We start from the raw sequence: 72089 nt of genomic DNA, 5'->3' as shown, positions 1-72089 counted from the left end.
CTGTGTGCTGATGTGATCTTAGACTTGGTGCCTATGTCTTTGTATCTTAGCTTCTTCATCTGTAAAATAGGAATGTTCTAGAAACTACCTCATTGGGTTTCTGTGAAGAATAAATGAGACAAGACAGGTAAACATGTAGAATGGGGTCTGGCACATAGTAGGCCCTTAATAGATATTATTATTATTATTGTTGTTGTTGTTGTTGTTATCCTGATGAACTTTTCCTGTTTTATTTGTATTTCTATAATGCCTTGCAGAATTTACTATTTTATTTCTTCTCATTAACTCAATACCTTTTCTTCCTCTAAGCCAGATCTCACCTCTGATTAATACCACATACTTAACACATAATTTGATATCTTAATTGTGAATGACACATATCATCAAGTCTGAGATTGATTAAATATATACATATTTTAAAACTTGATTATAAGAAATAATTGACAAATAATTAATAGTACATAAGGAAAATCACAGTTAACACAACACCAGATAATTAAACCAATTACTTTTCTTCATTTATATGATGACTATAACTTTGTCTAGAGAGTCCTAAACACATAGATGAAAACATTTCAGGTGAGGCAGTCATTTGGATAATTGAAGTTAAATTAAATATAGTTTAAAGTTAAATTAAATTACACTTTCTCTAAAATATCCTTTCCTGGATAAGCAGTTATGTAAAGTATTTCTTAAATGTATGAGAAAATTGTATGAGTCATAAGAATTACTGGAAATAATATCCAATTTTTTATGGGTGATACCATTCCATGTTATGACAAATACGTTTCCCGATTAAATATTGTAGGAAGGGCAAAAATATCCTGCAAAACTATCTGGGCTGAGAATGCTACTAGAATAACCACTTTTAAGTGCTCGCACACCGTTACTTCTCTTATGAAATCAGACTTGATTACACATTAATGACATTTTTTTTTTCTAGTTAGTATCCTGATCAGGAATTAGCAATGGGATAGATTACTGTCGGTTAGATCTGAATCACTGTCGGTTAGATCTGAATATTATAGTCGTGAAGGGTAATCTGTACCTTATGGTTCACTTTTTAGTTCCCAGAAGCTGTTTTGAATAGTTAGATCATAGGAGAAGGCATAAAAAATTTTAGAAGAATAGATTCCTTTAGATGAATCTAACTCATTAATGGATAATCTGGATTAATTCCATGTTTATAACAAACATGAGTTCTCCAACAGTTTTATCTTTCCTCGCTCGCCCTAGTAGAATACTCACAGAGCACTGGAAGTCTTTGGAATAATATTTGAAGTTCTACTGCATTCAAAAAATAAGAACTAGATAATATCAAATATTTAGCAAGCTTGGCAAAACATAACATGTTCCCAGGAAAATCGGTCTATACACGTGATGGTTTTATGGTCCCAGACTCTGTCTGCAGGGGCAAGAGAGAATTCTTTTTACACATGATATTTGTTTTCCTCCATTTGGAAGAAATCTAGATTCCTGCTCTTCAAATTGTGGTCCATGGAGCAGCAAGAGCATCACCTGGGAGCTAATGAGTTAGGAATGCAAAAGCCACCTGTACCTGCTGAAGGAGAATCTGCAATGTAACAGGATCTGCAGGAGATTTTGTGTGCACGTTCGAGTTTGAGAAATGCTCATCTGGGTGGCCCTAATTTAGTTCGTCCCCATACCTGATACACTTTAAAAGGGAGATGATGAAGTTCATAAACTGCCAACCAAAAACAAATAATAGCTGATCACTTTTGGAAACTGAGGCCAAGTTTCATCCATTTGGAGATGATGGAAACTGTATGGACAAATACAGCATCAGTGGCATCTTCATACTCTCTCGGTCTCATACTCCGATCCAACCCTTAAACAAATATTTACACATCATGTTAACACCAAGGTGTTAAGTGCACAGACGCATTGCCTTTTGAGAAAATGAAAGTGCACATAAGCACCACCTTTTCAGTGGGTCTAAATATGGGACGAGAGAAACCCCATCTCCCCTACCTTTTACTGAGGTGAAATTTCCCAGGTTGCCATTTGTGGTCAGAAGAAATCCTCAGAATATGGTTCAACGTCTTGACACTTGTTTTGTTTCCTCCGTAAAATGGAAACAATGATGGTAACTTTATCGCAGAGTTATTGTGGTGAGTATACAAACTAATGCACAGTTTCTGGCACAGAGTAAGCTCAACAAATGGCAATTGTTGCAAATACTTCAGATGCCTGGCTCTGAGGACCAGCTGCTTCCTGGGGAATTGCTAAGATCCTGCCAAATGGTGGGAGATTCTGGCACCTTAAAAACAGCTCAACTGTGATGAAGAATTTCTCACCAGCAAATAAGCCTGCTGGAAATTCCAAATACCAAATATCTCTTCTAGGACTTTTGAATACAACAAGATTTCCTTAAGTATTGATGAAAGTCACACAGAGAGGAAGTTACAGGGAGATGGTTGGTGTTTCCTGAGATGCCCCTCATCTATTTGGGGATGTGGAACCAGCTAGCACCCATGTGATTTGAATCTACAAAGTTGACGTGCATCATCAAGGCAATAAGACCATCCCAGGCCTTGAGATGCAGCCCACCTGAGGTTTAACTGATTATCCAGCAAATATGACCTGGAGAGTCTGACCTCCTTCCATGACTACGGTTGAAAAATGGACACTACCTGGGGGCAGGTCTGCCTCAATGAGTGATTGCAATTGAACCTGGCTGTCCTTAGTTATACAATTTTGAACTACCCAAGGTTAACTCCACTTACTTTGCGGCATGAAACTGGGAGATTGGGAAAGGTCAACTGAATGAACATGGATGTGAATGAGGTCTCTCAGGTAAATCACTTATCTCTGTTTCATAGAGGTCTATTTCTGGAGTTTTATCTTGTTCTTTTGTTTGAAACATACTCATCTGAGTTTTTTGTTGTTGTTGTTGTTTTTTAAATTTCCTTGACTCTCTGTGTTGGTTTCTGTGCATTAGACAAAACAGTTACCTCTCCCAGTCTTGACCAGAGTGGAGATGAGCTTTCTTGTTCAGCTGGGCCTTAGCACTTGGTTGTTCCTCAAACCTTCATGCTAATCCAAATTACTTCTTTGTTCTAAGTGGCTCACAATTGTTGAGGGTATGTGAAGATCTGTCTCCATGTGGGTTTTTTCTCATTCCCCCAATGTGTAGGAGTTGTTCAGCTAGTTTCTGGATATCTTTCAGAGGGAATTGCTCCATATGCAGCTGTAGATTTGGTGTGTCCATGAGGGGAGGTGAGTGAGTTCAAGGTTTCCTATGTCACCTTCTTGAACCAGAACCTCCTGAATGAGGTCACAGAATCACCTGATGACTGACTTTTGAGTCTCAGGTAAAATGTACATGGAACATGATCTGTCAACTCCAAGTCTGTATCAATAAAAAAAGAAAATCATGCTTACCCCTAACCTCTCAACATGGAATTTCTAATCATGCGGTTTGGGACCCCAAGCGCGTGGGAACTGCTCTCCCAGGCTAATGTGTAACTATCTGAAGTTCTCTCTTAAATGTGTTGCCTGTCCTACTACAGGTTGCAGGATAGACAAGCTGCAATTTGCCTTATGGCTCCATCTTCCCTCTTTACAGCCTCCCCAGGGAAGTAGGAGCCCAAGAGTCTCCAGTGATGTGAATCTCAGGAGAGGAGTGCCCACTCTGGGGGAGTAAACTGCTTCAGAATGTTCCAGAATGAGTCAGCAATAAAATGTGTATATAATGGAACCCTGGCATCTTGATTTGCCAAGACAACATGACAATAACATCTAAAGAGAAACAGTGGGATTTGGGCCCACTTAGGGAAGATATGAAAGCATTCCAAATTTTCATTAGCCATGACTTTTTTATAGTTATGTAAGAAAATAAGAGTACATCGAACCCTTCAGGTAATTAATTGTCATGAGTCATGATCTTGCCCCTCTATGAAAAGGAGCTAAATTTAATGATGAGTCATTTTAGGAACTTGCAACTAGAAAAAAATGCATTAAAAATTAATAATGAAGGTAATTACTTAACCCCATGAGAGGTAAGCCTAAGATGCTTTTCATGTCTAAGTAAGCTTAGCTGTTCATTCACCCCATGAGGTTATCTATAGCACAACCAATTTGATATTTTGGATGAATTATATCAATTTCTTAAAATTAAAACTAATAGTGGATGAAATTCAGGTTAAAGACCAGAGTAATTGCTTGATTAAATTGTTTCACATAAATTTTCTTTTTAAAAACAGAATCGACTAGCAAATGAAGTCAAACTGGCTTCTGAATGAAAATTTTTTTTAAGATTTTATTTATTTGACAGAGAGAGAGCACAAGCAGGGGGAGCAGTAGGCAGAGGGAGAGGGAGAAGCGGGCTCCCTGCTGAGAAAGGAGGCTGATGTGGGGCTTGATCCCAGGACCCTGGGATCATGACCTGAGCCGAAGGCAGACACTTAACTGACTGAGCCACCCAGGCGCCCCTGACTGAAGTTTAAAATACTTGTCATTCACAGTACTCTTCTGTTTAGTTAAGGGGAGAGCATCTATATCCATTATCCCACTGATGCAATTGTTTTAGAACACATTCTGGAGAACAGAGCATGTGGGCTCCTTCGAATCTGGATATTGACCTGACCAACACCAGCAAAAAGTTCGTATCAGCTTCCGCGGCCACTCTGTGGGACCTGAGTTTATTTCCTTCCTATGCTTTCTCTGTGGTCCATGCAGATGTGTTCAACTTCACCTGAAAAATGAAGGAGCTCTAGGAAAGAGGGAAATCATTCAGGACCCAAGTGTCTCCTCTTTTAATACATATTCTGGCATAAAATAATGTTTTCTCTATTTTATACATTCTCACGCCCATTGTTAATCTAAAGGCAAAAAAACTAATTGGGATAGAAGAAAATGTGTTAGAATCCAATATATGTACTCTCTCATTATATTTTAAATTTGAATCCAAACTAGAAGTTTAATCTAGTGACTTGAATCTTGAGAATTTTATTGTAATATAGGCATAGATATTTTATTTTTTAATATACACAATGCAGTATCATAGGAGGTTATTAAATGTCTAAGCAGTAACTCTTGTCGTGCTGTATGCAGATTCTTCCACTAGAGGGCCCCTCAACTAAATATATTGAAGGGAGGTGAAAAAGGATTTTTTTTCATGATGAAAAGTCCATTACAAAAAATCAAAAGGCTTTTGAATCTCTACCATTACTGTATATTAATGGACAGTTATGTTACATGAAACCATACAGATATTCAATTAAAACTTTATAAGCTGGAAGTCTATAGTCAGAGGAGAATGTCGTAAGCCCAATAAAAAACATAATCTTACAATGTTAGTGCTGGATGGCAAATTTTAAAAACCTAACAAAATAATTATTTTAGAAATACTCTAACTTCATTACAATTTTTTTTAAGGAAACAATCTTAGAAATAATCTCTAACATTCTTCATTTTACTGAAATTGGAGAAATCAAGGGCCAGAGTGCTGTCTGGATGAGATGCCAGCCTCCTGGCCTCAGTCCCAGGCTTTTCCCCATTCTTCTCCAGTAAATGATATTCTCTATTCAATCTACCTGTATCTATATCTGCCTCGAATAAATAACTGTCCTTCTGATTCTCAAGTCCTGGAAAAAGTCCCCACATCCCATGACTTTTGGGCTGAGCATCAGGTAATACTATGGTTTTCGTCACTTCTCTCCCATCAAATGCCTCTTATTCCTTGAAATCTCTTCTTTTTTAAAAAATTTTAAAAAATTTATTCATTTGATACAGAGAGATACAGAGAGAGAGAGCATGAGCAGGGAGAGAGGCAGAGGGAGAGGAAGCAGACTTTCCGCTGCTCCAGGAGCCCGATGCGGGGCTCGATCCCAGGACCCTGGGATCATGACCTGAGCCGAAGGCAGATGCTCAGTGACTGAGCCACCCAGGCGCCCCTACTGTTTTTTTAAACTATACTTCTGCATGTTATATTTGTAGTGGTTGTTCTAGGGACATATATATCCCAGTGTATATACATATACATACATACACTATATGCTTATATATATACTATATCTGGATGCTATATATATCCTTTACACTAGAGTCATCCTATTACATCTATGTAACATTTCATATCTCACAAGACTATTAAAATCAAGTCACAAAGTTTTAAAAAATGAAGAGTAAAAGGGTCATCTTTTTTATTTGCCCACGTATTTACCGTTTCCAGTGTGCTTCATTCCCAGTTCCTTTTGGGATCCTTTTCCCACAGCCTGATGAACTTTCTTTGGCATATCTTGTAGTACAGGGAGTGGGCACACATTCTCTTTGTTTGTTTTTGATCTGAAAATGACTTTATTCCACTTTGTTCTTGAAGGATATTTTGCTGGAGATAGATATTGGTTTGATGGCTTTTTTCTTTTACCACTTTAAAGACATTTTATTTTTTTTCTGGCTCTTATGGTTTCTGCCAAGAAGTGAGTAGCCATTTAAATCATATGTAATATATTGTCTTTCTCTGGCTGTTTTCAAGAGTTCTCTTTATCTTTGGTTTTTAGCAGTTTGAGTATATGGTGCCCAGGTGTGGGGTTTTTTTTTTTGTATTTATCCTTCCTGGATTTTGCTGAGCATGTTGATTCTGTAAATTTATGTCTTTTACCAAATTTGGGAATTTTGCAGTCATTATGTCTTAAAATATTTGTTCTGTGTCATCTCTCTCGCCTCTTCCTTTAAAACTCCAATTATAGTAAGTACGTTAGACTTCTGTTATTGTTCCACAGGTCCCTGGAGCTTTGTTCTTTATTATTTTTTTCAATATTTTTCTCTGTTCTTAAGATTGGATAATTTCTGTTGATCTATCTTTGCATTCTTCTGTTATCATTAATCTTCTGTTAAGCTCATCTGTGGGAATTTTTAATCTCACGTATTTTATGTTTTCATGCTGGAATTTCCAATTGATTCCTTTTTATAGTTTTTATTTCCATGTTGTGATTTCCTCTATGTTCATTCATTATTAATTGCTTTTTTCTATGAAATGGGGATTTTAGTGGCATTTGCCTCATAGGGCTATTTTAAAAACCAACTTTGTTATAAGACTTATTATTTAAAATACTGCATCCATTTAAAGTGTACAGTTTGATGAGTTCTGATAATTATATAAGCTGATGAAACTGCCACCATAATTAAGGTATACCCCAAAAGTTTCCTCTTGCCCCTTTGCAGGCCATTCTTCCCCCAACCCTGGCTCCAGGCAACCCTTATACTGTCTTATTTATCTAAAATTCTAGAAAATATAAATTAATCTTTTTGCACAAAAAGAAAATTGCATGTTAAGGGTGCCTGGGTGGCTCAGTTGGTTAAGCATCTGCCTTCGGCTCAGGCCATGATCCCAGGGTCCTGGGATTGAGTCCCACATCAGGCTCCCTGCTCAATGGGGAGCCTGCTTCTCCCTCTGCCTGCCGCTCCCCCTGCTTGTGCTCTCTCTCTCTGTGTCAAAAAAAAAAAAAAGATCTCATGTTAAATGTTTTTACTACAATGAAATAAACAATTTTTAAGAAGTCTGTAGCAGGCATTTCATTTCCCTCAGTGACAATTCACATCCAAACATCCAAAGAAATGTGTCAACAATTAACTTCAATATCTATGGCAACAATGCTCTTTTCTAAGCAAAAATGTATCTTATCCCTGCCATTTCTCAGGTACCAGTCATACTTTCAGACTTTTTTCCTACTCAAGGCTGGTGGCCATGACCATTAATTCAGAGGGAGGAGTCATACTGGTTTTCAGTTTCTTTTAGTTTAGACTCTAGACTAAGAACTTAAGCTTCCCAGGAGTCTTTCATTTTATACGTAGCTGAGCTTTTCCCTGATGGCTTGAGCTGGGGGTATCCTGGACGTGAGTGCACTCTTGAACAAGACAATGCGTGGATTTTAAGATTCTAAAACTGTTTTATGATACAGGTCTCAAAGGAAAAATATTTGGCATACCCCAAATTTTACCTATTGTGTAATTTCAAAGCATATGATTTTATCACTTTACAAAAACTTTTGTATGACATCTCTTTTAACACAGGATTTGTATTTATCTGTCATTACAGCCAAAAGCAGCATCTACAAAAAGACCAAAAAAAAAACAAAAGAAAAAAAAGTTGAATCTAGCTTTAAAAGAATGGAAAAATAACTGAAATAATTCAACTTAAAAATCGTTGTAATACACACATGACATAAAATTTACCATCTTAACCATTCTTAAATATACGGTTCAGTGACATGAAGCAACATTAAGTGACATTCACATGGTTGTGCAGCCATCACTCCCATCCACCCACAGAACTTTTTTCATGTCACTAACCTGAAACTCTGTGTCCGTTTAATAATAACTCCACACTTTCTCCTCCCATAGTCTCTGGCAACAACCACTCTACTTTCCATCTCTAGGAGTTTGACTACTCTAGGTACCTCGTGTAAATGGAATCGTACAATATTTGTCCTCTGGTAACTGGCTTATTTTACTTAGTATAACGTCCTCAAGTTTTATCTATGTTGCAGCATGTGCTAGAATTTCCTCCACTTTTAAGGTTGAGTAATAGTCTATTCTGTGTATATGCCACGTTTTGCTTATCCATTCATCCATCAGTGGGCACTTGGGTTCTACCTTTTAACTATCGTGAATAGTGATCCTATGAACGTGGGTTGAAAAATCTCCACGTAAGCCTCTTCTTTCAATTTCTTTGGGTATATAGAAGTGGAATTGCTGGATCATATGGTAATTCTACTTAATAATTTAAGTTTTAAAAATATAAATACTATTGTATGATTGTAATACTATTGTATGATTCCCATTATAGGAAGGTCAAGAACAGAGAAAACTATGTTATGGTGATAAAGTCAGAGAGGGATTACCTCTATGTGGGGGAAGGCTGAGTGTAAGGGCCAGGAGGGAGCTCTCTGGGGTGATGGAAACATTTTACATCTTGATCTGAGTAAAGGTTACACGGTATACATAAAAATGCATCAAACCAAACATTCAGGATATGTACATTTTACTATACGTAAATTCTACCTAAAAATCCTCAAAGATGTCTAACAGTGTGTAAGTAAATATGACTCAGAAAACTCAGAGCCATGATATATTTAAATTTGATTTAAATATAGATACATAGGTAGGAAATCAATTTTATATGTTTAGAAAACCATTTGTAATTAAACAGGGCACATTTTCCAAACTCACCAGGCAGTTCTAGGAAATTCTACATGTCATGCTAGAGTATAAATGCCATTTAATAGGTAAATGTTTCCTTTTGCCTAGAGTTCCACAGAGAAAGAGTAAGAAAAGAGAGAAGGGTCGAAGGATATGTTTCCAATTTTAAACATTATATTTTATTTTATTTATTTATTTATTTTAAGAATTTATTTATTTATTTGCCAGAGAGGGAGAGAGAGAGAGGGAGAGTACAAGCAGGGGGAGTGGCAGGCAGATCGAGAAGCGGGCTGGGACTCAATCCTAGGACCCTGAGATCATGACCTGAGCCGAAGGCAGACGCTTAACCATCTGAGTGACCCAGGCACCCCCAATTTTAACCATTTTAAAAGCTTATATGAATAACACCTGAGGGAAGTTCATAAACATACATATAAAATTTATCTTGAAATCTGGGTAATCAATGTTTAAATAAGTCACTCTTTTAATGTGTGTGTGTGTGTGTGTTTTTTTAATTCCGCAATTCTGAGTATATATGTGCTTATGGTTGAACAAGCTTTGTTACCATAGAGCCTGTTAGGGGAGTCTGCCAAACAAACACTAAAAATTACCTGCCCACGTATTTTTTCTGTGAACAGCTTGTCTAACCCATAGCAAATTCAGAAACAGAAAATGAAGACACTTCTGCACCCAGCAAGATAATTCAGTTATTCTAGAAAAAGGGGTGTTAGAATAAGCATGGCTAGCCAATGGGCCTCTCAACAATAACGCAGAGGATAAAGTGAGCTAACTGAAGGAGTTGTGGTTAAAGCCTAAGGGAAGCGTAAGTTACAGGGTTACCCGATGAAATCAGGAGAGAGAAAGCTGAGAATCAATTTGGAAAATTCAATCTAGAGGAAGAAAGAGTCAGGAAAGATCTCTGGAGGAGAATCTGAGATTCTGCGTTAGGTATCTAACAGCTCCTAAGCTCCCTGCAGATAGGCGTGGGGACTCGCTGTGCATTACAAAGTCGGTGCCACTGAGTCCGGATTACATGTCACTAGAAAAGATGATTCAGTGCCCCGATGAGGCATGAGGTATGTGAACAAGAAAGCAAGATGAATAGAAGGGCAGAGAATGTAATGAGTGATCAAGAGGCTTGGTGAGTGACTGCTGGTACTGACAAGGTGGAGGAAAGGACTAGTTCTGGTAACATCTGATTTTATGGATAGAGGCAATCAGTTACCTGGTACAGTGGGACTAGTCCCACCAGCTGCCTGTAAAATCGTACACTGGGATTTTAATGAGCTCTTGTTATCTCAAAACTGGGTTAGAACATCAGAGAACAGAAACTTCTAAGAATCAATGTCCTAATTCTTCAAGGCATTGGGTCATGCGAGCCTCCAGCCAACCTCTCAGCCACAGCCAGAGATGAAGTCTGGGCTTGTCGTGAAGGTGAGTCTGCACAGCATCTCTCGACTGCCGTTTAGAAAACACAGCATCGAATCCCCACAGCAGCCTTTCCTACTCATAATTGTGTTCCAAGCATATTTACTAATCAGAACATTTAAATGATCTATTCACCTATTTCCCTGTAAAACAGAGAGAGAGAGAGAGAGAGAGAGAGACTCACTTTAGGCCTTAAATCACTTTTTGAAAAATTCATACTGAATTGTCACAGAATACTTACAGGATGTGTATATGGTATAAAGAGTCATGATCAAGTGTCTGTTCATCCTTTGCTCAAAAACTCCCTTTAGTGTCACATCTCCCTCACAGGAAAACCAAAGTGTTCACCATGATCCTCCCCTCTGACCTTGTCTCCTACTCCCCGCTGGCTGGGCTCCAGACCCCCCTCCCCGCCGACTTCCTGCTGACTGCTCCCTCTCAGACCTCTGTCCCTCCTCTGCCTGCCCCTGCCCTTCCCTCATGGCCCCAGGGCTGGGCTTCACCCAAATGCCACCTCCACAGGGAGCCTGTCCCTGGCCAGCCTGCACACAATTTCAACACCTACCCCAGTCGACACTTCTTCTGTGCTTCATTTTAAAAATCCCTTAGCTTTTATCACTATATAACATATATTATTTATTAATTGTATTCGTTGCCTATCTCTAAGCACCAGAAGTCAGCTCCAAAGGACAAAATGTCTATTTTGTTCGCTGCCATCTCTGTGATGCCAAAGAAATATTTGTTGAATGTGTGTATGAGTAAACACCCTTGTATCTACCATGCAATTGAAGGCATAGGACAAATCCCCTGCATGACCTTCCTCTATTCCCCTCTTCCCTCCCCCATCAGAGGTGGCCACACATCTAAACTTATCCTTCCACTGCTTTGCTTTAAGCTTTGTGTGTTTGAAATACAGTATGTGTTTGTCTCCCAAAGTTATACTGTTTAGTGTTGCATAGTTTTGACTTTCTATAAGGGCAATCATACTGTATGCATTCTCCAGTGATGTGGTTTTGTTCATCCAACGTCATGTTTCAAAAATTCGTCCATGTTTTGTGTCCCTTTTATTCAGTTTTCACCATCATATGATACTGTTTTTTTTTTTTAAGATTTCATCCATCTATTTTTGCAAGAGAAAGAAAGGGAGGGAGAGAGAGAAAGAGTGAGAGAGCATAAGTGGAGGGTGGGGAGGGAAGGGGCAAAGGGAGAAGCAGACTCCCTGCTGAGCAGGGATCCAGACCTGGGACTCAGTCCCAGGACCGTGGGATCATGACCTGAGGCGAAGGCAGATGCTTAAGGACTGAGCCACCCAGGTGCCCTGTATGATATTCTATTACATGATTTCACCACAATTAATTTATCCATCTTGCTCTTTATTGATATCTGGATTGTATCTAGTTTTGGTATTATGAAAATTGTTGCTGTGAACATATGCAATCCTGTGCAATTATGTTAGTTTTTTTTAGATTACCCATCTAGGAGTGGACTTGATAGCTTGTAAGGTCTTTTGTTCTTTATTTTTTTTAATGTTTTATTTATTTATTTGAGAGAGAGAGAAGCAGACTCCCTGCTGAGCAGGGAGCCTGATGTGGGACTTGAACCCAGGACCCTGGGATCATAACCTGAGCCGAAGGCAGATGCTTAACCAACTGAGCCACCCAGGCGCCCCAAGTCCTTTGTTCTCAGTCTTTATTGGATAGTGTCAATTACTTCCAAAGAGATTGTTCCAATATACATTTCCTTCAGCAACTGTGTAACTGTTCTCGTTGCTCCACATCCTCCTATAATTCGAGGTTATCAGCTTTTACATTTTCGCCAATCTGTTGGCAATAAAACAGCCTAGTGGTTTCAATGAGCATTTTCTTGATTATCAATGATATTGAGCTCCTTCTTTTTTTTTTTTTTTTTGGTATCTGAGTTCCTTCCTCTGAAAAGTGTCTCTTGACTGTTTTTTTATTGGGTTATTTTTCTCTTTTTTATTTGCAAGCTTCCCTTACATACTCTGGATATAAATAACTGGTCAGTTATACATGTTGCAATATACTCTCCCAGGCGTGAGATTGTGGGCTTTTTATTTTCTTTATGTTTTCTTTTCATGAACAGGAAATTCTATTTTAGTGTAATTGAATATATATATTTTTACCTTTATGACATACTTATTTTTATATTTTTTCAAAGAAATCCTTTTAAATTCAGAAGTTATAAAGATATTTAACACTGTCTTCTAATTGCTTTATGGTTCTTCCTTTTACATTTAAGTGTTTAATCCACCTAGAATTGATTTTTTTTAAAGTATAGTATGATGCTAACTTCGCGTGTATCACCAATGTCCTGTTCATTGAAAGATCCAATCTGTTCCCACTGGTCTGCGTCTGCAGTTTTCATATTTGAATGGGTCTGTGTCTTTTGTTCCATTGGTTTCTTTGTCTATCCTTTCATTCAGTATTTGTTCTCTCTCTTTTTTAAAAAAGGATTTTATTTATTTCAGACTCCCTGCTGTGCAGGGAGCCCCATGTGGGGCTTGATCCCAGGACCCTGGGATCATGACCTGAGCCCAAGGCAGACGCCTCACCGACTGAGCCACCCAGGCACCCCCCTCAATATTTGTTCTATTAATTTTATTTTTATTTTATTGTGGCAAGAATACTTTACATGAGATCTAAGTGTACAATACAGATGCTTATCTACAGGCACAAAGTTGTACAGCAGATCTCTAGAACTCATTCATTTTGCATAACTGAAATTTTATACCTTTTGATTAATGACATCCAATTAATAACTTTAGAAAGTAAGAATAGAAAGGTACTTCCTTAATGCACCAGTGATATGTCTCAGGAGCCAATGCTTAATGATGAAGGGCTACAAATATTCTCATTTATACTAGATAAGACAAGTATGTTCATTATTTATTATAATTTATATTGTTCTGAAAGTGCTAAATAATGCAAAAATCTAATAACAAGCAGTATACCAGCTGGGAAGGAGAGAGACAATATTCCCTTATTTCTAGATGTTATTGCTATATTTATGAAAAATCATTGAAAACAGTAAGACAATTCTGTAAGGTGGTCAGTCAGAATTTACATGCAAAAACAACAGATTCTTTTTAATGGAAACAATATCATGAAAGAAGAGATTCCACTCACAAAATCAATAAGACACAACATATCTAGGAATCCTAATATATCTAAGAACAAATACCAGCTGAGGGTGGGGGGCTTTTTACATTATCACTTAATCCTCAAAGCAAAATAGGAGTAGGCGTTGTTATAACCATCTTGGGATGGAAAAAACTGAGCTTCAGGAAGGTTCAGTAGCTTCCCAAGGTCATTCACAGAACACAGCAGAATCAGGATATTAACCATTAGGCAAGGTTCTACCTTTACAAAGAGAACCTAGGACTCTACTAAGGGTTCATAAAACACCCAACTCAGTGGAGATAAGTTTTGAAGAGGATGGCAGCATGTCATGAAGGACATCCATTCTCATCAGATCACATTTGAGTTAAAATCACATTCAATAAAATCCTGACAGAATTTTTTTTTTTCTGCAACAAACTTATTGATATATAATTTAATTTTCATAGCAGGATTTTTCTGTTAATTCGCTAAGTGATTCTAAGTTCTGGAGTTTAAACACAGAAATTCTAAAAAGAAGGGGAGAGGTGAACTTGCCCTAGCTGAGACTAAAATATACTATAAAGCTCCAGTCATTAAAATAATGAAGCACTGGGATAGAAATAGAACAGTGTTCTCTATCTGAGGCAATTTTGCCCCTCAAATGTCTGGGGACATTTTTGATTGTTACAACTGAGGGACGATGTGTTATTGTCATCTGTAGAGGGCAGGGATGCTGCTAAACAGCCCACAATGCACAGGACACCCTCTTTCTCCCACCTCCAACAATAATCTGGCCCCAAATAAAGAATAATCTGGCCCCAAAATGTCAAAGTGCCAAGTCTGAGAAACTAAAATAAACAAACAAATAGAACAGAGTAGAGAATGTAGAATTAGATCTAGGTATCTACTGAAATATAATCAAATATAAAGGTGTCATTAAATCAATAGAAAATGATGAATTTTAGATAATTAGTGAGTGATTTGAGAAAAAAAGGGAAAGCTAATTCTAACCTCATTTCTTGTACCAAATCTGAGAATGCATAAAAATTAAAAATGTCCCCACAGTATATAAAACAGGCAAAATACAAAACACAACTTGGGGAAAAAAATCTGCACTGCCTGTGTCAGACAAAAACATTAATACCCTTGATATGCAAAGAGTTTTTACAAATCAATAAGGAAAAGAGAAACCATACAGAGAACATAGGCAAAGCACACAAACAGGATATTCAGGAGTTAAAAACATATATAAAATATAACGATGAAAATTATCTATAAAATGCAAAACATATAAAATGCAATAATAAAATATGGTAATGAAAAATGCAAATTCAAATGAGATATCATTTTGACAAGAAAAAATACGAGAGCCCTCCATGACTGAAGACAGAGTCTTCAGTCCCACCGCCTGGGAAGGAATCCTGCAGTGCCTTCCCTTACTGGCAGTGAGAGCATTACTAGCAATATAAGCTTTCTACTCTCCAATCTCATTGGAAAGCTACAAAGGGCACTCGCCGCAGATGTGGTCACATAATGAATAGTCTAAATTTATGTTGCCCAAATGCTGGTTAAACAGCATTCTTTTATATAGACTGACCTTATTTGACTGTATAAATCTGTACAAATTCAATATTCCTGGTGCAAATCCACTAGAGACAATATCAGGAAATTTTATTAGCTGTAATGATTTATTCAGGCCTCTAGAGTGCCATTCATTTCCCAGTAGAAAAGTAGTTGAGAGTATTTCAGTATTTCATTATTCACTGATTTCCCCTTAAAGTCCATTAAAAGTTCAAGTAAAAAAAAAAAATCTCCTACTGGGCTACAAACATCTTTAATGTTTCAGGCAATAGTTACAAATATTTCTGAAGAAATAATATTTGTACATAACCCTAGTATCTTGCAAGGAGCTATTCTATATTAGAAAAAAATTCCTTTCCATTTGCTGTCCCTAACTTACCTGAAGTTCATGATTTGGTACACCACTCGAATATGACCGTTGTTATTTATCGTGTCTAAGGAAAGTGTGATTCCCCGGCAGCCTGAGGTCAGGTGAAACCCTAAATCCCAGTGCAGATTTACCCTGTGCGGCCTGCATCCCTGGAGACCATTTCTGTGAAACTGAAGCTGCCCAATGGGCCAGCATACAGAGGCCCTCAAATGCCACAGGTGGGCTGCTTGGACTTGCACCAAAACCTGTCCTCTGGCAGAATATCACATCTCAGGCTAGCCCGACTGTGTCAACCTTGCCCAGCTCAGGTCCCTGCTGGTCACAGCTGCTGACAGGGGGCAGGCAGTTTCCCTTTCTGAGTGCAGGGATCCTGCTAAGGCCTGTGGATTGCATGAGGAAAAAATGACTCAGAAACAAGCATTTAGGAAAGGAAAGGAGTTACACGAAGTCATTCAGAAGAAGAAGAAGAAATAAAACACCGAACAGAAATTTAAAGGAAAAAAAAAAACCCCACACAAGATTACAAAGCTCACGTCAGTTAATGGCAAGCCTATTCACAAAACTTGGGACATCTTTAGCCAACAGCTCTGCAAATGTGAAGGGTAAAGTTGTTCTATTAGGGAACTAACTTACGGGAGATGCTCAGAATCTTCCACTGGTTTCTCAACATCCTTGGAATGAATCCCCAGGTCCTTACCGTGCCTTATAAGGCAGGTCTCTTTGCTCCCTGACTTTCCTCTCACTTTCTGCTTCTGCTCTGGCTCTGACCACACTGGACCCTTTGCTGTTCTTCAAACACGTCATGCAGGCCCCTGCCTCAAGCAAATATTTGTTGAATGAATAAATGAGCACAAGTTTAAAAGTCTGACAAACAAGGTGGTGCAGAAAAACCAACAACTCTTCCCGAGTCTTCCCCTGTGGCCAGCACGGAGGTGGGGTGAGGACATTCCCACAATGTGCTCAGCCAAGCAGTGGAATTCTCCCAAGGCCCTTCGAACGCACAGGGCTGGCTATTTCTCAGCTCTCCGGTCACCTCCACGTTGTTCCAGCAGGAGCATCACATCCTACCTCTTGTAGGCCTGGCAGTGCCTCATAGGGTGACATTGGCAGGCAGCGGGCTTCTGTACAGTGATTATTCTGGGCACAAAATCTTGCCCTGGATGTTCCTTCAGCCCAGCACCTGTCCTGCCTGTCTCCCACCCCCAACCCATGCTATTTTCCTCCTCGGACCTCTTTCCCCCTATCCTCTGACTGTTTAGCTGACCATTAAGGTGTCTAATATCCCAGCACACTCAGGACTCCCTAGGGCTGAGGTGGGGGACAGGCAGATCTCAAACATCAGCTGCAGTTAGGTGAAGCTGGGTACATCCTAGCACCGAAAAATGGTGATCACAAGACTTCCTAAACGCCACTAGGTAGTAAAAAGGATCAAAAAGGAAAGAAAGAAAATTCCTCAGATCCAGCAAAGGTAACTTGGTTGTTGTGAGCCATGAAGAAGAAGAAGGAGAAGAAGGAGAAGAAGGAGAAGGAGAAGAAGAAGAAGGAGAAGGAGAAGGAGAAGGAGAAGGAGAAGAGAAGGAGAAGGAGAAGGAGAAGGAGAAGAAAGAAGAAGAACAAAAGAAGAAAAGAAGACCAAAAGAAGAAGAAAAGAAGAAGGAGGATGAGAAGGGGAGGAGGAAGAAGAAGAGGAAAAAGAAATCTAAACTAGGTAATAATTTGCGCCAAACTATTTCTTTTGTTCCCTCCTTAAGATAACTTTGTGATCAATCTTTTTTTCCCCAACCTTGGCTGAACGTTGGAATCACTTGGGGATCCTTAAAGAAAGTGTTGATGTCTAGAACCCACCCCCGGTGATGCTGAGATAGTTGGCCTGGAGGGTGGCCTGGATATTGGGAGATTCTGGTGTGTACTTTTATATCAGCAGTTAAAATGATAGGTTATAATCATTTAAAATGATTTTGGCATAATGTTTAATTAAAGTGCTTACCTCTATTAACAAATACAATCGGCAGGTATCTTTGGGATCACAGAGAACTACAGGGCCATATTGGGTCACTCTGCTATAGACATCACTTGGGATGTTTTACAGAGAGAATGAAGAATATCCGGGAATCCAGCAATTCTTAATAGTGTTGAGTAGAGGCTGTTAAAGAAGTTTCTTCTTTATTCTTACGAACTGTCTATTTGATGGCAGGAGTAGGGGCACAGGGGGTAGGGGGGATTAGCAAGTGATGGGAAAGAATAAAATCTTGGAGAGCAAGCAGTTTTTCACTTGAGCAGTTGGCTCTCCTCAAAAATTCTAAAATTTGATCGTCAGCATTAAAATTTGTATTTTATCCAAGAAGTGAGGGGTTCAGGCTATTGCAGAAAAGGACTATATTGCTGAGGCACCTCCCTCGAAGCCATGAAACAGATGACATCAGGGGTATTGAAGAGGCTTTTGTCTCCTTCACGGGAACACCCTTCCCCTCTGAACTTAAGCTCAGTTCACATGGTGTGCTCGGTGTGTATCCCATGGCCTCCAGACTGTCACAGTCAACATGCGACCACTTTTCCAGCACCGTGCCAGGAGCAGACAGCACTTGGAAGCTGACCAACTGTTATTTGCAAATTCAGCCAGGCACTATCTGGCATCCCGGGCCGCGTTTGTCAGCTGTGCGGTCTCAGCCTCTCTGCTGCAGCTGTCTGTCGTGGTCGCCGCACACCTTTTCCAGCTTATATGACAGCTCGTGAACCAATCATCTAGCTGGATGGAAGTCCTTCCTCCTTTCAGCCACGCAGGACGAGCGGTCTTCACATGCTTCCCTCGCACACTTCCATAGCGATGATTTTATACAGCTAGCAGCCTGCGCTGCGCACGAGTGATAGCAAATTCCACTGGAGGGCTCGGGACATGCTCCCCCCAAAATGTGGCACCTTGTGCTATACTGAACATGTTAAGCTGAAGGAATCTGGGAACTGGCAGGTACAGGAAGGACTTTCTGATCTTCCCCAAAAGCAGGTAAGAAGGACTTCATGTGAGAGTTCTGGAAGGAAGGGACATCTTTATTCCTGAAGACAAAGGGACACAGAGAGGAATCTGAATGGACAGCCTTGCTAAATTTCCCTAGTCTATTAGTTAGTTCACACTCTGCCCTTATGTATCTTTCCCCAGCTTCCAGCTCTTCATCAAACCTAACACAAAACACTCAGGTTTAACTGTTTCTTCAGGTCTTCGTTTCCTTACAAAGACTCTGGCGTCACATAAACCTTAAATTAAATAAATCTGTACACTTTTCTCATTAGTCTGTCTTTCAGTACAGGGGTCCCAGTTGAGAACTTAAAGGGTAAGGGTAAAAGATATTTTTTCTCCTTTACGATACTATGCACATCCAACAATTTCATCCGATAAAGAACCAATAGCTTATTCTGTGTTTTCTCAAAAATATTTGTCACCGTCTTCGAGACTGGTTTTATAAGCTCCTCTGTGAAGCTGTAACTTGCTCCTGTGTTTGCTCCAAGGAACGCAGCATTGAATGCCACCTGCCTGCTCTTTAGCTCATCCCCTATTAACAAACCCCATACTGGAAAATAGTATTTTCTGCTTGCTTTAAAGAATACTCTTTTTTTTTTTTTTAAGATTTTATTTATTTATTTGACAGAGAGACAGTGAGAGAGGGAACACAAGCAGGGGGAGTGGGAGACGGAGAAACAGGCTTCCTGCTCAGCAGGGAGCCTGATGTGAGGCTGGATCCCAGGACCCTGGGATCATGACCCGAGCCGAAGGCAGACGCTTAACGACTGAGCCACCCAGGCACCCCTAAAGAATACTCGTAAGAAAGAAGTCACTATATTTTGCTAAAAAAAAGCCATGAGAATGACAAAAATCTATGCCACTTTTGCAGAAATATTTGTATATGAGGCACCTGAAGGAAAATGGAGAAAGTCTTGCTGTTCAATTTGTTCCGCTCATCCTTCTAGTCATTTGACCTGGAGCTGGTTTTACGTTTATTGTATTATCCTGTGCTATGGTATTTGCTCCTGTTGTCATCTCTGATTTTCCATCTCAATGAACATCTTTTGAGCCATCGATCCTTTTTAGTGAAATTGGTGTCATAACAAACACAGAAGGAACAACAAATTAGGCAAAATAACAAGTTCGGCTGGAGAGTAGACCCACAGAGGGTGTGAGAATCTGAGAAGAATGCCCGGGCAAGCACGATGCTTGCCGAAGCCCAGGGACAGGTCCTACCCTTCCAGCGCACACTACCGTTGTTAGGAAGAAAGCAAGATGGTGTGGAAATAATAGCCAATGTTCCATTTCCTATTTGTCAGATGATGTGAACAAAATCGTTTCAACTCTATTCCTCTGAAACGGCCAAACCACATGCCCACCTCTTGACAGGACACCCTCTGAGAAATGTGGGACAGCAAGCTCCACGTGGATAGGACTGCGTCCGGATGTCCCCCTTTCAACCCCTGCTGGCCAGCCTGGGACCTGGGCACGGTCAGTTCCGTAGATACTGAGGAAGTGAGCACATCCACCACTACGAGCCCCAGCCACAGGAAGTGTTCATGATTTCTCCCACTTCATTGTCTCTACTCTTAGACCCACATGCATGTTAAGAAGTAGATGCAAGCGAATTCTATTTTTCTATCTACTTAGAGTGCTTGAGGGCTAACAGTCACACCTGGGGCCGAGGATGACAAATCGTTTTTGATTTGTGTGTCAACAATAATTAACTGGTAGTGACTGCCTGGAGCACTGGGGTGAGAAGGATTTGAGGTCACATCTGATCTCAATGGGAAAGGGGCTGGTGATCAATTAGTCCTGCAGTAGTGCGCTGGGAGTGAAAAATGACACCATATCAGCCATGTATTTCCATTCCCATCTTGACTTCATTATTTTGACAGCAGAAAATTAAACGCTTTAGATGCTGATGGTAGAATTTAAGGTGCCAGCAATGAGCTGAAGGAGGGATTGAGGATGTTAGCATTTTGATGGATTCTCCAAAAATCCCAAGGCTCCACCTGCCTAAAACCTGCTCCATGCAGGATAGTAGGTGAGGTTTTAGGGACAGTCAGTGACATAAATCAGGGGTTCTCATACTTGTCTGAACACCTGAAATACCCATGGAACTTTATAAAAATCAATTCCTCAACTGAGGACTATGAGATCATATTCTCAGGGTTTGGTATTTAAAAAAAAAGTCCTCTGATGACTCAGATGCACACAAGTTTGGGAAATAGTGATAAAAATCTGCTAGGGGACTGAAATCTGACTTATTCCCAGCAGGATGCCTAGGAAGCTGTTTGTCAAATCTGCTGCTTGAGGATTTTACACAGCAATGCGAGGCGAGGTAGTGTATTTCTAGACTTTGATGTCTAGATATCTGGTTGTCTCTCTTTTGCGAGATTGGCAGTCATTGAAAATCACTGCGTAGATCCTTTAATTCATTAGGGTTTGAAAATAATAGTATTCTAATTATATCACTCCTTTTTCATATTTCAGCTGGGCTATTTCTATAAAGAGATCTTTAATTCTTTGTTTCTATTACTTGCCTCTTTAGTAACTATGTAATTACCCCAAGTTACAGTTCATATAGGAAAGACGAGATAAATGATTGATTTTTCCATTTATATGTCGGTTTTCAAAGTAATGAGTTTAGTATCCTCCAAAGGTGATCAATGAAATTTTTGCCTTGTTTTTTAGTGTCATTTTGAGCTCATGGCTAAAACCATATGTAAAGTGTTTCAGTATGTTGAAATATAATTACTGTTTACTGATGCTCATCACATTGCTCCCTCTGCAACCAGGGGGAACCTCTTTAAGTCGATGGCTCCTTAATTTTTTGACATGACTCTAGTAACCTTTGACAATTTCCTTGCTTTTAGGTCTGACAAGAGGTTCTAGCTTCGTATTTTACCTAGAATCAACCATTGCTCCAAGGAGCCTTGTGTCTTTTTGGTTGCAAATGGCTTTGTGAGGCCATAGTCTGGGTTCCAGGGTGGTCATCACTACTGGTTTTGTCATTATTTCTTGATCTTTTACAAACTGACTTGAAAAAAAGCTTTTTTTAAAAGATAAAATAGATTATGCATTCACCTTGGAACTTCTAATTTAAATTCAGTATTTTAGGATTTTACTCAATCTCATTAATCTTAAATCTGTATATATATATGTATTTTTTCCCCATGCCCAAATTCCTGGTTCTCAATGATACCAACCTAATTTTTCCTTCATTTTATCGCACAATACTCACATACCTGCCTCAAAGTGACAACATCACCATTACCCATAACAGAAGAACACTGAAAATAGTTTACACTTTTTTTTTAAAGGATTTACTTATTTTTTATTGAGAGAGAGAGAAAGAGTGGGGTGGGGAGGGGCAGAAAAGGAGAGAGAGAATTTCAGGCAGACTCCACACCCAGTCTGGAGGGGCTTGATCTCACAACTCTGGGATCATGACCTGAGGCAAAGGCAGATGCTTAACCAACTGAGCCATCCAGGCACCCCTACATTTTTTTTTTAAGTTCTTTCTGTCCTTAGGGTTATCCCACTGGGATATGAGTCAAATAACTGTTATAAAATCACTTGGAGTAGTTTTTCTTTGTGTGATTACAAAAATCAACCGGATACACACTAAAGTTCATTTATTTGATTTTGCTTTCAATATTTAGAGATTCCTTTTCTATTAGTTTATTTTGTTATGTCATCATGGAAAACACTTACAGAATGCCAAAGTCAAATCTACAAAACACAGTTCATTGAGAAAAGTCAAGTTTTGTCTCTGTCATCTCCACCCTACTTCTCTCCTTGTCACTGGTAATCATTCAGTTTTTTTTAAAAGTCGATCCTTCTACTTTTTAAAATGCAGTCAAGTCGATGTATATATGTATTCCCCTTTCTTATTAATAATGTGTTAGAAATGTTAACCTCTCAACTGAAATATAAAAGGCATTTCTTCAGGCAAAATATGTATATAATGAATAAGCTTTTTTTCAGCACAGATTGGCCTTTGGCAGCAAGGGCCCACAGCTCCGTGCGGGAGAGTCCTCCAAGCCGCGGTGCTCACAGCTCCAATCTCCACTCAGTTTGCACAGGCCACCTGGAGAATGTTTTACAATCATCCCTTCTAGCAACGATGACACGTAGAAAAAAATGAGACACTGTAGATTTTTACTTTCTTTTTTTCTTTTTTTTTTTTAAGAGAGAGAGAGAGCACATGCGAGTGGGGGGAGGAGGAGGGGCAGAGGGAGAAAGAGAATCTCAAGCAGGCTCCACACCCAGACTGGAGGGGCTGGATCTCACAACCCTGAGATCATGACCTGAGCCAAAATCAGGAGTCAGACTCTTAACAACTGAGCCACCCAGGTGCCCCGGTTTTTACTTTTTGATTTACTGGCTCTTTGTTGATCAAATCAGTGATAGAAACAACAGATATGTCTGTGTGCTTTGGAGCATAACAGTTTATTTTAGCTTCATTTTTTGGAACTCGGATTCTTCCCTATAAGCTGCCATGCCATGTCCACTGCACAATCTTCCCCAAATGCCTCCACACATCTTCCCCTCCAATGGAGCTATCTACTCCCCCGTTTCTCTGCTCCTTCTACTATTAAGCAGTTAAGTAATTTGCAAAATGTTTTGTCTTCGCAGTCATCAAAGTGGTTCATTGCCAGGGCAACTAGAAATGATGAACCCTCATTTCAGGATTCAGTAGGATTGTATGCTCTATTTCATTAAATTCCAAATGTCTTTTTGGTTCCTGTCACTCCTATGGTCCAAAACGTGTAAAGCATTCACCTGTTTGCAGTACTGCTGACTGACTTTGAGCCAGACTTCCTGAGTCTGATTCTTCTCTGCCATTGACTGGCTGTGTGATCTTTGGCCAGTTACTTAACCACTCTGTGCCTATATCCCTCATCCACATAAGTACCTATCTCATAGGGTTGTCCTGAAAATTGAATCAGAAAATGTACAAAGCCCTTGGAATTATAGTTGGCATACAATGTGTGCCCAGTGGATTTTATTTTTTATTATTATTCTGCTGATCTCTTCCTGATTTAGATTGTTTCTGTACAAGGTCATGTCAACCTGTTTAATCTTCTGTAAATTCCCTAACATGATTTATTTTACTTCGACTAATTAGGACTAATAGTTTTCCTTCCTACAGTGCAAATGATCTGATCAATATCTCCCACTTAACATATAACCCAGGAATTTACTTCTTATATGACCATATTGCCAAGCTTGAGTATAATAAATACTGAAAAACATGTGATTGCTATTTTATTTTCAATATTACATTTAAAGATTCTAGACTAGATATGAGACAATGCTTTCTTTCTTTCTCTTTCTTTCTTTCTTTCTTTTTTTCTTTCTTCTTTCTTTCTTTCTGTGAGAGAAAGAGCGAGAGAGCACAAGCATGGGGAACAGTAGAGGGAGAGGGAGAAGTAGGCTCCCCGCCAAGCAGGGAGCCCAATGCAGGGCTCGATCCCAGGACCCTGGGATCATGACTCAAGCTGAAGGCAAATGCTTAACCATCTGCGCCACCCAGGCGCCCCTCTTTTTTTTTTATTTATATAGATACGATAATTATGTCTCCAATCATGCAGGTTTATACAAATTTCAGACAAAACTGTTTTCAGGTTAATTCAGTTTAAAAGAGAAGTTTGCCTAAAACAGGCTAATTTCAGTCATGTAACAATGTATTTTGAGTACATTGGATGATTAGATGAGACTTTAATAGTAATTATGATTAAAACTTTTGAGAGAGTAGATAAAGAGATGGAGTATTTCACCTGAAAACTGGAATTTATAAAGAGGAACCAAGTAGAAACATATAGAACAAAAAATGAAAGAATTAAAATTGAGTCCAATGGATGGGTTTACTAGCATATCAGAAACAGTAGAAGAGAAAATTGGTATAGTGGAAGAAAGGACAGTAAAAAGTATCCAGATTAAAGGACAGAGAACAAACCTGGTAAATACGGAAAAGGCCATAAACAACTACAGTACACAAAGACAAGATTTAATACATATGTGTGTAATTTCCCAGAAGAGAGGAAAGAAAGAATGAAGAAAAAGCAACAATAAAAAAGGTACTGGTTGAGAATTTTTCAAAACTGATAAAGTCATAAAAGACCCTAAATAGACAAAGCAATTTTAAAAAGAAAGAAGAACAGAGTTAGATACATCACACTTCCTGATCTCAAATTGTAAGACATAATAATCAAAACAGTGTGGTACTGGCATAAAAACAGACATATAGGCCAATGCAACAGACGAGAGAGCCCAGAAATAAGCCCAAGCATAAATGATCAACTAATTTTGACAAGGGTGCCAAGAATATAGTGTGGGGTAAGGACGGTCTTTTCAATAAATGGTGCTGGGAAAACTGGATATCCACATGCAAAAGAATGAAGTTGGACTCTTATACCATATGCAAACCAACTCAAAATCGATTAAAGGCTTGAAGACCTGAAACTGTAAAATTCCTACAAGAAAGTATAGGCAGTAAGTTCTTGGCTTCAGTCTCATTGATGAGTTTTCGGATATGACACAAAAAGCTCAGGCAAGAAAAGCAAAAATGAGCAAATGGAACTACACCAAACTAAAAAGCTTTGGCATAGCAAAGGAAGCCATCAACAAAATGAAAAGGCAACCTACAGATTGGAAGAAGACATTGGCAAATCCTATTTCTGATTAAGGGTTAATAGACAAAATATGTAAGGAACTCATACAACTCAATAGCAAAACCAAACCAAACCAAAACAACCTGCCCCACCCCCAAAAAACTCCAAATAGTCTGATTGAAAGATGGGCAAAGGACCTGAGTAGACATTTTCCAAAGATGGCTAACAAATAGCCAATAGGTATATGACAATGTTGCTTAACATCATTCATCTTCATGGAAATACAAAACAAAACCATAATGAGATACCTCACACCTGTTTGGCTATTATCAAAGAGAGAAGAGATACCAAGTGCTAGTGAAGATGTGGAGGAAAGAAAAGCCAGGTGCACTGTTAGTGGGAATGTAAATTGGGACAGCCATTGGAGGTTCCTCAAAAATCTAAAAATAGAACTACCATGTAATCAAGCAACCCCTCTTCTGGATAGATACCCAAAGGAAATGAAATCAGTACCTTGGAAATCAGCATCCATTAAAGTTGTGCCTACTTTATCAATCTGCAATTCCAATCCTAGATTTATACTCAAAATAAATGCATACAAAATACATGTTCAAAAATATGTGTACATACAAAAATATTCATAGAAGCATTATTTGTAATAGCCTCACACCAGAAACAACTTAAGGGTCCATCAACTATAGAATGGATAAATAAATTGTCACACAAGTGTTCTATACAATACTGAAAAATATCAAACTAGTATTATTTGCAACAGTTCTATAGACATAATATTGGACAAGCCAAGAATGAATAAATACTGTATTTGTGTCCAGTTTAAACAACAAACAAAACCAAAGTATGGTAATAGAAATCAGAATAGTGGTTACTTTGGGTGAGTCATGATTGGGAAGGGTAGAAAGGAGACTTCTATGATGCCATTAGCATTCTTTTTGAAGGAATTTACGTGGGTGTGTTTACTCTGAAAAAATACATTGAGCTGCACCTTTATGATTTATGCACTTTCTTGGATACATTGTTATACTTCAATAAAAAGTTCAAATGAAAGCAAAATGTGGCAGCCGAGTCCTAGGAGCTTCCTTCCTATCTGGCACCGAGGTTATATCATGTACATTTAGCATTGATATCTAGCATTTGCCCTCTTTACCAACCTGGAATTCACCCACTGGCCCCATTTATCCTCCCTCTAAATCACCCCAGCAATGGGGGAGCCAAGCCTGTTGTCCATGGAGTGAACAACCAAAGGAGAGGTCATGTGTCAGAATTAAGGATATAGCTCTGCAAATAGGAGTTACTCAGATGACAGGAGCTACAAAGAAATGGCAGGGTTTTGCCCAATTCAATGCAAAGTATCAGCACCCCAAAGATCCATTAGTCATAGAACTTTTTCTGTAGTCACATAAAAATGGAAATACACCTAACTTTAAATCAGCTGCCATGGAGCGACCTATTGTCCTTTTGCTATGAGGGGTGACCTAAATTTAATACGAAGAATAGTTATAGAAACTTATGTTGCCTGCTAAAATATTAATTTATTTAACCCCATGACATTCAAGTTGCTGTACCCTTTTCTAGCTTTTTCTTTACTCCACAACTGTTTATACACACGAGTAATGTGATATTTCAGATGAACTGGTGTATCGATACAGTATTAAATTGAAATCAATAGCTGGTGAAATTCTTTTAAAAAATAAACTTGGTCGCTTGACTAAAATACTCTTGTCACTTTTTAAGAAAACAAAGCCTACCAGTTAATTGTGTTAAATTGGTTTGTCGACAAAGCTTAAATACTCTACTCGCACTTGGGTGGTTGCTGTTCAATCAAGGGAAAAGTTCAGTCTCTGGAGGGAAATACCTTTATTGATTCTACACCAACAGCAATTACATCGAAACAGAGGCCAGTGGGTAAGATCTTTAAGTTCTTATAGAACCTTATGACAGATGCTGAAGAACATCCACAATGTATGCTCTTTCTGCTCCCATGCCCTGGACATTCTGTGAAGCCCGAGGGTCTCTATTATACTTATATACATATATATACACACACACACACACACACACACACACACACTTATATATACTTAGTGCTCACATGCCCCTTGTCCCACCCAAAACATGTGTTAGGGACAATTCCCAGTACATTGGCAGAGTACAGGTCCTCAAGCTTCTCTGTCTTTACTGATCTCAAGTCATGCATTTGGTGAACACAGTGAAATGTGCTCCATGTTTTATAGAGTCCTGTGTACACTGTTAATACTCCAAGAGCAACTATCGTTTTTTGTTTGTTTTGTTTTTAACAATATTCTACCTTTTCACATGCTGTTATTCTTAAATTTCAAGATTGGTTCCAAACCAGAATTTTAACGAGAGTAAGATATTTAGACTTTGAGAGTTAAAAATTTCACTGCACATAGGTAGAGGTTAGATTCACTAAAAATGCATCTAATGCTGTGGTTTGTTGATCATTAAGCCAGCACTGGATGACACAATATGCTCGCTCTTCCACTAGAGGGCACTCTAACAAATATATTAAACCAAGCAAGCGCGGCTTTCCACAATTTAAAAAGACAACTCAAACTTCAGGAAAACATGAATTTATTGTGTACAATCAGTATACATCATAAAAATGTATAAATACCTAATTAGGGCTTTATATGGTTGGGGAGAATTATGACCACACAAGAAAATCCAAATTTTATTTTTTTATTGATTGATTCACCCATCTATTCATTCATTTGTGTATATGTGCCATCACCTAATTAACCAAAGGGTTTCAGAATGAGAAAGCAATCTCAGAAATCATAAATGTTATCTTTGTTTTCAGGTGGACACACTGAGGCCTGAAGAGGAGAAATGACTTGCCCTAGTCCAAGTCATTAACTGATTCTGTGATCAGGATGAGACCTGAGATTCAAGTCCTGCTCTATTCTCTATGTTAAATTTTGAAATATTGTGGAAGTTCAAAAAGGAATAAACTTCTGTTTCTGAGATTTCAGAAAACTTCATCCTGCACTGTTGGTACGAAATAGTGTGTCCCATATTCCTTTTGTCTTCTGCATTTTGCTTTTTCCACGCTGTGTGTTTTGGACTCCGTGGGCCTGTATCCTTCTCTCTGTGATAACCAGTTTCTGGTCTTGAAAATCCATGGGACTTCCCTTTAGCTTCAGAGAAAAAGCAAATGGCTCTGTGCATAATAAAAACGTTGTTGATAAAACGACTTTAGGTGATGATGCTGTATCCTGTGAAAGCAACCATCATCCTGGAAAAGGTCTAATTCTCGTTGGTTGACTTAACTATGTTTTGTTGTGGAAATAAAATTGAAAATCCTTTCCATTCTCCAGAAGCTATAAATAGGCATGTCTTTTCATTTTTAAGCCAGAAGGGAGTCACTAAACTTCCCTTTTCTTACACTTGCACATGGAATAATGGTTTGGATGGAGCTCTTCCTTAAACAAAGAGCTTGAGAGTCTTACCTCCAGGAACGGTGTGCAGAAGCGTAGCCTACTGCTCTTTGAGCGACGAGTTGAGTTCAAGTGGCATTCTCTTCCGCCACACACTCACACATTTCTAATCTTGAATTCTTTTAAGTGTGAGGTTTCCTGTGGTTGTTGAGAAATGATGGACTGAAGCTTGGTAATTCCATCTGTTTTCATGATCAATGGGCATCCTTCTGCCATTGACTCAGGGCCCCTGAAGTGCGTCAGAGATGAGCCTGAGGTGACTGTGTTAATCACACTCTGGGTGGTATCGTCTTAAATCTACTGGGCACAGCCTCTGGCTCCCTCTGCCTGGGACCCTCAAGGAAATGACTGCTCTTCTGGCCACAGAGCACAGTCAACAGATCCTTGATGGATAGATGTGTGTGTGGATGAGTGAAATTCCAGTTCTAGTTCTCCGGGATCTTAGCAACTGCAAACATAAAGCACACTGAATTCCAAAATGGAATCACTTGTAACAACGGATGTGGTGACCACAGGACTCAGAAATGAAAGCTGACTGATTTCTGTCTATTGTTACGGCTTCCACACGAGATCAGTGAGCAGAGGGCCAAGAAGGTGAGAAGAGCAGTATTTTCTTTGCTTCTCTCTCTCTCTGCCTGCTTCAATCCCAGTGCTTTCCATGATAGATAGTAAGCAAGGATTTCCTTTCCCGTGTCCTGCTCGGGGCTGCGCAGAGCACTAGAACAGGAGCTATCTTGTGTTTTGCATAAAACCTCATTACTTCACACAATGCCCGACACAGGAGGATAACTCAGTAAATGTGTGTTCAATGAATGAATGAAAGCAAAGCCTATGAAAAGAGAGGAAAAATATGTGACCAGGGCAAGGCTAAATGTTTGTAAAATGCAAATATAGAAAATAGGCTGCCCAAGGAAGAAAACATTGGCCCCAAGTCTCTGGCCCCAAATCTTTGGCTCAGTCGACATTCAGCCTCTCATACTGGCAGGGAATCTAGTAGAAACTCCACTCTCCTAAAGCTTAAATCATTTACAGCAGAACTTTTAGAGATGTATGTGTAAAATAAAGAAGCCTATCTGGTGTTATAAGTATGTATTTGGGGGAAAAAAAAGCATAACACAAACAAAGCACACCTATCATTTTTATTACATGATCTACAGAAAGTAAAGATTTACAAAATCTTTTTAGTCAGAAGGCATATGAGAAAAGATTGATTTTTCCCAAGTGGAGGAGAAAAGACCCCAGGAGGTACATGAGATTTTTATGTTTATCTAACATGAGCTGAGGTTTTAAGAGGCTGGGGAAACAATAACTTGGCATACATTTCTGTTTCTGAGGCCCTAGGCTTATTCTGGACAGTTGCAGAGTCAACAAAACCTGGGGGCTCTAGTAAGCAGGGTAATTCCTATTATCTGCTCCGATCTGAGGACACTGGGGAGAGAGCCACACAAATCAGCCGGGTATCTGAATCTTCCTTACTTTTGCAGGATCCTCTATTGTCTACCTCCTCCAGCCCCAGACAGAGCACAGAGTTCAATGCCTCTTCCATAACTGGATCTTCATATGGCCATTTGCCCCCACCGTGCTCTTCCCAGAGCACAAACTCTTGACAGCAAACTCTTCTTCGGGCACTTTCTCCTCTTAGCCTGTTGTGTTAGCAACCAGATTCCAAGCCATCCAATATTCTACCCACAGCTCTCATTAGTATAGCCCTTCCAACTTTGTAAGGTGCTAATACATACTCTATTCTTTAAATAGAAAGAGAAAGAGAGAAAGCATGAGTGAGCACAAGAGAGCTGCAAGGTGCTCAGTCTCCACTGCCCAGCATGGAGGAACCTGAGTCTCATCACATCTCTCAACCTAAAAACTGGTTTACAGGAAATACACAGGATGGAGAAATGTGTGAAATGATACCAAGAGGGTTCCAGCAGTTGCATGTGAGAAAATTTCCAGGACGAGTGACCTGCTTTATTTAATGACTGGTGTGCAGGAAGGGGAAGGGAGGAGCTGTTACAGGTGAAAAGAGACTGAGGGACGAGTCAATCAGAGACAGTATAGGGATTTTGCTTGGCTCCCAGTTTATTTTTTTTAATTTTTATTATTTTTTTAAGATTTTATTTATTTATATGACAGAGAGAGACACAGTGAGAGAGGGAACACAAGCAGGGGGAGTGAGAGAGGGAGAAGCAGGCTTCCCACCAAGCAGGGAGCCCGATGCAGGGCTCGATCCCAGGACCCTGGGATCAATACCTGAGCTGAAGGCAGACGCTTAACAACTGAGTCACCCAGGCGCCCCATTGGCTCCCAGTTTAAACAAACTCACTGCCAAAAGACATTTTTCAGGCAATCTTGGAAATTTCAAAACCACCTCAATATAAGATGATATGGAGGAAGTACTGCTAATTTTTTTAGTTAATATGAAGCTCACTTAAAAATGATTATTGTTGGGGCACCTGGAGGGCTCAGTCAGTGAAGCGTCTGACTCTTGACCTCACCTCAGGTCTTGATCTCAGGGTTCAGGCTTTGCGTTGGGCTCCACGTTGGGTGGGGAGCCTACTTAAAAAAAATGATTATTGTGGATCTTTATAAAATGGATATTGTAGTTTTGTTCAACGATTTGAATATAAATGGAAAGGAGTACAGTAAAACCAAACAGGTTTGGAGGTGAGCATTTGGGGTGATATGATGACAAGGTATGGGTGAATCAATGGCAATTAGGGGTGGCGGAAATCAATGGCTCACTGGATTGGTAGTCACTCATCAACATTAATGGCAGTCCATTCAAGGAGCAGAATTTCCTATCAGTCCTTGCCCCAACATCTGCTGGTTCACAATACTAAGTTACCATAATGCAGGGCATTCAGAGAGAAAGGATGTCATTTTTTAGTGCTTTCTGAGGGAAAAATACACATGGAAAACAATGTCATCATTCTAAACTTTGAGAATCCCTTTGCCTAGATAGACCATGCACACTTTTTTATCCTCACAACATTCTTGTAATACAAGAAAAAAAAAAAGACAGTAAGATCTATGGAACAGAAAGTTTGTGTTTTATTAAAATAGGTTGCCAGAAGTTAATTGACTCCCATCTGTCTTTCCAAGCTTAGAAAGAGCCAGCCAAGAGGCCTCTTGGGCAAGGAGGCAGGCCAGGACTCACAGAGCCTAATGCTGCTACTTGATCCATAACTCTTCCTGCTGGTGGCCAAGCCCTTTTCAAAAAAAACAAAAAACAAAAAACAAAAAACAAAAAACAAAGAAAGGCTGAACAGAGAACAGTTGCAGGGTCAGGACAAGGAAGGTGTCCTGCCCCCAGAGTCATGGGGCCGACTCCACTGCCAGATTGCCGAGGAGTGTTGGGCTGCCACACTGTTAGTAGGTCTCAGAGACTCAGACCCTCCCACGGGGATGCTCATGGCCACCCTGCTCCCGGGCTGGCCTAGGCCTTGGGTTGACATGCCCACCAGAGAGTAGACAATCAGCCAGATTGTGCCAAACATGTCCGCATCTCCTTTCCCCCTTCCATTGAGTCTCATGCTCCAATCAGTCTTCTATCTCCCACTTGCACAATGGGAAAGAGACACCTCACTCGGTTCTCTGCTTTCTGCCCTGTTAGGGGCAGGTTTAAGTACATCCAGGGGCCTTTTCTTGATGTTCGCTTGTCAGCAAGGCACCAAGGAGAATCAAGAAAACTCCTGCAGAGGATCTGTCATCATTTCTTTTCAACAACATTTATAGTACAATGCTGGGGACTAAACACTAAACCCATTAGAAAACAGCAGATAAAAACAGTCATCTTTGATTTACCCTGGATACGGACACCTGAATTACAAAAAATTGAAGCAAAGTTTTAAAAAATTGACACAGTTAAATATTACAGGATTATTATTGCAAACACAAAGGGATAGTCAAGTGCTTTACAAATGAAATGCTGCCTTTAGGCTAAATGCAAATTTGCAATGGGGCTTTCAAGGTCCAGAGAGGAGTAATTCTCCCCCAGCAGGTGGCTTTGAGAGAAGGGGCTGATGATCCTCAGGGCCTATTGCTAACTATTGGACATATCACAGATAAGCCCCCAAATCTCTTTTACTTCACACACACCTGAAGACCAAGGAACACCTTGGAAATACTAATGTACTCTCATCGGTTTTCATTATTAATACATAGACACATCAACCCACAGGGTTATCATCTACAGATCATGAACTATAGCCATAATTTGTCTTAGCAAGATTTAACAACATAATAAATATTCTTTATATCATTCTAGAACTGTGCTTATTCTACCTGGAGATACTCAAAATGTGCCTCAAGTACTCAACCAGAGTCTCACTTTTGCGCAAATTATACCACCACACTTTGGCATCACCTCCTCTCATTCACGAAGGCCAAGTTTGGTTCAGATACCAACCAGAAGAAGATTCTTTCTTTCATTAAATAAATCCATCAAGACTGTATCTGAAATTAGCATGGTTTCAGGATCTGGGCAATACTGGGTCCCATAATGTCCTGGCTACAGAAGGTAGATCTGAAAAATTTTAAGGGGGAAAAAAAGGATATTAAAATGATTCGAGGGGGAAAAAGAGACATGGTAGATCTAACGTAATGAGTAATTATTATTTTGTAATCACTTTTGCAAATATAATGTTCATTTTTTAAATAAGTTTCCTTTTCTTTAATTATAAAATTTCAAGATGTACAAATTTTTATATAAGTTGTAAATTTCAAATTATATGTAGGTTTTAAATACTATTAAAACTTTAAACTCTGTTTAATACAGAGTTTAAAATACAAGGGAAAGGTAATACTTACTCATATCCATGTTTTCCAGATATATCTGTCACCATTTCTGCTCCCAACTTATTCTGAGAACGCCCAAACAAATATTCCTTCCAAATGAACTCAATATTTGTAACATTTCCAACATTAACGTCTGCATCAATTAACTTTGTGTAAGTCATGCCTGGCTTAAGTGTTCCACTGTAAACAGAAAAAGAAGACTCATAAGCTCACACTGGGTATTCTCAGTGCTGAAGTGAAGCCACATCTGTGTTGTATCATGAAAGAGGAAGTCACGTCTGCTGGCATTTGCTTGCAGGAGATTTATTGTTTTTGTTCATGTCGATCAGCATCTTGGAATAGCAGGGTTCTGAAGCTTGAAAGGAAGGGTGAGGTAAATGTTCCCATTCCCTACTTGACTAGTAGATGTTGGGGAATGCCTAGAGAGGCATTATCTTGATGGGATCTCCATAATGAAAGGTCTGGTCTTGGTTTTCTAGTCTCAGAACACCAGATTTTTATTGACACCAGGAAATGATCACACTGTCAATGAGGAGCTAAATTCACAGAAAACTGATCTCTGTTCCCAAGGGGGAAATGTTTTCTTTTTATTAACCAAAATGTCCTCCAACTCTCTCCCTGGTAACTTCTTCACTTGCATGAAAAGAATGACGTAACCAAACTAGTCATCAGAAGATGTTTTGGTGTTCTCAATAGATGCAGAAAAAGCTTTTGACAAAGTACAGCATCCTTTCTTGATCAAAACTCTTCAGAGTATAGGGATAGAGGGTACATACCTCAATATCATAAAAGCCATCTATGAAAAACCTACAGCGAATATTATTCTCAATGGGGAAAAACTGAGAGCTTTCCCCCTAAGGTCAGGAACGCGGTAGGGATGTCCACTATCACCACTGCTATTCAACATAGTATTGGAAGTCCTAGCCACAGCAATCAGACAACAAAAATAAATCAAAGGCATCCAAATTGGCAAAGAAGAAGTCAAACTCTCACTCTTTGCAGATGATATGATACTTTATGTGGAAAACCCAAAAGACTCCACCCCAAAACTGCTAGAACTCATACAGGAATTCAGTAAAGTGGCAGGATATAAAATCAATGCACAGAAGGCAGTGGCATTCCTATACACCAACAACAAGACAGAAGAAAGAGAAATTAAGGAGTCGATCCCATTTACAATTGCACCCAAAACCATAAGATACCTAGGAATAAATCTAACCAAAGAGACAAAGGATCTGTACTCAGAAAACTATAAAATACTCATGAAAGAAATTGAGGAAGACACAAAGAAATGGAAAAACGTTCCATGCTCATGGATTGGAAGAACAAATATTGTGAAGATGTCAATGCTACCTAGAGCAATCTACACATTCAATGCAATCCCCATCAAAATACCATCCACTTTTTTCAAAGAAATGGAACAAATAATCCTAAAATTTGTATGGAACCAGAAAAGACCCCGCATAGCCAGAGGAATATTGAAAAAGAAAAGCAAAGCCGGCGGCATTGCAATTCCGGACTTCAAGCTCTATTACAAAGCTTGAAGACAGCATCAAGACAGCATGGTACTGGCACAAAAACAGACACATAGATCAATGGAACAGAATAGAGAGCCCAGAAATGGACCCTCAACTCTATGGTCAACTCATCTTTGACAAAGCAGGAAAGAATGTCCAATGGAACAAAGACAGTCTCTTCAACAAATGGTGTTGGGAAAATTGGATAGCCACATGCAGAAGAATGAAACTGGACCATTTCCTTACACCACACACAAAAATAGACTCCAAATGGTTGAAAGACCTCAATGTGAGACAGGAGTCCATCAAAATCCTAAAAGAGAACACAGGCAGCAACCTCTTTGACCTCAGCCGAAGCAACTTCTTCCTAGAAACATCGCCAAAGGCAAGGGAAGCAAGGGCAAAAATGAACTGTTGGGACTTCATCAAGATAAAAAGCTTTTGCAAAGGAAAGGAAACAGTCAACAAAACCAAAAGACAACCGACAGAATGGGAGAAAATATTTGCAAATGACATATCAGATAAAGGGCTGGTATCCAAAATCTATAAAGAACTCATCAAACTCAACACCCAAAGAACAAATAATCCAATCAAGAAATGGGCAGAAGACATGAACAGACATTTTTCCAAAGAAGACATCCAAATGGCCAACAGACACATGAAAAAGTGCTCAATATCGCTCGGCATCAGGGAAATCCAAATCAAAACCTCAATGAGATACCACCTCACACCAGTCAGAATGGCTAAAATTAACAAGTCAGGAAACGACAGATGTTGGCGGGAATGCGGAGAAAGGGGAACCCTCCTCCACTGTTGGTGGGAATGCAAGCTGGTGCAGCCACTCTGGAAAACTGTATGGAGGTTCCTCAAAAAGTTGAAAATAGAGCTACCATATGATCCAGCAATTGCACTACTGGGTATTTACCCCAAAGATACAAAAGTAGGGATCCGAAGGGGTACGTGCACCCTGATGTTTATAGCAGCAATGTCCACAATAGCCAAACTGTGGAAAGAGCCAAGATGTCCATCGACAGATGAATGGATAAAGAAGAGGTGGTATATATATATACAATGGAATATTATGCAGCCATCAAAAGGAATGAGATCTTGCCATTTGCAACGACGTGGATGGAACTGGAGAGTATTATGTTGAGTGAAATAAGTCAAAAAGAGAAAGACATGTATCATATGATCTCACTGATATGAGGAATTCTTAATCGCAGGAAACAAACTGAGTATTGTTGGAGTGGGGGGTGGGGTGGGAGGGATGGGGTGACTGGGTGATAGACACTGGGGAGGGTATGTGCTCTGGTAAGTGCTGTGAATTGTGCAAGACTGTTGAATCTCAGATCTGTACCTCTGAAACAAATAATGCAATATATGTTAAGAAAAAAAAAAAAAGAAGAAGAAGAAGAAGGTAGCGGGAGGGGAAGAATGAAGCGGGGGAAATCGGAGGGGTAGATGAACCATGAGAGACGATGGACTCTGAAAAACAAACAGGGTTCTAGAGGGGAGGGGTGTGGGAGGATGGGTTAGCCTGGTGATGGGTATTGAGGAGGGCACATTCTGCATGGAGCACTGGGTGTTGTGCACAAACAATGAATCATGGAACACTTCATCTAAAACTAATGATGTAATGTATGGGGATTAACATAAGAATAAAAAAGAAAAAAAAAAGAAAAAAAAAAAACTAACATTACCAATAGTGGAATAAACTGACATCATGTGTTTCCTGATACAACTCACTGAGAAGGACACAAGATCACTATTGTGATATTCCTTCCTTTCAAAACTATACTACGGGAATCCAATATTGAGGAAACATCAGAAATCCAAGCTGAGAGACATTCCACAAAAAGAACTGACCTGTACCCTCCAAAAATGTCAAGGTCAAGAAACATAAAGGCTGAGGAATTGTTTCAGAATAGAGAAGTCTAAGGAGACAACTGCATGCAGCATCATATTGTGGAATGGATCCCGACTGGGAAAAAATTGCTATCAAGAATATTATTTGGACAATTGGCAAAATTTGAATATGGAATGTCGATTGATAGGATCATATCATTGTTGGATTTCCTAGGTTTAATAACTATATTGTGATTATGTAGAAGACTGGCTTTGTTCTTAGGGAATGTGTGCTGAAGCATTTAGGTGTGAGGGCAAAAAAAGACAGCGAGGTAGGGAACAGAGATTTAATGGTACAGAAACACCATTTTCTCCACTCTGGAATTCTTGCCCAGCCCTATCAGAGAATAGGGCCAACTGGGGTGAGGTCGACCGGGAAGTGAGGCTCAGGATATTCAACAGGAGGGAGAAAGGATGTGCACAAGATACACACACACACACACACACAGAGACCCATTCCCGGGGCAGCTCGGGGATTTGGGGGAGCTTCTATAATCTCAGCAATTATAATGTAGACAGGAGTCTTATTCTGAAAATTCCTAAACTTTAGCTTTGTGACTGGCATTGCTGCTTTCTGGGATGAGGGGAATGATGGTGTTTCTCATAATTTGTTTGTTCGCATTTAATACTTGGCTTGAAGATAGAACTCTGATGACATCTGTCCCAGGAATCTATGATCTGCAGGGCTTCCCAAGACCTGTTTCCCAGTCCCTGCTACTTTAGAGCAACTCTCTAACATACTGCAAGGTGAATGTCATTTGCCCCCGTGGCAGTCTTGTTCAGAGGGTTTGTTTAGAATAGGTTGCTTTAGCTAGTGCATTTTTGAGACTACAGTGAATCATTCTCTAAATGGTGCCTTATGGGGGCGCCTGGGTGGCTCAGTCGTTAAGTGTCTGCCTTCGGCTCAGGTCATGATCCCAGGGTCCTGGGATAGAGCCCCGCATCAGGCTCCCTGCTCCGCCGGAAGCCTGCTGCTCCCTCTCCCACTCCCCCTGCTTGTGTTCCCTTTCTCACTGTGTCTCTCTCTTTCAAATAAATAAATAAAATCCTTAAAAAAAAAAAGAAGATGTTTTGGTGAGCATGGCAACAGAGCAGAGAAGTGGATTATCTTGAGGCATAAGGCACATCTTATCCAAGCCAAAATGAGACCAGATGTGATTTCCCTATTTCTCTTGTTTCCTTCTTCCATTCTTAATGTATTGTCTATCTCCTCTCATTAGAAGAAAAGCTCCACAAGGACAGGACCTGTGGCTGTATTCTTAGCAATCAGAACAATTCCTGGCACACAGTGGGCATTTAAATGTTTGTTGAGTGAATGAATTTTGCTATTCCTAGGGCCTGTCTTACTCTATTCCATGTAGAATTAATTGCTTTACTTTTCTTCCAGCTTCTTAGGGATAATCTTCCTGTTGCTCTCTGGACTGCCTTCACTCAGTGAACCTACTGTGCGGACCTCCATAACTGTGTCATTAGAAGCCCACATGACTAAAATATAATCCACAGGGAGGGGCCAGACTCTTGATGCTTGACTGAAAAATAGGAATAGAGAGCGTGCAGACGTGTTAATCTGACTTCATTTCAAGATGGGACATATACCGTAAACCAGAAATACTGAATTATTCTTAAAAGAGGATTGGATGACTGCAACAAGATGACAGACTGCTTCTTTAAATATTTGCAAAAGAAATGCAGAAATGTCAAAATATTCTTACAATTTTTAAAAAAGATTTTATTTAGTTGTTTGAGAGAGAGAGTGCGCAAGCGCTAGGGTGAGTCGGTGGGGAGGGGCAGGAGAAAAGACTCTTAAGCAGACTCCCCGCTGAGCACAGAGCCCCACGTGGGGCTCGATCTCATGACCCTGAAATCATGACCTGAGCCGAAACCAAGAGTCGGATGCTCACCCGACTGAGCCACCGAGGTGCCCCAAAATATTCTCACAAATTTTTAAGCAGGTCAGGGTGGGAACTGCCTATTTGTTCCCACCTGCCCCAGGTCAGAGGCCTTTATGCAGAGCTCAAACTGCCCAGCCTTAGGCAATATCCTGTGGGCCTCAGAGCCACAAGCACACGATTGATCGTACTGAACTGCTCTCAGGGACCTAGCTTAATGGAGACACAAAGAACACGTGGAAATAAGATATGTTAAGACAGGGAAGGGTATTTGGAACAGAGGAACCACCTGAGTGAAGTCAAAGAGAGGAAAAGTGGGATCTAGTGAATGCTGGGTAGTGCAATCAGGGTAATCTGGCTGAGCTGAAGATGAACAAACCAGATGGTGGGAGACAGGGCTGGAAAGGTGGGCTGGAGCCTGTGCGTTCACAAGGGTCCAGAGGATCAGACTGAACCCATAGTTGCCGGCAGGTGCACTGAGGCAAGATGATGTGCACAAACGGCCAGAATGATTAATCTGCCGCATCCTTTGGCTGACAAAATAACCACAGAAATCTCTTGTTTTTCATGCCCCTGCCCAATCTTTGAAGACGATGGAAAGCAAAGAGGCAAAAATCTAATCCATTCATTGGTTTGCAAAAAGGAAGCATCTAATTAGTGTGCATAACCTTAATTCTGGAATGGATTACAGAATTAAACAACGTAAGTAAAATCTCTAATACAAAAATGCCAAGGCTGACCAAAGAAAAGATTAAAGGAAACTCAAGATAAAAGGGGACTTTAGCCAAAGGTACACAGTGAATGTCTCTGCTGAATTATTCCCACCTTTGACTATTTCAACACTTGTCCAGTATCTGTGCATGCTACTCAGACAGCTTATTAGAAATCTGGCCATTTATATAAATGTCTTATTCTATAAGTAATTTGAATCTATACAAACCAAAACATAGGCGAATTTGTATAATGTTAATGGACTGGATTAACAATAACTTGTTTATTGTCCACCTATCTAGATCTATAATTTTATGCTATCATTTTCTAACCTTTTCTGTTTGTAGGTGAACTGCAGAGAAAATAGAGCCTATGATTTCTATTTTATATCTGGAAAGCCAGAAGTGAAAAGAAAAGTCGAATGTGTCAGGACAGCCCATGGCATTCCGCTGTCGGAAAAGCCCGAGCTGCTGACTGAGCCAGTCTGAGCGAGTGCCCAGCACCGTGCCACCTGCCACTGCCTCGTCCTTGGCCCTTGCCTACCTGGCCATCACAAACTCTTCCGTGTTCCCGGTCGTTCCACCTACACGGAGGATCAGGGTCCCTTGAGTGGCATTGTTTCCATCGAGTTTGACAGATAATTTGTGCCTCCAACCTGGAAATTAAAACAAAACAAAACAAAAAAGTGAAAATGAAGAGGTGAAAACACGAGAAAAGCATGACTTCCTGGGCACTTTGATGTGAACGCAACTTTCAGCCTTGAACACGGCTGTTCGTGTTCATGAAAAAGCACAACTTTATATAGCTTGAGTGACTTTGGTGAAAAACTACATTTAAAAATACATATAAATGTACATGATTTCATGTTATGAAAGTAAATAGTGTCATGATATTCTCTAAAGAAAATTCTTTAATTTTCCAGGCATTTTTATGACTTTTTAAAATGGAAGTGTGTGTCTTCTTCTGTCTATTACATTTGTATTCTGCAGCATGTATGTTTTGCACAGCCAGGTTTTTATTGGCCATGGTTTGGCAACTAACCCAGAATAAATCTAGAAAACCTAGCGGGCAAGAGGGTCTGTGCTTTTTAGAATGGGAGGCGAAGTGAGCTGTCCCTTCGTCTCCCGCGGGGCTCTGTGCTCAGAATGCCCAGTTAGCCCAGGTCTGGGGCAGCACAAAGCCTGCCAACAGGACAAATCCCTTGCAAGTGGCCAAGGGTCACTTTTACAAAATCTGGAATGAAACAGATCTTTCACTGTGAATTCTGGAACTGCTGTATGTTTAGTAACACATTGAAAAAAATGCAATTCTTCCTAAAATTGTTTGAAAAACGTTTGAATGGGGAAAAAAATCTCCAGAGAGAATTTTCAATTCCTGAGTTAATCGTTGCAGAGTTCTTCCCTCCTCAGCCCACCCCACTGCCATGTCTGCACGGAAACCCCTGTCCCCAAGCTCCCAGAGACCAGCATTGGCGCTTTATCGGCTTTATCCCATGAGCCCTCGGAACCATCTCATCTGACCTTTTAGCATATCTGGTGCAGTGGATCCATCCTTCCTTCCTCATTGTCTTTCTTTCCCTGGCTCCTTTTACTGCTCTCCACACTGGTTTACCTTCTCTCTCTGAAAGAGACTGAGACCTTCCTCAGTTTCCTTTGCAGTTTCTCTTTCTCTGCTCTCTTTCTTCTCATTTTACACACTTTTTTGGGTAATTTCATCATCCTCCTCCACAGCCCTGATGGCTGTCTACACACAGGTATATCTCTCAAATCACTATCTGTAGATCACATCGGTCTCCTGTATCTCTGACTACCTTGTGGGCACACCCCCCCCACACCCCAAGGCATCTCAAAACCTGGTAAGTTAGAAACTGAGCCCATCAGCCTCCTCCAAGCCAGACTTTCTTCCTGTGTCATCAAGTTCAGCGAACGGAACAACATCCAGCGAGCCAGAACCATCCTTGACTTCTCGACTTTTGGCATCCCTCAAGTCCATTTGCCAGGTTCCATTTTGCTTCTACCTCCCAACCATCTCTGTACTTTCTCCCTGTCTCCTACCTTTCTGTCCAGCTTTATTGAGACATGAACATTGTGGACGTGTATACCGTGATACACACATAATGATATATTGTGAAATGATTAGCACACAAGGTTAGTTACCATCCATCACCCTCCATGGTGGTGAGGCAGCACTTATCCTAACAAGTCATTCTGCTTCCATCTTGTCTCCCTCTAATCTATGCGGCAACAAGAATGGCTTTTTAAGAAACCAATCTGATAATCTTAACACCCTTTGGTGGCTTTCCAGGAACTCATAAATTCCGAACTCCCCACATGGCTCATGATTTCATTATTGACTTAATTTACATCTCCTGCCTCATCTCATATTACTCTCCTCCTGGCCTCCACAGTCCTGACATGTGCTGTTCCTTCTGCCTGGAATGCTTCCATTTCCTTCTCTCTTACTCATCTTTCAGGAGTCCACTCAGAAATCACCTTCCCTCAGAAAGCTCCATTGACTTGGTTGTGGAAGACCCTCTTTTGCATGTCTCTTAGCAGAACGTTTATTACCCGGGATTGAAACTCCCCACTAGTCTAAACTCACGGTATTGCTTCCTCCCTGCATCCTCAGAGTCTGGCCCAGTGCCCAGTTATTTAGTAGACACTCAGTAAAAACTGTTGAAGTTTTAAAGATAAGTACCTTAAAGCATTACAATAAAAAAAACTGAGCTTCAATACTTACGGGCAAATGGGGAAAGAGACCCTGTGTTTAAAAAATAATATGATCTATTAGGCTGCGTATTTTTGAGGTGAAATCTATCAGCAAAATGACCCATTGTTGGGCAACCTTCTTTGGGACAATGGAAGCAATTTCCCTGGTGACAGAAAAAAAGAGGTAGGTTAGAAATGTAATTAGAAATGTTGACCTTCAATAAACTCTTGATATATTATTAAACTATGATAAATCTTTAAAATTTAAATAAAGCACATGCATTTAAAAATGACTAAGTTGCCTAATGGGCCACCCTGTTTTCAAAAACAAAACAAAATAAAACAAAAACAACTGAGAGGAAAAAAATGGCCTATTAGAAATGTGAGTAATGCTATGAATAGAGAATCCCCAGAAGAGGAAAGTCAAATAGTCTATAACTATGGAAAAAGCTGCTCAATCTTACTAGTTGTCAGGAATGGGCTAATGAAAACAACATACAATTTCATACTCAGCAGATCTGCAAAAATTAAAACAATTTGCAACATCAAGTAGTGGTGAAGACAAGTGTGGGAATCTCGTTTGCTCCTGATGGGAATGTAAATTGACAGATATTGCAGACAGCAATTTGGTAATGTCTAATAGAGACAGAAATGTGAGGTGCCTGGGTGGCTCAGTCAGTTAAGCATCCGACTCCTGATTTCAGCTCAGGTCATGATCTCGGGGTGGGATCAAGCCCCACGTGGGGCTCTGCTTGTCCTTCTCCCTCTGCTCCTCCCCGTGCTTGCACTCTCTCTCTCTCTCAAATAAATAAATAAAATCTTAAAAAAAAAAGACAAATGCACACATGCTTTGACAATTTCACTTGTATTACATGCCATAAAGAAGCTTCCATACAAGCACACTAGTAGACATACAGAAGTATTTACTGAGAACTGCTTTTTTTTTTTTTTTTAAGATTTTATTTATTTGTTTGACAGAGAGAGACACAGTGAGAGAGGGAACACAAGCAGGGGGAGTGGGAGAGGGAGAAGCTGGCTTCCCGCCGAGCAGGGAGCCAGATGCGGGGCTGGATCCCAGGACCCCGGGATCATTACCTGAGCTGAAGGCAGACACTTAACGACTGACCCACCCAGGTGCCCCTGAGAACTGCTTTTAATAACAAACACCTGAAACAACCAAAATGTGTATTAGTAGGGGAATGAAGAAATCAATTGTGACTGATTCCTATAAAATAAATACATTAGATCTACACATATCAATGTAGATCTCAAGTTTATAAAATTTAACAACAACAACAAAGCAAATCCAGGAAGATAAGTGTAATACTATTTATCTGATACATATTGGATTTACTCCAAACCCTGCCTCAGAGGAGGGTGGGAAGGAATGAAAGGGAATGAAATTTTATCTGTACATTTTAAAATTCGGAGCAAAACTAACAAAATGTTAACTTAAAAAAATCTTGGTAGCGGTGTTTGAATATTTGTTATTTTAAGTTTTGAAGTTTCGGATATATAAACCATGAACATTAAGGCTAGGATTATAGTAAAGCATCCCATGTAAAACTCTATTTTTAATGAAGAAAACTTGTAACAATAATAAAAGGGCGCATATTTATTAAGGGCTTACCACATGCCAGGCACTTTTTAAGCACTTTATGTGCATTTTACTAATTAATCCTCACAAGCCTCTTTATTATTACGGTGCTTTCAGCCTCCTTATCAAACAGACGAGGAAACCGAAGTGCAGAGCAGTTAAAGAATTGGTCCAATGATACGTGTCTAGTAAGTGAGGGAGCAAGGATGTGAACCAGACAGCCTGGTATTAGAATTCCTCCTTCATTTTATTTTATTTTATTTTATTTTAATTTTATTTTATTTCATTCTGTTCTGTTCTATTTATTTCACTTCACTTCCTCTTTACGACTGTTTGGGTAGAAGCACAATAAAACATGTCAAGGAAATTGATGCAATGTTCTCTAGTTTGTAGCCATAATTGGCATCCATGTGGCACAGGAGCCTAAGCTTCTCCCATCTCGCAGACTGTAGCCCATTATCTCTGACTAGACTGTGACTCCGAGGGCTTCTTCCATATGCCTTCGGTACAGTAAGTGTCAAGGTCCCTTTAGCCACTCAGAGCAGCATCTGGGGCCGGAAGGAGGAGGAGGCGACATAGAAGGAGGTGGTTGGGAAAATGCCAGGGTTTGGCTGGCAAGCTCCCCAAGCATGGCAGTTCACCAGGGCATGCCATGGGTAAGAATAACTGGCTCCCGAGACGGAGAAGGTGGCTGAAGGGCATCCAGTCACCTTGCTCTGTTTAAGAGGACAGAAACGGCTCATTCCTGTCCCAACACTAAACTTAGCCACAAAGTGCTATTACTTACAATAAACTCCAGCTGGAAACCCCACATTTTCTACCCTGATAAAACAGGGAATTAGATCTCTGAAGCGTAAGAAGGAAAATCTTTCCACTTCTCACTACAAAATGGATTTTCTTTCTCCTTTTCATAGTGATAACCAAATGAAAAATACATTTAGTTCAGATCTGGCACCGTGCGTTTTATGACTTAAACAAAATCAGATTTGGTATTTTGTCCCTTATTGATCTGTGTGGAACTCCTGTGAGCTATATGCCTTAGTTCGGCTCTGTATAAATAATTAAATTTTAATAAAATAATTTTCACGTTCCAAGTAAATAGTAATATGTTTGGTTGTAGCTATTGATTGGTTCAACCTTCTCGGGGCATCTTTGAAGATGACATTTAAAATATACACACAGACAATTTTTTGCCCTGGACTTACACAGTAAGCATCTAATTACTGCATAACAAATGGCCCCAAACACAAACTTGGATATAATCTTCAAAAGAGCTGAAACAACCAGAATACAAATAGTTGGTTTAGTTATTTAAGCCCTTCAGCAATCCAGCTACTGTTCAGCACTCTGCACAGAGAAAGAATCTATTATTTCCCAAGATGGCAGATGCATTTTTTGCCACATACTCAAAGTACTAATTCGTTGGCCGATCATGGTTCAAAAAATGACTTGCTAATTAAATACCACAGCAAAATACTTTACTTACCGCTTTGAAAGATCTGTAGGATCTACAAGGATAAGAAATAAATGCATCAGGATTGAGAATGCTTTCAGTATAGAAGCGATGACTTCGGGCATGGTTGCAATCAAAGAAGGAAACCACTTCTGCAAAGACAATTTCCAATTAATTAATAGCAATAAATGGATTAACTGATAACTAATAGTAAGAACCATTTCTTAGAAAAGTAACTTAAAAAAACAGATTCTTGACTTGGGATGTCTAGACGGCCAGACCTTGTATGTAGGCTTGGATACTGAACAACATTTATCAATAGCATATATCCTTTTCTTTGTACCAAACAATTCTTTGTGTGAATCTCCAGGGACATTCAAGCAGGGTAAATAAACAAATGCAAATAGAAATGACTTTGTGTTCTGATACTATTATCTTCAACACTTCCCGGATCTTTGACCTAGAGCTTTCAAGCACTTAGAGCTTTCAGAATTCTTGTGCACACAGCATCTCCACCTTAGACCAATTTGTTCTCTGTCTCCCTGTTTCTGCATGAAGACTGAACTCCCTCCTATTCAATCACAACACAGCCAACAATGTTAACCCATGCACACCTTCAACTGAGCTTCGAGGTGTCACAGGTGAGAAGTATTATAAAGAATGCTACAGACAAGTTAGTTCTGTCATTGCCAGGCATGACATTATGGCCACTAATAGTTCAGATTATTGCAACAATAAATAAGATGCATCTAAATACATTTGTGCATTCTGAAGTTAGCATAGCATTCTAGTCACTTATGCTCTTAAATCTTCTATAGCAACATCTTTAGTGTCTGCCATGGACTAGTTTTCCAATGACCTACACAACTTGGTTGATCTTTGAGAATCTAGATTTTGTTTTAGTATATGTGGTAGATCATTATACTGTAATAGTGGCCTCCAATGAGTCACTCTTTTTTAGGTCCTCACCCCTTTGCAATAACAGATTACCATTCCTCCTTTCAAGAGCAAGGAGCCTATTTTTTTTTCACTCCCCCCACCCAACCCTGGATTGCAAGCTAGTCCCCTGACTTGCTTTGACCAACAGAACATGGAGAAATTGACCCCATGCAAATTCAGGTCCTCAGTCTTAAAAGACCTTCTAGCATCCACGGTGGCCTTCTTAGAACCCAGCTTTTCTGTTAAGAAATCCTGGTTAACTGGCTGGGAAGAAAGGCCCTGAAGATGAACAGACCACTTAAAGAGAAGAACCAGTACCAAGACCCCAGACGTGGAAGACCATGTTGAATCTTCCCACCTAGCTTAACCCAGTGTAGCCCCCAACTGGATGCAATCACACAACTCACATCGCAAAGCAAAGTTTCTATAGAAATCTGCCTTAATCTTGACCCTCAGAACAATGGGCAATGAAACCATTGTTTTTTTAAGCCATTCTGGTTTGTCATGCAATAGATAACTGAGACAGGGTAACTTCAGAAAGCAAGATCAATAAATGGCATCATTTTTTTTTTTTTAAAACAAGGACATCTCTTACGTCAGGTCTTTTTATATTCAGATTTATATGCACAATTAATTGTGATGTAGACAAGATGGTTCGTTAGCATTTGGGAAATATAAATTTTAAAAGTAAGTGATTTCTTAGTCATAAGTATAATGTAAAATCGAATATCTTAATGTCTTCGAACTCACCTAAATCATAACATGACTGATGCACATACTTTTTTTTTTTACTTAAGATTTTATTTATTTGATAGAGAGAGACACAGTGAGAGAGGAAGAAGCAGGCTTCCCGCCGAGCAGGGAGCCTGATGTGGGGCTCCATCCCAGGACCCTGGGACCAATGACCCGAGCCGAAGGCAGACGCTTAACGACTGAGCCACCCAGGTGCCCCGATACACATACTTTAAATAGAGTTGTAGGAAATTTTATAACGTCTTAAAATGATAGCTTGTGAAAAATATATTTTACTTGAATTAATTCTTTACAGAATTTCAAATGTTCTGTGTATGTATATAAAGAAATATTATGATCTATATTTTACCCTAATAGAAAGGATTTTAAGTCATAATACAGAAAATAAGAAGAGAAATAAGTTTTATAATAGGCCTTATTTGAATGAATTTTGCTTATCTCTTCTAGCTGGAATTGGCTTTCTCATTTTGAGTGTCTGTAATTCGCCAGTTATTGTTTCTTTTCTTCAGTAGGCATTGCAAACAGATACTTCTAATCACATTTACTCTTCAGAACAGATATTAAAACTTTGCAATTTGTCTCTAGAGAAGAGGACATTCCAGCTACTCTCAATGTCATGATCTGTGTATCTTTCCACTACACCAGCCAATTGGAAGATCAAATAATTACATCATCAAGATATTCTGACCATGTGGAATCAGAGGGTGAGATATTTAGAGTCATTCATTTACTATCATATCATCATACATTATAGTATTATGCATTTTATATATTATGTATGATATGTTTCATTATTTACATGTTGATGATATGCAGATCCAGAGAATAATGAAATCCCCAAATAATAACTTCTGTTGCCTTATTACCAGGTGCTCTATAGATACTATTGTTATTGGACACTATTATAAAGGGTTAAATACTATTTGTTTATTTGTGATTAATTTAATGTATAATCCATAGTGATTCTGTTAAAAAGTAAGTCAAACCATATCTCTCTTCTGCTCCAAATCCTCCCACGTCTCCCATCTCACTTGAGTAAGAGCTTAAATCTTTATAATGGTCCATAAAGCCCTGTATTTTCTCCTTCTGCCCCTTCTCTAACCTCATGCCTCCTACTCTCCTCTTTCAATTCACTCCAGCCACAGTAGGCTCCTCACTGCCATGAACTTCCCAGGCAGGCTCCTGCCCCAGGCCCTTTACACTGGCTGCCCCCCACCCATTGGCCTGGCATGCCTTTCTCCCAGGTATTCTCATGGCTAACTCCTTTAGGTCATCTTTTCAGTAAGGACTCCCTGACCACCCTATCAAAAATCTCCTTTCCCCACTTGACCCCCACTATCACCAACACCTCATATTTCATTCCATGCTTTATTTTGTCTCCTTACTCTATTATTGTTTTTCTAGCAAATTAGAATATTAGCTCCATCATGGAGGGGTTTTTGTCTTTTGTATTCATTTCATTTTGTATTCTGTTCCTAGAATAATGCCTGGCACATAGTAGGTACTCAATACATCTTGCTGAATGAATAAGCATATCCTTCTCATTTACATTGAATGACTACAACATGCTAGACATTCTGACAGGCCCTGGGGATACAAAGATAAATAAGACACGGACCCTGATCTCACAGATCTCACAACTGGTGGGAGCTTTATGAATGTGACTGTGTTTGGGGGCTAAAGCATATTTTTATATTATATTACGTGCAAAAGGGTGTGGATCCTGTCCAAGGAGGGAGCCGTGTGAATGTATAATAGCCAGCTTCATATTTTAGAAAGTATTTACCTTCCTTGTAAGCGTTGAGATCAAAGTTAAATAAAGGTGTTATTAAGTCTTCACATCCTGGCATATGCTTCCCTCCATTTGGGTAAAAGTCAAGGTGACCACAAGCATTAATAGTCCCAGCACCTGAAATAGATAAAAGCAGGATAAATGCTTCTAAAATTCTTTTCCATGCTTCAGTGTAGTTTCTGTTTGTATTCAAAACTTACCAAACTCAAAGAGCAAGCGAACTGCATTTGTATGAATGACATCAACAAATTTGGCATCTGAGGGGTCCAGCCTAACTTCATTTGGAGTATTGTGGAAATATGGCCCGGCTGGGTCCAACCCTGGAAAAAAACATGAAAATCCATTAAACCAAGACACGTTCTCTCTAAGAGTATATTCATAGTGTTGTTATTTTGGAAGGATAGATGGTGAGGGCAAGGTATTCTTTCCTTTATGATATATATAGGTCAAACACCACGCAAGACAAAGTATAGATGCATAAATTGAGTATAGACATGCAGGTCTCTATAGATTACAATGTCACATTCCTATTCACAAGTAAGGCTGTGTCCAGACAATACCAAAACAATTAACAAAGTCAGAAGGATCAAATTCTAGGGTCTGTGCAGGATTACCATATACCTAATTAAGGTATGGATTGCAGATGATCTCAAAAGCAACATCTGTATGCAAAAATAGAGATAAAAATAAAAGATAAGAGCTCTTTAGCATGTAAACATGAATCTACAAAGCAACACACTTAAGCTTAGTTTTCAGCTGTGGCTCATTATTTCCACTTCATTACATTACAAATGAAAAGCCTGACATCCGGTGATGTGAAGTGACTTGACAAGGTCACCATATACTGGAGGCAAAATGGACTAAGAGCACAAGTGTCTAGACCCTCAGCCCACTGTCTCCTGTTCAAATATCTAATAAAGATAAAGGTAAGATATCTAGAGGTCTCTAAGATGTTATGACCATTCCCATATCCACTCATTTATACATTTGACACTTATTTATCAAGCACTTACCATGTGCCAGGAACTAGGTTCAGCACTTGGATACAAAGAATAAGGCCTAGCCTTGTCCTCAAAGAGCTTTGTGTTTGATGGACACAAAGAGAGAAGACAGCTCGATTCAGGATGCTCTCAGTGCAGAGACAGAGGTGAACCTAGGTATTATGCAAGCACAGAGAAGCAACACATAAGCCAGTCTTGGGAAATTGGGACATGCTTCTGCTGGAGATGGGAAATACGAGCAGAGATCTGAGGAACCAGAAGAGTTGGCCAGGGTAAAGAGGGGTCAGCAGCGCCCCAGGGGTAAGAAAGATACTCTTCATGGCCTGCAGGTGAAACAGTTAAGCACATCTGGGAAACTGTAACTGGTTTTTGAGGGCTGGTGTACAGAGTTTTAGAACTGGGTGAAAGACAAAACTAGCATTGTAAGCAGGAGCCAGATGTAAGCTGAACCACGCAAAAGGGTTTGGACATCCTCTGGTTGGCAATGGGAAGCTCTTACAAGTTTGCAAAAGGGGAGATAACATTTTAGCAAAAATCCCTTTGCTGTAAAATGGAGACTGGATCCCAGAGTGGAGAGGACTTGGAGCAGAGTGGCCTGAGCCCTGTGGAAATGTGGCAGGAGCGAGAAGTGAAGGCTTGTGCCCCACGCTTCCAAGACACAACAGTCCCAGGATCGATCTTCAATGCTAGGAAGTTCATTTGATTGTTTAGTGTGCAATCGCCAATTCGCTGCAAGCTTCTGATGAAGTCAAGAGCTCTGCAGAGATGCATCCAAATGTGAGACCCACCTCAGAGTCTACTGATCAGAGAAGGGGCAAATAGCAGGGAAGCAGGGCCCCTGCATTTGGGTGGTTCCAGGTCTCAGGAGGAAAGGCAGCAGAAGGTTCAACTTAGGCATGTCTTAAAATCTATCATTTAATTTTGCTTTGAACTGGTTTTATGATAAAGCTAGTATCTTTCTTGAAGTTTTAGTTCTTTTATTACTCAAGGAACATGATTGTTCAAAAACTAACCACTTGCAAGGAATATAGATTGTGGCATCTAAATTATAGCAATCTTTGGATTTTCAGAGAGCCTTTAAAAATGTATTGTTTTCTATTTACTCAACGGGATAATTCACTTGGGAGGAAGAATTGGGAGTTATATAGTATCTGATTTTTGAAATCAAAATTGAGAAAAACAAAATCTTCACAAATTTATGGTAACCCAGTGTGATTTTTAGTACATGAACAGCAATGTTCCTCCCTCTCATTTATGGCTGAAAGGCTGTGTAGGCCCCATGACGTTCCATCGTCCCAAACTCTGCCTGTTTCTTCATTCCCCTGGGCCTGAAAACTTAGAGCAAAGGGAGATTTTTGCTACCCAATGACTTCAGAATAAAAATACAATTTTATTATCCCAAATAAGAAAGATGGCCATGGGCTGGTGCTGTTGTTGGGGTAGGGATTGGGAGCTAGAAGAAAGGAAGTTTTCAGCAGGAGAAGTCTGCTATACTGAGAAGCTGCAGAGACAAAACACTGTACATGCAATTTGGAGTTCTTAACTATTTTTAGAAAAAGATACTTAAAGTTCAAATTTGAATTTAAAGCATAAGTATGTGTGTACGTTCATTGTTTTAACCAACAGGAAATGTACACCTACTATGTGTCAGGCCTGGGGAGGTGTGGGGGTAAGGGAGACTTTCTTAGTAGTTCAGGGTCTATCAAAATAAACAGGTGAATGAATAATTGTATATATATGTATATGTAGGTATATATGTTATATATGTATATATATAACCATGCAACACAAGAGTTGCATTTTCGGATATAATAGAGGGATATTTCAAAGGATATGGGAAGTAGAGAGAATTAACTCTGTCTGAGGAAGGTGCATTTGAAATGAATCTTGAAAAATGAACTGTGGCCATTTAGGGCAAGGGGCAATAGCTTGGGGCAAGGCAAAGAAATACGAAAAGCCACAATGAAACATGAACCATTTATGTGAAAAGCTAAGAGGCTTTGGGCAATGGAAAGTTCCAGCAGTGAGTGACACAGCCTGTATTTGGAAACATGAGGACTTGGTAGCACTTGTGGGGGATTGGGCTGGGGGACCCGTCACGAGTGACCAAATCCAGGCGAGCAATGAAGAAGGCCTGAGCTGGGACAGTGACCAGGACACGGACAGGTGCAAAGCGGACGAGGAAATCCAGCACCTGCTGACTGAATATTGGTTGGGGATGCAGAGGAGAGAGACGCCAGGCCAACTTGTTGATACTGAGGCTGATATTTCAATCTCATTCCATCTGACTCAATTGGTTTGGAAGTCGGCGTGCAGGGAAGGGAAATGATTGATTATCATCCTCAAAAACCTAATTCACGGTATATACTAATTCATGCTAATTCGTAGTCTACATACCTGACTCTGCAACTTATTTTTAGACTTAATAGTATATCCGGGGGTAATATTCAACATTCTAGCAACTGGGACAGCCTGGGCACAGGCCTTAAACCAGTTCCACACAGCCAGCATCCACTGTGAGCTGCGCCCCCGATGTGTCCAGGACATCCTTCCAGAACCACCAGTGAGGCTCTCACTCATTCTTTGTGTTAGAGGCATGGCGTCGCACAGCATGTCATCTCCATCAGCCGTCCTCGGCTGGTAGAGGTCAGCTCCCATTACTTTCCCACCACAGGTAATGCCACAGTGAACATTCTCTAACGTGGATCTACACCCTCATGCTTTGAAAATCCTTTTATGTGTAGTTGAGTCCCATTTTCTCCTATCTTACATTTGCTTCCTCAACTTCAGTTGGTGTTTCAGATACTTGATTTTGTGTGTAAACAAATGTGTAAGCAAATTCCAGGCCCAACCCCAAGGCAGGCTTACCTGTTATTCTTCCAAGGCCTGGTACCCTCGACCCAGCTTCCCCGGCCAGATGTGCTCCCACGCTGTGGCCAATCAAGTGAACTTTAGAAGGAGAATATCCAAATTTTTTCTGATAGGATTTTTAAAGGAAAACAACACGTATTTTTAAAAGACCAGGTGGAATGGCTTACATGTGTTTGACCTAAGCTTGACATATTTGTCCCTCTCACACACAGGATGGGAATTAGTCAATGGACAAAGTGACCCCCCATGTCCACTCGCCTCCTTGTCTGGCTGAAGGAGAAAGCACCGGGCAGGACTGGAGGTCAGGTTTTTCTTCCTGTGTTAAGGGGCCTCGTGGTCCTCAGGGAAGAACAGCCCAGCAACCACATCTATGGCTTCCAGCCCATGCCCATTCTTCCTGAGACCCAACCCTTCTGGAATACACCCAACACAGGTCAAATGCAGTCATACCCAGGCTGTTACCCACCTTACCTATGTCTGTCTCCTCCAGATGAAGGACACTCTAGCAAATGCCTGGGCTGAGTTTGGTCTTCAAAGAGGTCTTTTTAAGAATATTTACAAAATGACTATGTGTCTAAGAGTTCTCTCTCTCTCTCTCACACACACACACACACACACACTCAATGGGGAACAAAGGAGCAAGCATTTTTAGTTTCATCTAAGCTTCAAGTTCTCTTCATGATAACAGTGAAAATCAAGCAATTGCCTTCACGTGGATAAATTTATCATTTGATCATTTTTTCCCCACCAGTAATGACAATATTATGTGCTGCTTTATAAAGAGTATTTTCTCTCTCATTAACACGTGAATGGCTGCCCCAGGATGTCTCCTGGTCCTTAGGGGGCCCCTCCCTCCAATGCTGCCACCCTTTCAAATCTATGCTTTCTTTCTGTCTTCCTCTACAGCCTGTTATCTGAGATCAGCCCTCTTTCCCCTCAGTCTTCCCCTCCTCTGTTCCCATCAATTCACTGAACATGTACCTCAGCAAATGCTTCCCCCTTCAGCTCAGCAAACATTTCCTCTCCTATAAGCCACTACTATTTATTTCCTGGACCTAGAAGAGCCCACAGCGCAGGCCCCAGGATCCACGAAGAAATTCACAAAAGCTTAGGACAGGTTTTTCTCTGAAGAGGAGATTAATCGGATTTCATCCTTTGGATGCAAGGACCCATCCTAGTACCACCTTGTGCCCCGGTCTCCCTCGACAGCAAGGAAGAGCAGACAAGCAGTGTGGGGGCAGAGGTGAGGACTTGGCTCCCTAAGTCCTCTCCCGCTGCTTCCTCACTGTGCTCAGGATTCGAGGACCACCTCCCTTGGCTGCCCATCTAGGTTAGCTGATGCTCCAGTCTCTCTCCATCCTTGGACTTCTTTAGAGTACCGTCCACACACTTAGAGCAGAAACACTGTCTCACTCGCCCTGTATCTTCAGTGACTAGAACAGCCCCTAGCCCACAGCCAATGCAGAGAAAAATACTTGTTGAATGAATGAGTGAACCCTCTTTAAGAGTCTGAAAGGGTCATAAATCTTTAGATTTTACTTCACTGCATTTTATGGTGGGAAATTACTTTCTATAATGGTAGGGCACTTGGAGATTTATAAATGCCTCAGGGTATAACCCTCATAAATAGCAAAGTCTATTTTATTCTTTTAGAAAATGTATAGGTTATTGTGCCTGGACTGGACTACAGACCTAATTAATTCACTGCCACAGAACCCAATTTCTGGGGGAAAATGTATTTCACATTCTAAACAAATAGCATTCATAAGATGCGAACAGTTTATAATCATTAAGGGTAGGTTTACAATGGGATGAAAACTAACTGGCAGGAGAGGGGCCTATAAGCTGACCGGGGAAGTGACCTTGGGGGTGGGGTTAGGGCTGGGGAAGCATTTGGTGAGGAGCCTGTGAAGGGACACTGCCACCAAGTGGCGCTTTGGAGAACCACAGGCACTTCTTTCCCAAGAAGTGACTTCCCTTTCCTGGTCACCATACAGAAAGGAATGCTTAATATCTCACATGTTCAGAACTCGTGTAAGCTAATAAAAAAGCCATAAAAATCAATGCAAATTCTTGGTGTTATTGTGCAAAGCCAATTAAACGCAATTTTTTTTTAAAAAATCAACGTTTCTTACCGCGAGAACATCAATAAAATACGCCACCTCAGCACCAACAACGCGGAGATTGTTTACGGCATGGATGTATTCCAGCGAACCGTTAATCCAGTCTATGTTAATGCAGTTCACGTCTTCCACTTTTAGCAACACCTGGCACAAAGATTTATTATAAGTATGGAAGAAATAAGAATTAAAGAAAGCCAAAGTGACTGAGCAATGGATTCCATAATAAGAAATAACACTACCAGGTGTTGAACCTACTACGGGCGAGGTCCTGTCTTAACCCTTTTACATATATTATCTTATTTAATCCCCTTTACAGATAAGGAATCCAAAGCACAGACAGGTTAATTAAACTTCCCCACGATCATGGTACGTAAAACCATGGTATGAATTCAGGCAGCCTGACTCTACTATACTATATGGACTTATAAATAAGTAATTGCCTACTATGTTAGCAGTCTATTAATCTTGAGTATCAGAGAGGAAAATTAATTTCTTGGAGTGGACCTGGAAAATTTTTTCCCTTAAGTGAGAAATTTATCTTATCATTCAATCTTTTGTCAAAAGTGAGACTTTATCAAAGAATAATTACAAAGAAATATGCTCTCATTGTAATCTATGCAATTCATAATAAGTGAGTATAAATAGGAAATGGATAATTCATTTGGGGCCTTGGGACAGGGACAATGTAACTGAATGGAGGAATTACCATGAATATGCATTAATATATGCGAAGTACATTCTCATTAAACATACAACTTTTACACAAGTATAAAGAAGAGTTTGTCCACATCATACATTGCACATGTCTTGCTGCCATTTTCCATCTGATTTCCATCCAGGTATGTTGATACGGGTCATCTTGTCTGTTCCAAAGTGTGAGGTTTGGATAGTTAGATAATTAACTGCACTGATTTCCTGTTTCAAGTGAAAAGAGATTAAGGTAAAATAATAATTCAAAATTATTTGACATTTAGTAGAATTATTCTAAGTCTGCTCAAAAGTCTTCCACTACATTTGATTCTTGACAACCTTCTTTAATATATTTTTACCAAAGAAATAGTTACTGCTATGCACTGAAAAGTGCCAAGAAATTATTAATGCATTATCAAATACAGTATATAAATGTAATCACAGGAAAGGAAAGGAAAGAAGAGTGTTTGGTTTTAAGGCAAGGTTTGTGAGATGATGCTGGGTCAGTTTCAGTCAGGACTTCCGTCAGCCTTACTTTTGAATAGCAATTACTTCTCTGCTGATGGGATTCATGAGTAGTGTGCTATTTGAGGCTTAGAAGCATGCTGCAAAGGGGCGCCTGGGTGGCTCAGTCGTTAAGCGTCTGCCTTCGGCTCAGGTCATGATCCCAGGGTCCTGGGATCGAGCCCCGCATCGGGCTCCCTGATCAGTGGGAAGCCTGCTTCTCCCTCTCCCACTCCCCCTGCTTGTGTTCCCTCTCTCACTGTGTCTCTATCAAATAAATAAATAAAATCTTTAAAAAAAAAAAAAGCATGCTGTCAAGGTGGCAAAACAGATCGTTCACCCCACTTTATGAGGGAGGAACAAAGGTTAGGATCTCACCACATGCAGTAAAATAGCATATTAAAGATCATTTTATGTAATTACCTTGAATGTTCTTTTGTATTTCTTGTATTTTGCTGGATTGTTCTTATAACCAACCAAACTCATCTTAGTGATACTATGCATTTAAGTGATTTCGTTATTAAGAGAAAAATGAAAAGGCACAATATAAGAAATGCTCAAAATTCTGTTTTGAGAAAAAAAATGAACACTCTAATCAGCGAGTTGCAAGTTTGACGATGGTGAATCTTATAACAAAGAGCCTTCAAACAAAGAGCCTATTACTAGCTACTTGTGTTTAATAGTAACATGCAAGTTAATCATACAAATTCTGGCTAAAGTATCTCCAAGATGGTAAGCAAACAATTATGAGAATCCTAAGTTGGCTTACACAGTAGTTATAATACAGCTACACTCGTATCTGCCTATGTGCCAGGAATTGTTCTAAGCACTTTATGGTGTAGTTCATTTATCCTCCATGACACTGTGAGGTAGGTACTAACTTTAGAGATTAGGAAAAGGCACAATGAAAAGTTAAGGCACTTGTCCCAAGAGCACTCCGGCTAACGAGTCCTGGAGTGAGGGGCTGAAACCCACACGGTCTTTCTCTGAAGTCATGTGTTCCACCACTGAGCTCTCAAGTTGGGATCTGATCATACTGTTCTTTACTGATAGGGCCCAGAGCAGATGTGGGATTTGTTGAGGCAGATAATAAAATCAAATGTATCTGGGCTTTCTTGGAAGTTCTGCTCTGCTGAATAATGGAATCCCAAAGCAAAAACATTTATCCATCTATATATTTAAAAGAATCCAGATGTTAACTCCAACTCCAACTGGAGCCCCTTAAACACCAACTATATTTCTATTTCTATGTCAAAAAAAAAAAGTGAAAACCTATTTGGGAAAGGGGATTTGGTAGAAAAAGTTTGTTTAATCTTTCCCCGTCATGAGAAGAGCTAGATGCTGGATGTGGGGCCTTGTGAAAGCTTCAAAGTGTCAATCTGACAAGAACTGCGGGATCTGAGCATCCTCCATTGTCATGAAAGCCTTGAAGAATTTAATAAAGTAGGAAAGGTAGAAAAACACTTTTGTTCACTTCATATTCAATCTGGCACACCCCTGTGACATGGCATACTAACCTAGAAAACAGGAAACTCAAACATCATGGAATCAACTCAAAGAAGACACCTCAGCTTCTGCTGCTACATGGACAGAGCCATAAAAGGGTGTCAGGACAGAAGGGATTATCCCAAGAAAGGGCCAGGTAAAGGCTCAATGGTTATCTGGGCGCTCAGGCCTTTACTTTTAATGTTCTTATCTTTGAGGAATCATAGAACCTCACTGGTATGAGATCAACCCATTCCACAAAGCATGACTAGTCTCTTGACGATCTCATTTGTAGTAAGTCAAAAGTAGTCACCAGTTAGGTATGTTCCAGCCTTGAGAAAAGCTACAGGCCCAGAAACTACCATAATTATGCAAAATGGGCATCACCACTAGTCATTAACTATATGAGCCACTCTGGGAGATAGCAGGTTGAATTCATTCTTGCAGAAATGTAGCTGTGAAGACCTGTGACTCAGAAGAGTCCGGTTTATTGCACCATGTTTCGCTTTAACAATTCCTCCCTCTGAGAAAAGAGTATGTTAAACCATTGCAAGTTAACTTTTGCTTGCTCATATACAAAGTCAGATTTGCAGTGTAGCAAATGGCTCAAGCCTGGGGCCATCAAGATTTTTAGTATTGTATCTTGACTCATCCTGTATCCTCACTGTTGGTATAAAACACTTTAATTACAAACCCTCAGGCTTCCATCCATTGCAAATTCAACTACAGATCTGGTTTGTCACATGGTTTTTTCCAAATGGAAGGGAGTGGAAAAGACATGAGGAATATTGCCTTTATGGTCCCTTTATTAGGAGAGTGCTCGGTGTCTGATATTCTCTTCATTGTCTTTAGGGTCCAGACTCTCCCAAAGACTGACCTTCATCACCTGTTTTAGTGCCTGTGCTCTATGAAAGTTCAAGTGCATGGCCACTATGCAGAAGGCTAAAGGACCAATGAGTCCTATGAGGACCGAGGGTCAAGACCAGGGGATACAGTTAGTCCTGAATACACACACGTACCCTAAAGTCCTAACCAGAGAGCGAAGGTACTCCAAAACATTTGTATTCAACAGATTCTCTTTACAATAAAAAAAAAAAAAACTGTGGCAAAATAGATATAACACAAAAATTACCACCTTAACCATTTTTAAGTATACAATTTAGTACCATTAAGTCACTGGCATTGTTGTGCAACGATCAGGACCATCCCTCTCAAGGAATTTTTTTATCATCCCAACCTGAAATCCTATACCCTTAAATAGTAACTCTCCGTTGTTCCCTCCCCCAGCCTGTGGTAACTATTATTCTACTTTTCCATCTCTATGAATTTGACTACTCTAGGTGTTTCATAAAACGGGAATTTCATATAACGGACAATGCTTGTCCTTTTGTGTCTGGCTTATTTAACTTCGCAAAATGTTTTGAAAGTTCGTTCCATGTTGTGGAATCTACCACAATGTCATTTGAGTACACTTGCATTGTAAATTTCTCTGTACCCCAAATAAGGGCTTTTCTTCTTTGTTTTTGATAGAGCTGTCATCTACAGAGCAAATGGCGTAATTCAGTGAAGAGCCGGTTGCGCATATGTGGGTGTGTGTCTGGTAAGTAGACAGCTACAGATCAGATTCTGTTTGTAGGGGGTGGGGGCACAGCAGAGGCTGTCTTGGCTGGGTCTGATGGAAAGTGAGGCTCAGGGTTATAGAGTCGCAGGTAGAGACTGGAAATGATCTTTTCTGGTCTTTGCTCCACTTAAGTCTAGTATCATGCTTTTTTTCTCTGCCCGAGATCACATCACTCTTTGGGTTTTAACTCTCACCTCTGGGTAAAAGACTTTGGAATCTCTTCTTCCAGCTCTAGACTGCCCTGAGCTTCAAGAGGCAAATATCCAATAGACTGCCCGAACCTCACTGGTCCAAAATGTAACTCATTCTCCAGGATCCGCAATCAAGTTTTCTTGACAAGAGGGTCATTATTCTTCCTGTGACTCATGTATAGGATCTCAGGACAGTTTATGATGTTTATCATGTCAATTTTCTATCATCATACTCATGCTCATGCTCTGGCTCAGGCTAGTTCCGTGAGTCTGATCCAAACTGCATTATGGTTTTCTAGCACTCTCAAATAGAACTTTCTGTGATGGTGGAAATATCCTGTATTTGCACTGTCCAAAATGGTAGCCACCAGCCCGCATGGGGCTACTGAGCACTTGATATGTGGTTGGTGCAGCTGAAAAACTGAATCTTTAATTTTATTTAGTTTTAATACCCACATAGCTCATGGTTACCGTGTTGGGTGGCTTGGTACTAAATGGTCTGGCAATCACCTGCAGGCTCTCCCAGCTCCAGTCAAGAAGGCGCATTGCAGCCAGGGTAAATATCTTAAAGCCTCTTTAAAAACTCCCAGTGGGGCCTCCTGGCTCACAGGATGAAGTCCAAAGTCTCCAGGAAGGAGTTACAGAATTTGTCTCTAAACTACTTTTCTAACTCACTCCATATTTGAGGACTTCCTCTCTGTCCCCCGTCTAACTCAGCATGTTGTATTCATCAGATGTACTCTGCAGGCTCTCTCCTGTCTGCATTTGCCCACGCCAGTTCATCTGTCACTTCCCTGTGTGTCTCTGCTTACGCAAACCCTGCCCACCCTGCGGGACACACCTCAAACAGGTGTGTTCCTCAAAGCCTTTTCTGGCTCCCGTCCCACCCCCAAGGGGAAGGTAAGCCCTTCCTCACCACGCTCCCAGATTCTTTTGTTTGTATCTTATGTAACAGATCATAATTTGTGCTGCAACAGAGGTTAATTGTTTACATATCCCATTTTTCCCTACTATAATAAATTTAGGATACTGTCTTGTTTAATTAATTTAATACATAATAGGTACTGTTGCTTGTTCAGTCTTACATGTGGAAGGCTCTCAATTAATATATTAATCAAAAGAAGTATCAAATCAAGCTCATATGAAACAACAGATTCAGAGCAATCTTTATATTTAAGTACTAGGACAAATAATATGACAATAAAATCTGGCTCACAATACTAAAAAGAAATATCAGCCTTTAAATCAGTAGTTTATGCCAGAGTAAGTTACTGAACCTAGGTCTTCTCTATCTATAGCTACATGTTCTATTTTAGAATAACCTATGTGTGAAGGCAGCAAGTTAGCTTACCTGATAGACTTTGGGATTATGTCTAGTGTAGAGCAGAAAGCGAGTGTTTATCTCCTCTGGAGACCAGGGCAAACCTGCCAACTGTCTCGACAAAGTCCCGGTCCATGGTAAACCGTCTTTAAAGCACCCCACCCTTTCATAGCAAACTTCTTTTCCTGCAGCAAAAAGATGGAGTGTCAGTATTGTAGGAACCAGGCCCAGAGAGAGGCTATGTTTCCCACCATGAGGGTTCATTGAAATAGGTCTTTAAGTTAAGCAAGTCTGGCTCAAGGAGACTCTCTTTAAAAAATGCTCTCCTCTCCCCTTCCTCCACCACCCTCCTCATATTATTTATGACCATGACTTTGTAGATCAGTGTTGCAGAGGAGAGCATAGGGGCTTTGGAATCAGACATTCCTGGCTTTGGACAATTCTTTTACCTTTTATGAGTCTCTGCTTCCTCCTCTGCAAAGTGGAGTTAATCCCACTTACCTTACAGCCTTGATAGGAAGAGTAAATGAACCATTACACTGGACAGCCCTTGTGAATGGGCCTGGACATAAGAGGGATACTGTGTGTTCCCTGAATTCCTGCCTTTTCTTACGAGACTGAAGATTTTTAATGAAAGGGGCCTTGGAGTCCCCAGAGCCTAGCACTATGCCTGACACGCAGTAGGAGTCCATCACAGGTCTCCTGAGAGTACAGATGACAGCAAAGTTCCATTCAGTTGTAACCGAGTCTCTTCTTTCTGGAGCTCACCTCACTCATCTCTACAATGAGAAGCTTTGGGGAAACTGAGTCTTAATGTTTCTGCCATCCACTGATTTTCATTTATCTTTTCAACAAGGCCTTTCTTTTTCATTTAATAGTCGAAGACAACTTCATTTCCTACTGTTTTATGGAGGAATAATTTAATTTATTCAATTATAATTATTATTATTTGTTCAATTTATTATTTAATTATGTATTCAATTTATTATTACTTATTAAATTGGTTTTCATTTATTCATTTTATGATTATTCATTAGCAGTGGCTAGAGCTGTTTAAAGACTCAAATTTGAGGGTTTTCTTTTATCACTTACCAAAATATGGTGAATCAGTCTTTGACTTTCAAGTCCACCAGATTTTATTTTAAAATTTTAGGAGATATTGCACTTTCTCCATTTCCTAGCAATGAGGTTCCACAATATATATAAAGAGAGGATAGGGAATTAAGTTTTTTAATCAGAGAAATGTTTATACATTGAAAAGAAACTGTACAGATGAGCAACATCCCCTGCTCACCCCCAAACCCAGCCCTCTCCCCAGAGGTGACAGTTATTCTGGTGGTTACCCCAATATCTATATATTACGTGCTTACACTGTCAAGTTTTGATTTATTAACTTTAGTCACACATAATCTATTAACTTGCTGCAGTAATAAATGAGGATTTAACCCACCTATTTTTGGGATCAGCCAGGGTCAGGGCAAGAAAAAAATCACACCAGTTATCTTAACTGTGAGAGTTTAATACAACGAATTGTTATCAACCAGGTATTGGAGAACTGAAGGCAAAAAGGGGACCATGTAGGAGCTCCCAGGTGACAACTGCAGGGAGCAGCTACTAGCAGGGGGCTGGAGGGTGACACAGAAGAGGTTCGTTAATTCAAATAAGGAAACTTGGAGGAAGGGCTGCTAGACCCGGGGAGGCATGCTGCCTCCAGAGCTGGGGCTCAGTCCCTGAAGAGGGGTGCTAGCTGGCTAGTGCTGACATCTTTGAGTGGGCACCGTGCGCCTGGTTCTGGGAGTTTTAGAACAACTGCGAACTGGAGCCACCTCCTGTTACTGGATGATCGTTCATGCAGGGGTGAAAAGTCATTGCTGCAAAAACACGGACAGGAACCAGGAGCCAACAAGAAGGAACACCTCCCTTTTCCATCCTGGAGCCTCAGTGTCCCTCTGGTGTCCCCACTGACAGTGCCTCTCTGGGAGTGGTTGAACAGGGTGAGCAGTGGTTGAGCATCCCAGCGCCGGCCAGGCAAGGGCTGACCCGAAGCTGGGGGACAACAGCTCCTACAGGACAGTGCTCTCCACACTCTCAAATCCTCCTCCTCTACAGTCAATAACACTGTTTTTAGCTCATTTATCAGCTTCCTTTGTAAACTTAAATAGTAATCTTCTATTTTTTTTTTAAGAGAAAGAGAGAGAGCATGGGGGCGAGAGGGGCAGAGGGAGAGGGAGAGAGAGAATCTTAAGCAGTCTCCAATGCCCAGCATGGAGCCCAACACAAGGCTCGATCTCATGACGTCAGCCAAAATCAAGAGTCGGATGCTTCAGCGAGGGAGCCACCCCAGGCACCCCAGTTATCTTTTATTTTTTGATCCATACCTCCTACTCCTCATAACTTGACTCCCTACCTTTGCAAGACAAGGCTTAAGCCATGTTGCCTGTCTTCTTCCCTTCCATCTTCCAAGGCCTCCCAGCCACACTTTGACTTTCAGACCGTCAAAGTTGATAACATTCAGACTTTGTTCTATAATCATAATTAAGTCTTTCATGTTTTGTCTGTAGGCTGGCTCCGAAAAATTGAATGTCAATAAACAGAAACATATTATTATGACTAAATAAATATTTTTCCTTTCAGAGCCAGCTAGCATGCTATAATTACATTTCCTTGTCTGCACTTCATTATTCAGTTACCCATTCCCTTCAAAGGAGAATATTCAAATGAATTACCTTTTCATAGACATGAATTGCTCAAGATCAGTGTCATTTTAGTTTCCTCCATATTTGGATTCTGCTTTTCTTGTGCCGTTTTCATTTTCCTGGATTCTCTGGTTGCCTTTGTTTTCTCTTGTTGCAAGAGTAAACATGTGCCCTCTTCAATATATCCCTAGTACAGTGCAACTCCTCAATCAGTAGTTCTCCTGCCTGGAATCTATTCTGTTTTTTCTACTGAAGCACACATATATCCAGTTCTGATTTGGACCAGTGAGTTTACATTTGGATTGTGCCTTTTTCTAAAAGATGTATTTATTTGAGAGAGAGAGCATGGTGGGGAGGGGCAGAGGGAGAGGGAGAATCTCAAGCAGACTGCGCTGAGCATGAGCCTGACACAGGGCTCCATCTCACCACCCTGAGATCACGACCTGAGCTGAAATCAAGAGTCAGATGACTTACCAGCTAAGCCACCCAGGTGCCCCTGGATCATGCTTTTCTAATACAACCTTCTGTTTTTTTCCTAGAATGTCCAGCTGCCTTTGTTTTTTGCATTGCATGGCTTCCCCCCCAACACACAAATTCTTAACTACATCATTCAGTCTATGGAAGTGAGTTTGGATTTCAAAATGAAGATTGTTGTAAATACTGTCTGTTTTCAATGTTTGTAACTTATCAGGGTTATTGGTCACCGTGCCCTTTTTCATAAGGAAATACCCACTGAAGGAGCATAAAGTTAGAAGAAACTACATGTGATGAAGGAGACTGATCAACATCATAAGGTATTAAAACCATTTAGAAAAAAAAAATGGGAAGATTAATAGTTCTCTAAAAATAACATGTTTGCTATAAAATCAGTAAGTTGATATTGGGCCAATAACTTAAATGGCCAATATAAAACAAAGAACATAGTTTTAAAATGGTAACCTTGAAGATATTATGCAGCCACTGAAAATGTTTACAGAGGTTTGTAGTGCAGTTTGTAATGAAAGTGAGAATGATACAGTGTTAGGGGGGAAGGCAGGTAGCAGAGGTATGTATGGTTTTATTTAAAATGCATGGGGAAAAATAAAATTTAAAGGAAGTACATCAAAATATTAACAGTGGTGAGAACACAGTTTTTATTTTCTTTACCCTTATCTATGGCCTTAAAATTTCAATGATTAATAATAATTACTTCTATAATAAAAAAAGTTACAACAGAAAAAAAAAGAGTACTTCTCCAAATTATGTCCAGTGCGGCTGCTTTGTCTTATTTATAATAATTAAAACAGCAAAACAGACTGAGCCCTAAGTGTCACATATGTGAGGAAATGGAGAATTAGAAAAAGTAATCACTCTTGCCCAATGTGTCATTGCTATTAAGTGGTAGTTGGAAAAAAAAAATGAACCATCAAGCAGCTCATTCTATCACTAAGTAGAATCGGGAGGTATATTAATTAATTAGCTTTTGCTAGGTTATGCTCTGGTAACCAAGAACCTCCAAATCTCCTTGGCTTACCAAAATTAAGGTTTATTTCTCATTCTTGTTATATTTTGGCTGCAATAGTTTTAGGTTGGCTGTGGCTCTGATTTACCGGTCCTCTTCTTCCAACATCTAAGCTAAGGAGACCCTTGTTCAGAACTTGTTGCTCTTGGGGCAGAGGGAAAGGGGGTGACGGCTGAACCCTGCAAAGGCTCTTCCCACAGGCATTCAGACTTGGACTGCTCTCAGCACGTCCTGTGGCCAAAGGTGGGGCTGTGGAGTCCTCTTCCGGGGACTGGGAGTAAGTAGTGGGGGACAGTAATACAGTCTGCCATGGAAAGGTATGCGGGTTTACATTTTTATAAGTGCCACCAGAAGCAAAACCTTTTATCATTTAAATCTGCATTTCTTGAATTACTTACACACTTGAATATCTTGTGCATTTCTGGCCCTTTGCACATCTGTGGGTGAGATCTTTGTGTCCTATGCACATTTTTCTAAAGTTTGCTTTTTTCTTACTTATTTGTAAAAACTCTTCGAATAGTGGAGAGATTTGCTCCTTTCCAGTCAGATATTGAGAAAAGATATTCTAGTTTGCTGTTTATATTTTGGTTTTATAGAAGTTTCACATTTTATTCAATAAAATGATCAATCTTCTCCTTTATGGTTTTTGGGGTTTCATCTTATTTAGAAAAGCTTTTCTTACGTCAAGATAATGAACAATTTCACTCTGTTTTCTTTTATACTTTTCTTGTTTCACTCTTTTACTTTAAATGTTCATTGATCTGAGATTTATTTTGGTGTAAAGAGTAAGATTTTCATCTAGAATTTCAATTCTCTTGGCCTGAATTTATACAAAGTATAATCATTTTAATTTCTTCTATACCTGTGGTTTTTTCCCTTTGTTTATTTAAATCTGTCAGCATGGTTTTCTATTTCTTGAGTTTTATTAAGCAACCACCACACATATTTACCAATTATATTGCCTTTCTCCCATTTTTCTAATGTGTTAACCTCTGTTTATTTTTATTAATGAAATTCTTCCTTCAATGTTACTTGTTCTTTTTCTAATTTCTTCAATTCTTGAGTCATTATATTTTGATATATTCTGCAATTGAAGTGTTTTATTTCCTCTTTGACCTAAAAGTTCTTTAAAAGAGCATTTGAAATATAGCACATTAAATGAAGCTAGGTTTAATTGGCTAAGAAATCATATAAAGTTGGCATATCAGTTCATATTTTCTTAATTTCCGCTTTCTAAATGAGTCATTTCTCTATCTTACTGTGAGCAGCCTTTTCCAATGACAAAAAAAATCTTGAAAATAGATTCATTAATTTATTCAAGAAATATTTATTTGAGTGCCTATTAGGCGCCAGATATTGTTCTCAGCACTGGGGATTCAACAGTGGGAGAAATAATCCTAGCCCTCATGGAGTAGAGTCTAGTGGGGCTGTGGGAACAATGAATAAGTAAATAAAATGAAGGTGCATGTGTGTTTATTTCACACATGTTTACTATTCAAATAGGAGCAGTTTACTATTCAAATAGGGTGGCCAAGGAAGATCTCACCAAAGTAGGCGGCATTTTTTTTTCTTAAGTAGGCTCCATGCCCAGTGTGGAGCTCAACACGGGGCTTGAACTCATGACCCTGAGCTCAAGACCTGAGCTGAGATCAAGAGTCAGATGCTTAACTACTGAGCCATCCAGGTGCCCCCCAAATAAGAGGCATTTGAATCCATAGCTAAAGGGGGTAAGTAGCAAACCGTGGGGAATTCTAGGCAGAGAGGAGGGAACGTACCAGCCTCTGAGGGAAGGAGCATCCTTAGCGTGACAGAGGAATTATGAGGAGACCACCCTGACCAGAGTTGAGGGAACAGTGGGGAGAGAAAGGTCCACAACACCTGATTTTGCAGTTTCAAAAATCTAAAACTCTTTGGGAAAAAGAAGTGGGGTGTTGACTTTTTCATTCATTTGTTTTTCAATTTGTAACAGACTCATTTGGCAGCAAAAACTGACCTAAGGCTATAAATATATATACTTGTTATCCTACTTAATAGGAGTATTCTTAGATTTTACTAGAGAAATATCCGTGTGGTTGTTTACAGGGTGCTGCCCCGGAATTCCTCTCGGGGTTTGTATTTTCCAGTGTACTTACCATAGTCCCTTTCTAAAATAAAATAAAATAAAATTGGAATTCCAGAACACATGTGGCCCCAGGGGGTTGAATAAGGGATGGCAGACAAGTAGCAGGGGATGGTGTTTAGAGAGGTTACAGAGGACTAAAGCATGCAGTGCTTGGCAGATCATTGGAAGGACTTTGGCATTTCCTCCGAGGTGAGGGGGAGAGCCATTGGAGGGCCTTGAGCAGAAAAGTGATGCAGACTGACTTAGGTTGGCTTTTGTTTTGAGAATAGATTGAAGCAGGAGAAGGGAGGAGGCAGAGAGACCAGCTGGGAGGCTACTGTAGTCAACTAGACAAGAGACAATGGTGTCCAAAAGGTTAAGGTGATAGCAGGGTGGGTGGTGAGAAGTGGTCAGGTTCTGGATAAATTGTGAAGGAGGATCCAAAAGAATTTACTAATTAACTGGCAGGGAGGTGTGATGGAAAAGTTGAGGATGATGTTGAGGTTTTTAGATGAAGTTCCTGGAAGACTGGAGTTGCCATTGATTAGGATGGAGAAACTCTAGAAGGGACAGATTTGGGAGTAGAATCAAGAGCTCAGCTCTGGATATGTAGCTTTTATACGAATTAGACACATTGTGGAGATGCCACAGAAACAGTTGGATGTGAAACTGGACTTCCAGGGAGAAGTTCAGCTGGAGACAGGAACTTGGAAGTCTTAAACACAAAGTTGGTATTTGATGTCATGAATATAGATAAGATCACCAAGGTAGTGATGACAGGAAAAGAAGAGGGATGATCTAAGGATGGAGTCCTAGGACACTCCATCATTAAAACATCAGGAAGATGAGAGGATGAGCAAACAAGACTGCCAAGAAGTCATTGAAGAAGAAGGAAGAAATCCAGAAGAGCGTGGCATCCTAGAAGCCAACTTAAAAAAACCTGCTGCCAGGGGAGGGGGCAATCGAGAATACCAAATACTGCTAAGTCTAAATGGATGAGGATGGAGAATTAACCACGGCTTTGTCACCATGGGAGTGACTGGTGACCGTCACAAGTGTAGTTTCTGGAGTGAAAGCCTGATTGGAGTGAGTTCAAGAAAGAAGGGGAGGAGAAGTAAGAAACCCTATGTACAAAACTCAGAAGTGGGAGTTTTAAAGATGGGTGAAATAACACATTTGTGTGCTGCTGGGAATGTCCCAGAAGAGAGAAAGAAAATTGGTGAGGCAGGAGAAATAGAAAAGAGTACCCTTGAGTAGAGTCCTTGAGCAGGTAAGAGGAGATAGAGAATAATACATACGTAGGGGGAAGGGCTGGCCTTTGTTGGAACAAGAACAGCTTATCTCTTGTGAGAGAGAAAGAAGGCAGAATGTATGGGCAAGTGCACTCAGGTAGCTGGACAGATGTGGTACTGGGAGCTCCGGGAAGGCCTCTTCTCTGTTTCCATTTTTCTTACTGAAAAAGGAATCCAGGCCATCAGCCGAGTGGGGGTGAGCAGGGAGGTGTTGGAGGTTTCAGTGGAGGGGAGAAGAATGAAACAACCCAGGAGCCCTAGCAAATGAATGGACAAGGGGAGAGGAGTAAGATGGCTTGGCAGCTTTAGGGTCCGCTTCAGCTTGGTAACCATGAATTCACAGTGAGACAATCATCATGCTATGTGTTTTTTCCAGGCACATTCAGCTGCCCATTCAGCTGCACAAAGGAGATGAAGAGTTGGATTTAACCAGGGTTGTGGTCAAGCCAAGTGAAGCAAGAGCAGCAGAGAGAAGGCCAATGTGTACGCTAAGGAGTGATTATGATGGACCATGGGATTTAAGCTAAGTAAGGAGGGAACTGAGGAGAGAGTTAGCTGTCAAAGAAATTTTTAAAAGTAGGTAGTAATATGGAATTTAGATTATTTATATATATACATATATATATGTATATATATATTTCTATGGCACATATATGGTCATTACAAAGCCGCCATAATTAAAAATCTGAGTCTCCATCACCTCTGTATTATTACCTATATTGGCATCTATTAAATTTGTAGCAAGGTCCATTTGGGTTCAGTTCTCTGGTAGCTGCCATTTTACAATTTATGTTTAATTCAATAAGCCTTCAAACAGAAATCACTCCCTACCGAAAAACACTCATTTCTGATGGGCGTAGGGAAGCCTTGTCAGTCACAGCTGTGTCTCCAGAGCTTAACCCAGTGCCTGGCACATAGTAGGTGATTGTATTTGTTGATGAAATAAAACAGATTAGTATTCTTGTTCAGAGAGCATTTTGAGGGGTGAGCTGTGAGTAGAGATGGCAAAGAGGAACTGAACTCTGGAAGGAGGAGAGACCACCTGAGAAAAGAAGGCGTCAGATAAAGGAAAAGAGACCAGGGTGGACTTCTCTCACTCAATTCGGCTTTGGAGCTCATCAGTCTAACCGCTTCCAACATTCAAATCAGGCCTGTTTTGTGCCCCTTCCTGGAATATACTACAACAAACAATAGCTCCATCCACTCTTATCCCATAGTAAAAAGCTGGAGGGCAGGGACTAAAAACACTGAAATTCTTTGATTCTATTTTCGTTAAAACATATCAGCTAACTTCTGTTGTGCTTTCGGAGGTAAAAACAAACAAACAAAAAACCAAAACCAAAAAAAAGGAGGTTAAAAACAGAAAACCAACTACTACATAGGAGATGCATAAGGATGTAAAGAGCACAAGTCAGTGAGTGTTGAGTTAGTGTGTAAGAAATGTTCACAGACCAAAGTCCCTTCCCAAAATCAAGATCCAAATAGAAAAAATCAACTTGGAAGTTCCAATCAGCATTAATTACTCATTCATTCATTCATTCATTCATTCATTCATTCATTCATTCATTATCTACAGTGAATCAGGTACTGAAATAAAAAACATGAATGTATTTTTTCATTTACTGCTACATACTTATCTTAGAAGTGAAGAAATTAAGACTTTAACAGATAAGTTACTTGACCAAGTTCATAAGGCTAATAAGTACAGAGCTGGGAACCTGGTACAAGACCATCCAGCAACTTTTATATTATTGGAAATAGTTGCTTATATACTCATCAGATTTAGTATTACTAAGTTGATGCATTTCCCTTAGATACTTTTATGACAAGTAAATCAAAATATAAACAGAGCCAGTATTTCAAAGCCCATGTCAATCACATTTTGGATGTAACTATACCCCCTATTTTTAAGGAATTAAATTATAAGTCTTACCTGTTGATATGTCAAAGAATAAGAGTGCAGCAATCCAAAATGCAAGCATCTAAGTTGATTTTAAAAATCACATCAATTCTTCTTGAAGGTTTTTACTGATAAAGTCACCTTATTATAAAATATTAAGTAATTTTCTTCAAAGTGATACCATTCAACATCTAAATTCTAGGTCCAGAAGAGCATGGAGTTCACACCACCTATAATCCCTATGCCCTGTAAAGTAATGTGCCATAGCCCACATTCCTAGCTCCACGTTAAGAGATTTAATCAGCAGGGTGTGCCTTCCACTAGGTGATTGGTAATTAAAACTTCTGAGGTTTTGCTGTTTCATCATCAGCAATATTTTGATTAAGCACAAACTGAGTCACTCTTGAAAGTTATTTTAAGGCTTTGGAATGGTAGATAGCAAACATTTAAAAGGCACAGTTTTTCCAAATCAGGATTACGCATTTTGAGTATTCTTTCCCTCACACATTTCTGAGAGCAAACATTTGCTTACTACAAACAGACCCTCCTAAGATATTATGAATTGAAAAAGAACGTGGCTAATAATGACTAACCTGCCCATTACAATGGGGCAATATAATGTAGTACTGTCATCTAGAGCCCAATCACCTGGGTCCAAATTCTGGCTCTGCCACTTATTAGTAGTGACCCTGGGCTAGTAAGCCTCAGCTGCACCTTTCCTCACTTGTAAAATGGGGATAATCAATGTTCCTACCTCATAGGGTCACTTAGGTGATTGAATTACTTATTATATGAATAGCACCTGGTAGATAGTACTATACTGAGTTGATTTTATTAGTTATTTTTCCACTATGTTAATGGTTATGAGAACAAATTTATGTCCACATATAGCTAGATATACCCTTACGTCATGGTACGTAGGCTTCATAATGACATTTAATGTAATGCAAACCTGCCTTGTTGGCTACTACATTCACTTAAAGCGGTTGAGTTCACAGATATCCTCAGTTTCTCCATTTTTAAATGTTCATAGAAGATGGCTGAAAGTATTTCTTGGTTTTGCTTAATTTTTTCCTCTCACCATAACAACATTAAGATTTTCACATACTTATGAAGCATTCAGCCCTTTCATACAAATCTTCTTATATTATGAAATGGTCAGACAAAGGAGAGATTATGACCAAGAGCAGTTGCAAGTCTTGGGCGCTTTCTTTGGTTGAACTATTTCCTGGAAGTGGCAGCGGCCAGCCCCCCTGGCAGGCAGGCAAGCAGACACGCAAGAGCTCGAGAATGGGCTCTTCAGCAGCATGGAGCTGCATGCCTGGCACGCTGAGTGGCCAGCAGCTATGCCATGGAAAAGGCACGTTCTAGAAGCTTCGCCAGTTGCCACTGGTCATTTTTCCAAGAATCCATGTTTTCAGCCACACAGGCAGGATCCACATGAATCACAGAATCATCAGCAGCTCCTCTCAGAAGACAACTCTTACTCATGTCTGCATCCCAAGGGACAAGCCCAATGCCTGGAATTTAGCAAGTGCTTAACAAACAGTTTTAAATGAAAAAATACAAAGCTCTACAATGATAATATAGGGACTTTTTCTTAAACCACGCTCTCTTCCATGTTTTCACAGCACTTTTCAATGAATCTGCTATAGTACTCAGCATGTTATAGAATGGTTAGGCATTTACCTGTTCGTCTCCTCCCCTAGACTGAACTGTTCGGAGACAGGACTGGTTTTTGATCATCTCTGGGCCCTCAGGATCTAGCAATAGATCTCTCACAACAGATACAGGGTCAATATTTGTTGATAGAAAAAAAAAAGTAGCATTAATTTTCATTGATCTCACATCATTTGAGGAAATTCTTACTCTAGAGAGAATATGATTCTAAGAGTGGAAGTCTCATTATACTTTAACAATTATATTTAACAATCATCAGATACTGGTGACTCCATAGCTGCTTGCTGAAATCAT

General features: G+C 40.0%; 1 protein-coding gene across 1 annotated transcript; it reads right to left on the bottom strand.

Moving 5' to 3' along the window:
- Positions 1–33218: 33218 nt before the first annotated feature.
- On the bottom strand, positions 33219–71606 carry PNLIPRP3 (pancreatic lipase related protein 3). Its single transcript, XM_045879221.1, has 12 exons — positions 71480–71606; positions 60656–60810; positions 55609–55728; positions 54826–54957; positions 52688–52796; positions 49019–49138; positions 48813–48935; positions 45368–45486; positions 42316–42448; positions 40120–40231; positions 33567–33734; positions 33219–33282 (listed from the first exon to the last, which is right to left on the bottom strand). Exons 1-12 carry the CDS (start codon positions 71604–71606, stop codon positions 33219–33221), a joined length of 1482 nt encoding a protein of 493 aa, XP_045735177.1.
- Between the last annotated feature and the right edge of the window lie 483 nt (positions 71607–72089).

This window comes from Mirounga angustirostris, unplaced genomic scaffold (assembly GCF_029215605.1).
Source record: "Mirounga angustirostris isolate CCGP_5_RB_7025 unplaced genomic scaffold, mMirAng1.0.hap1 SCAF_6, whole genome shotgun sequence".
Taxonomy (NCBI): domain Eukaryota; kingdom Metazoa; phylum Chordata; class Mammalia; order Carnivora; family Phocidae; genus Mirounga; species Mirounga angustirostris.
Note: the sequence above shows the minus strand (reverse complement) of the source record. Positions and strands in the feature narration are given on the sequence as shown.

Bases quoted from the DNA above. Each gene is read 5' to 3' on its own strand.
- PNLIPRP3 (XM_045879221.1), bottom strand. From the start codon at position 71,606: ATGAGTAAGAGTTGTCTTCTGAGAGGAGCTGCTGATGATTCTGTGATT. The intron at 55,729-60,655 runs GTAAGCTAACTT...CACTTGAAACAG, and splicing joins ATAATCCCAAAGTCTATCAG to GAAATCAGTGCAGTTAATTA. The intron at 33,283-33,566 runs GTAAGTATTACC...AAAATTTTTCAG, and splicing joins TCTGGAAAACATGGATATGA to ATCTACCTTCTGTAGCCAGG.